Source organism: Uloborus diversus, chromosome 8, assembly GCF_026930045.1.
Source record: "Uloborus diversus isolate 005 chromosome 8, Udiv.v.3.1, whole genome shotgun sequence".
In the NCBI taxonomy this organism is placed as follows: Eukaryota; Metazoa; Arthropoda; class Arachnida; order Araneae; family Uloboridae; genus Uloborus; species Uloborus diversus.
The window spans coordinates 157,619,902-157,691,990 of NC_072738.1; the positions used below are offsets into that span (position 1 = coordinate 157,619,902).

The 72,089-nt window shown below is 32.0% G+C and overlaps 2 protein-coding genes across 2 annotated transcripts in view; one reads left to right on the plus strand and one right to left on the minus strand.

Annotated features, from left to right (window-relative positions):
- LOC129227998 (aldo-keto reductase family 1 member A1-like) overlaps positions 1-4,546 on the plus strand; it is a 150,128-nt gene extending 145,582 nt beyond the window's left edge. The window contains exons 9-10 of the mRNA XM_054862626.1: positions 750-841; positions 4,364-4,546. Of these exons, the coding sequence (XP_054718601.1) occupies positions 750-841; positions 4,364-4,406 (135 nt within the window). The 3' untranslated portion in view covers positions 4,407-4,546. The remainder of the gene's footprint in view (positions 1-749; positions 842-4,363) is intronic.
- Positions 4,547-12,728: 8,182 nt separating this feature from the next.
- LOC129228701 (MICAL-like protein 1) lies at positions 12,729-49,445 on the minus strand. The gene is made up of 10 exons (XM_054863385.1): positions 49,288-49,445; positions 46,646-46,694; positions 46,405-46,546; positions 34,244-36,144; positions 30,847-30,964; positions 28,715-28,817; positions 25,675-25,748; positions 20,045-20,159; positions 19,556-19,605; positions 12,729-12,953 (listed from the first exon to the last, which is right to left on the minus strand). Exons 1-10 carry the CDS (start codon positions 49,443-49,445, stop codon positions 12,793-12,795), a joined length of 2,871 nt encoding a protein of 956 aa, XP_054719360.1. The 3' UTR covers positions 12,729-12,792.
- Positions 49,446-72,089: the final 22,644 nt, after the last annotated feature.

The window sequence follows — 72,089 nt, forward strand, 5'->3', positions numbered from 1 at the left end:
TTCTATAACTGCGGCATGGGACTTGCGCAATTGCCTACTGCACAGATGCTAGAGAGCGCCTGAGGCCATAAGACGAGAGGCAGTCGTCTACTTTTGACGAGAAAATCCTGACCAAATAACGGGATAACAATTTTATGAAACTATTCCGGAAAAAGGGCAAATTGGCTGCCCATCTTGCAAAAGTATTTCATTGTGCAGAACAGTAAAATGTTGCGAATTCCGGTAAATTCATTGCTCTCTAAGTTTTACTGATTGTTGACTACTTTAGAAAAAAGAAGTGGTCATTCCATTTCAATGCCTATTTTCTGGCCAGTGTATCCCATAACTGCGACTTCAGTTTCATCTCCTTGGTACTTAGACATGCCATTTTCTTTTAAATGTTCTTACTCTATGAGATCAATATATCCCAATATCTTCAGTGCGAAGCTAAGGATCTTGGGATACATAGGTCCAATATCCGGCTTCAATTTTTTAAGCGCCTCATCATGTTAATTTCCTTACCCTATGTGAGGCCAATCGAGTGAAAAACCTAGAATTTTATTCAAAAATTGGTCGAAATTTGAATTTTTGAGACATTACCATTCGTAAGACAACCGACAAAATGTTGTTTCTTTTTCCTGAAAATTAGAGCTCCAAGTACAATTTACTGATTCTGTTCCTCTGTTTTCTTTCATTTCACAAAAATAGTACTTTTTTTTTTTGTACCTACTGAAATTATTGCATTTTTAAATCTTTGTACTGTTCTTCAGATATTCGATTTCTCTCTATCTGACGAAGATATGAACGATTTGAAATCCCTAGCAAGAGGAAGACGATACTTCACAATGGACAGCTACAAAGGGTAAGTAAATTATGATAATTCCCTCCGAAATAAAGTTTGCATGATTACGTACGGAAACTTGACATAGCACAAGGCAGTGAGAACGAAACCAAAATGAAAAGAAAGCACTTAGGTTTTTTTCTTTTTTCTGATTGAACGGAGAGATAAAATTCTGTGTATTGTGTCTAAGCTTAAAACCAAATCTATGTGTAACGGTTAGAACACTGGAAATAATTGTTTTTTAAAATTAGAAACGAAATCAATTAAAGGCTGTAATTCATCCAATCGCCAACAATGAATATGTAACAAAATAAGCGTCACCTATCTAAAGTAATTAAAATTGTTTTGTCTTCATTTCATTTGGTGCTAAATCTCCCTTGGCGAGCTTGGCACGGTTAGGGGCCATTCAATAATTACGAAAATGTCCTTAAGGGGGAGAGGATTGGAAAAATCTCTACATACCCTTACTTTAGATTGAGGAGGGTTAAACCCTTTCTTACGCAATATTTTCTATGTCGGTCAAATAGTTTGGCAGGGATTACATTTCATTCGAGTGTGAAAGATAAAAAACGTATTAGGATGAACTGTTTTTTTCTTCCTTCACGAGGAATGAATAGTGCAAAATATAATAACAGAATTGCACTATGTATAACATGTTTTATTTTAGTTAGTATCGCATCATATACAGAAAAAAAAAAAAATCGAAAAAAACATACAGTCTACACTGTAAAAAAATTCAGAAACATTACTGACTATTTCCGTGTTACCTTTCGGGATTTCAATGGTTTTTATCCCCTTCCTGGAAATATCAAGTATCATTCACAAAAAGTTTCCAGAATTGCTACAAGTTGCACAAATGCAGACTTCTCTCAGTTCTAAAAAATATTTTCGCTCCCAGTTTAAAGATTAATTGAGAGTATTTATAAGGGGTATCGGCTTCAGTTCGTTTACGGCTCGTCCATGCTGTTTAAACTCCCAAAGGGAGCGAATAAGTATGGATTTCGCAGCTTTGCCAGACTTTCAAGCAAGTGAGATGTTTGATACTTACTTGCAATTCTAGCTTAGCTTAGCTTTAGCCATGCGTGCAGTACTGCTTTTGGCACTATCTTGATAAATCAGGAAGGTGCCAAGCTGTAATATTATCCCTACCAGAGATGACTTTTAACTTCCAGTGACACGAAGGCTTTAAACGGAAAGATTTCTGGATTTTTTAGGAAGGTTACTGAGTTTTAGCGGAAAACGTTCCTGGATTTTTCAAGATATGTTACTGGTAGAAATTGGGCACATCAGCTGCCTATTATTTTCCAGGAACGTTTCTGAATCGTTTTTACAGTGTAGATTCCAACTTTTTAGCAAATATTTCTTTGCACACAAAGGTTTTTAAAAATAAATTGAACAATAGTGAATTTAGTAACGATTCTAGTGATGTAAGATTCGTTAGTTTATCATTTTGAAAAACATGATGGAATTTTACGTAAGAATGGGGGGGGGGGGGGTTGAAAAATCTTCTACACGAGGGTAGGGAAGGAGGAGGGCAAAGATTGCCAAAATCATCCGAATTTAATAAATGAATGGCTCCTTAGTTCTAATACCCGATACGTACCAAATCATGCTATGCTCATAAACATTTTCAGAAAATTAGAATTATAATTCAATCAGACAATTGGCAAAAAAAAGACCACAATGCATATACAAGGTGTCCTGAAATAGACTGAATGTTTTCAAAAATTTATAACAGGAAAACGGTTAATGGGAAAAACAAATTCTTGCAGAAAATTAATGAGGTGGGCAGTAAATTTTTCCCCCTCAGCCTTCATATTTTAATTCAAAAATGTTTCAATAGATGGCACTGCATAGAGTAAGTCTAAGTCAAAAAAGGAAGAATTGGAATTCTCCAATTTTTCCTCCGATTGTAATATGTGGTGACAGCAGATGTCATTTTGAAAATATTTAAATGTACTTTTGTTCAGCAAAAACATTTTTCGAAAAATTGTGACGTAATTTTCTATTATTATTATTTTTTTTAATGTTCGGGCTTACTATTTATAGCGCCATCTGCTGGAAAAATTTTCAACTAAAATTTGAAACTCGGCGAGGGGAAAAGTCTCGCTACCACATGAATTTTCTGCGGGAATTATTATTATTTTTTATCATTTATCGTTTTCCTGTTATAAATTTTCGAAAACAGTCAGTCTATTTCAGGAAACCCTGTACTAACTTTGCTGCAATGCAGATTACAAATTAGCGAAGTTTCAACATAATTGTTCGTAGAATTTCAAAAACTAAGAGTCTTGGAAACGGACGCTAATGTTTTGATACCAAAAACAAAGAGCAAACATATCTTAGCTATGTTGATATAGTCAGACATAATATCCCATTGAAGCGATTAGAGCATCGACAAGTTTCGTATGCAAAATAAAAGGAATAGGGAAGTTGCAATCTATTAAATGTTCATATTTTGGCTATTGGATATTGTTAATTGACCTTCAAAACTAAAAAATTCACCATCGCCGAATTTTAAAACACCGTGGTTGATTTTTAATGAATTTTTAAAAATCCACGCGCAAAAGTGCGCGCTTCTGAAACGTCACGAGCCTACGTCACAGGGCGCGAATGGGCAGCCTTCCGCCGAAGATCCCTTGTTTTCGCTAGGAACATTTTGAGCGCGCTGATATTTTTATTTTTTAGAAATTCAATAATCCTTTTGAACACACTATGGAGGCCGGATTCGTTAAAGCACAATCTAAATAATCTTCCTCAAGTAACACCAATGAGATATTCGAATATTTTCGAGAGGATGAGAGGTTTAATGTTCCAGAAACGCGAGGAGTTAAATGCGAGGAGAAAGCCTTTTACGTTTCGTCTTCGAAGCCGAATGCGTGACCTTCGCTTCTCCCCTATCGGAAGAGGGGATGACGTCACTTCCTATGCCATTTGACGTCACAAGAGCTTGAACATTAAAAATTAATTTAAAAAAAACTACTTATCGTATCGCAAAATTTTTTTCACCTATGATGTTCATACATGTTACTCTATCATATAAAAATAAAATTGAAAAATCGAAAGCTTCCCTATTGTAGATGAAGCGAAAACTGTCCATCATCAAACTTTGTTAACAATTTTTTTTGTTTAGGTATGCATTATGGTATTGCATTAAATCATAATAGATTCTTTAATTAATTAATTAAATTTTATATTTTTATTCAGTTCTGTGACAGTCACTTTTGCTTTAATAACTGCCTCTAAAAAAAATGAGAAACTTAGCATCATTTACATTGATCTGCTGCGATTGTCGGAAGCGGTTCGCCGACAGCGCCCTCTAAAAAAAAAGTGATAGTGTACGCATCTCTTGAACAACTCATGGTCGCTAGATTTAAATGCAAAAACCAAAACCTCCATATCTCGAAATCTGTCTTTCCCGAATTTTTTTTCTGAACTCTCGACATTCGAGATAGACAGGTTCAATTGCACTATCTTTCACATGCACTAACATATAGGATAAATAGTTTAATTAATATTTAAAGGAGAAATTTTCTGTTTCAGGCTTTCCGATCATCCTGAATACCCCTTCAAGATTCCTTTCTGAAAGTTGTACGAATGAACATTGGAACGGAAATGGAAGTTGTACAACGGCAAATTCTAATGCAGAAGAAATTATATTTTACTGATTATATTATTTCTTAAAAATTAAAATATTCCAAACTGTTAGGCAATTATTTCTTGTTTATTGTGATTTAGCAGATATGCTCTTTTGAAATTTATGTGCAGAAATTAAAATGCTGTAAAGAAGAAATGAGGTAACTTATATACACTGTAAAAAAGATTCAGAAACGTTCCTGGAAAATAGTAGGCAGCTGATGTGCCCAATTTCTGCCAGTAACATATCTCGCAAAAACCAGGAACGTTTTCTGCTAAAATTCAGTAATCTTCCTGAAAAATTCAGAAAACTTCCCGTTTAAAGTCAGTCGTGTCTCTAGAACTTAAGAGTAATCTCAGATAGTGATAATATAACAGCTTGGCACCTTCCTGATTAATCAAGACAGTTGCAAAAGTGGCCAAAGCTAAGCCAGAATTGCAGGTATTAAGCATCTCACTTGATTGCAATTCTCGCAAAGCTACGTAGTTCATACTTATTTGCTCCCTTTGGGAGTTTAATCGGTATGGACGAGCCGTAATCAAAAGGAAGCCAATACACTTTATAAATACTCTTAATTAATCTTTAAACTCGGAGTTAAAAATATTTTTTACAACAAAGAGAAGTCTGCATTTGGACAACTTGTAGCAATTCAGGAAATTTTTTGACGATGATACTTGATATTTCGAAGTGTGCCATCGAAATCATGAAACGTTACAAGGAAACACTCAGGAACGTTTCGAATTTTTTTTACAGTGTAAGTAAGAACTTGCCAAAGTAAAATGAATTTTGAATAACTTCGAAGAAAACCATTACATGTTTTAAAACCTGAGAAGATGGTCGAATTCGCGGGATGAGTCACAAAACTTACATTTAAAAATATTTAAAGACTGATTCTATTTTTATTCCAATCTTCTATATTTGAATCCGACCATATCTGTCTCTCTCTATCTATCTATGGATGATATTCTTACCCCTCGAGCACGGTAGAGATTTGAACCAGGCATCTAATTCATGAAATACACCGCGAGCTCAGTCATTTCCAGCCGAGGACTGCAGTTTTGTGCTTATTAGCTCTCATCAGCCCGGCATAGGAGAGTGACTGAGCTGAAGATGGAAAACCTCTTAAGGAAGCCAAGAGTGCTAAACAAACTGGTAGCTAATATAGAATTAACGCAGACCTGACAGACAGAGATCCGGACAGAGAGACTTTCAGCTTTATTATTAGTAAAGATAACAATCAACTTGACTTTAACGATATTTTTCTTGGTACCAGCAAAATGTCAGTATAATTAATCAAACTGTTTGTAACGATATCCTGTTATAACAATATTTTTTAGGTCCCAACAGTATCGTTGTAGACAGGTTTTACTGTAGAAAAATTTACTAGCAAATAGTAATAAATAAGTTACTTTGTAGAGATATGTTTCAGATGAAAAATACTTTGTGTACTTGTACTGTAAAGAGATTGATAACAAATATATGCACTACATAACGTAACGAAATATCTCACTTTTTATTCAAATGACATCTATACATAAAATTTATTGAAAAAAGAAACTGAAAATAAGCATTAGTTAACAATTAAACAGAACCAATATGTATAAAAAAAGATGATTTTACAATGCTGCCACATAATTTCTGAGGCAAGTTCTTTAAAAAAAAAGTACATAAAATGCATAAACTATGCAACGTTTCTAGAAGTATAATAAATATTTCTTTTATTTTGAGAACTTTAGTTCACTTTCCTGGATTTTATAAAAATAAACTCCCAACTTGATGCAACTCTCTAATGAGGTCTAATATAGCATATATTCATTCTAAAACTGAGATCGACAATGAACATCACTGAACAGCATTAAATTAATAAAATGTTTCACATTTCATACAAATGGTGTCGATACATAAAATTTTATTTAAAATCAAAGCAAAAGCAAACTATGGTGAACAGCATGAAGATAAGTTCAAAATTCTTTGCAGTAAAATGTTAATAAAATGCATGATCAAAATTAGTGTAGCATAAGTCAAGACAACTTTTTAGTTTGAACTACTTTACAGTAGAAGACCATTATAACGCCGACCTATATAATGCAATTCTCTATAAACTGCACTACTTTTCAGAAGCAAACAATAGGTATTGAAGTTTAAAAACTCCCTCTGCTTTGCTTTGCAAACATAAAAATTGTTAGGCAAATTAAATTTTGAGACAGTTTTTCTTCTTTCCATCTTAATTCCAAGCTTTTAAATTGAAAATTAGTGCTTACAGTAAATAGAAAATACCAGATGATTCTTGAAAATGCAGCTGTTATGCAAACCATGAAGCTAGCAGAAGGGCAGGATAGTTAATTATTTATTTGTGAATAACTAATTGTAATATTGGTGCTTTAATACTCATTGCAGATAAAACTCATTCTGAAGTGCTAATATATAGATATATTCCGAATATTAGTTTCAAAATTTGTGAAATGATTTATATAATGCAAAAGCTCTGGTCCCAAGGTGTGCGTTATAAGTCTTCTGTTGTATCCTCATTATAAATGGTCATTTTCAAAAAATCATTCTGCCACCCCATGAAATAACTTTCTTTTTTAAAAAGATAAAAAAGCACAAAATGTGCTAAGTTTAGGCTACATACAAAAATGATAAAAACAAATTTGAAAATGATTTCACACATGTTTTCGGGTGTAAAATACCAATTTTCAATGCAAAAGAAGTGAGCTAATCTATGTAAGTATGTTGGATGTTCTTTCATTTGTCAACTTTTTTTTTTCATTGAAAATGGACTCTTTTTAACCTCGAAACAATGTCTGCAATAACTAGAAAATTTTCTGCTCAACACTATTGTTCTTATCATTTTTATAGCAAAAGTGCTGTTTAATCCTTAAGCTTATGCCTTTTGTAGTTTTCAAAAGTTTAATTTACCTCAACAACTATCCATAAAAATAATTTTTAAATGGCAAATATATACTTTTATAATAGTCACTTATTAACAATAACTCTATAACACACATTATATTCATTTAATGCTACAATATATTCTCTACACAATCGTGCAGACCTATCATACATCTAACTAAAATGTAACTGACTAGTATGCGTCAAGTCAAAGAAAAAAAAAATATGGCTCTAATAAAAAATCACAAAGTCGATTTTAAGTATAAAAGACCCTGATACAAACATTCAGATATCATAAGGTGTCAAGTAGTGAATGAGAGTTGATGATCAGTTCTACACTAGTGGACTTAATTCTGGATACTTTTCAATTTTTTAAAGATTTTATCATTAAGCATTGTATAATGAATTATCACACTTTTTTATTTCCCCTAAATCATTTATTTATAACTTCTCTAACAAATATATATATTCATTTCCTTTAAGTATTACATTTTTTAAAATTTATTTTTTTTTAAAATCCAACTACAAAAAAAAAAAAAAAAAAAAAAAATCAAATGAATTTTTGTTAATTTGGGTGATTTTTAGTAAATGAAAAGTAATAGTTTTCTCACAAAGTAATGATTTAATATTGTGAATTTATATTCTACTTATTGTTATTGTAACATTTGCTGTAGTTTAATAATTAAAAAAATGTATGTATATAATATTCACATAAAATGAATACATACATATTAGAGAAATTATAAATAAATGATTTCAGCGAAATAAATAAATCTATTATACAATATTAAATGACAAAATCTTTAAAAAGCTGATAAGTGTCAAGAGTTAAGTTCACTAGTGTACATTCTTTTAAATAAAAAAACCTAATTTATTTTTTAACTGTGAAAAGAAAGGTATTTTTCGGAACGAAAAATATTACTCATACATCTCGGTACGATTTTATTTTATTTTGCACACAAGACATTTGTATGCTGAATGTGACAACGAAATAACTGAAAGCTTTTCAATTAAAATAAAATATGAAGCAATGCTTGGACGTTCAATTCCATAAAATATTGCTAAGAAATGTTTAGCCGTCTAATTGCTTGGAATTTATCAATATAAAAAAATGATAGCAAATAAGACAGCATAGATACTAGAAAGACCGTGCAAATAAAATGTTTCTAAATTTATCACAGAAATACAACTCACTGTACTCCGTGGATTATTTCCAGATGCTCCATAGTTAATAAGACGCACAACAGGAATAGCAATAATAAAGACTACAATCACAGCAAGCAATACAAAGAGAGCAAGACTTTAATACTGCTTTTCAAAAAAAAAAAGTGAAGCTATAAAATATTTTTATAATTCAAAATAGATTAAATAAGACAAATTTATAAACTTAAAATGTTTGTTGCATGGAAAAAATCTTAAAATGACATTTGAGGCGGTGAGAAGCAATGGGATGTAAGTGCCAAAATTACAAATTTGGAGATAACCAGTACACATGGTAGGTGAATCAGAACCTCTCCTCTGGCGAGAGAAAGTTCCCACAATTTTGTTTAAAACGTTTTTTTGGTGTTAAAATCGTATGTTAGCGATTTATTTGGCACATGTTATTTATTGGTATTAAAAGCATTTGAGGTTTAATCATTTGTTTTTTGTTAATTCATTGAGTTAGTGAGCTATGAATCGTGAAAATGTGCGTGTTACTGTCGTTGAATTACACAAGAAGGGAATGAAAACAGCTGATATTATTCGAACGATTGGGTTCAAGAGTAAAACAGTCTATGACGCTGTGAAACATTACAAGGAGACTGGAGGGACTGCCGACCGTCCATGGAGTGGTCGTCCAACCACTGCAACGACTCCAGCGAATGCGCAGAACATCCTTTGTCGCAGTCCAGAGCGCTCAATGCGAAAGATGGCCAAAGAACTGGAGATCAGCGAAAAAAGCGTCCCAACCATCGTGAAAAACAAGTTGGGACTTCGTTCTTACAAGATCAATCGCCTCCACTTCCTCAATGACAAAATGAAGCACAAAGGATTGATAAAAGTTTGACGGATGCTTCGCTTGACTGCTGTGCTCGATTTTCGAAGGTTCTCTTTACCGATGAGAAGATCTTCACCATCGAGCCCACAGATAACCGTCAAAATCATCGCCAACTGCTTAAGAAGGGTCAGAAGAAGACTGCTGCTGCAAAAATCATCGGACACAATCACTTTCCAGCCTCTGTAACGGTCAGGGCTGGCATTAGTGCCACTGGAAGACGCCGCTTGTTTTCATTGAGAGAAACGTCAAAATTAATGCTGCGAGCTATCAGCAGCGGGTTCCATGCGATGTAATGAGGCCATGGGCAACAGAATACTTTGGCCAAGATGGATTCACATGCCAACAAGACTGGGCTCCTGCGCATTCGGCTCGATCGACGATTGCCGTCTGCGAAGATCTGTTCCCAGGTTTTTGGGGCAAGGATGTTTGGCTCCCTAATTTAACTCACCGAACCTCAATCCGATGGATTACTCGGTGTGGTCAATCTTGGAGGAAAAAATCTCGGGGAAAACGATGCGCCAAAGTCGACATGCTCAAAACGGCTCTGAGGCGTGCCTGAAATGAGATAACAGTGGATGCATGTGCGAGCATCGTCAGCAATTTCAGACTGCAGTTCCGTAAATGTATTGAGGCCCATGGAGCCAATTTTGAACAATTGTTATGATTTTTTTGTTTAATGTTATTATTAGTTTCAATAAAGAGTTTTTATTGCTTTAAATGGTTGATTTGTTGAATTATGTGTTAGTTACAGCCTATTGAAATATCTAATAAAATTGTGGGAACTTTCTCCGCACCCTGTAGTACTAATAGCCCTGTAGGTGCTGCCATATAGCATGGTTTAGAAAAACTTTTCAATGAAAGTCTACATAGGACCGGAACTTTAAACGTGTTTTACTTAAAACTTGAAAATGTTCACTTACATCCCTTTTCTTCTCACTGTCTCATTTATGAAGGAAAAAAATCGGTTACAGTAATATACTTTGAAACTAAACATTATTTTTTTTGTATCTTATTCGAGCATATTAAATGAAATAAAAACGATCAAAACTCCTAGAATAAAAAGGCGAAAATGTTTCTACGCACACGCTCCCTTCAACTTCTGCCACTAGTTTATTGGAAATAACTTTAAATTAGCGGATACTACAAAAATTTCCATGCCTTTACTTTGTCTTAGTTTTGTTTTTTCCATTGCACAGTTCTAAGGATAGGTTTTACAGTCCAGGGACAAAACAGAAAATAATGCCCCTAAAAGCTTGATGCAAAATTGAGAGCTTTTTAACCACAACTAATATTCTATTTGCGATAAATGACATATGCCCTAAATGGCGACTCATTATTTTAGCACCGACAACACACTAAAGGCAACATACATTGTAAGGCAAAAACTTGCAAGAAACCTTTCTTTAGTGCAGGGAAATATAATATTTAATGGAAAATTTTTAGCAAACAAAGTTGTTTTTTTTTAGTGCACAAGTGTTGTATTTTTTACAGGGGTGGGGTGGTAATGGTGGCATTGAAATTTTTAGGGGGATTGTTTTTACAGGTTTTTAAAACTTTATTTGCGGGCTGGGTATGCATTTTGGTAAGTTTTTATGGTATTGGGGGGGGGGGGCATCACCGGTTTTTAAGTTTCATTTTCAGGCTTCATAAATCTAGTTTTATAGTACAAACTTCAGACATAGTATTCACAAAGCAAAAATGTCATTTTTATGCTCAATTTTGTCCAAAAATTTTTTTCTACATTACACACCAATATTATTGCAGTTTTCAAACAAAAAATAGGCTTTTAAAGTAAGATATACCCTTCCCATTTCCATCTACTATTTAGAAAAAACTGAAGAATGTGAGGCATTTGATTTGCCATGGGTTTTGAAATATAAGTTCAAGCAAATTATAAGAAAAAAGAAAACAAAAAATTACATTTCCAAACTTGATAACAAAAGAGCTGCATAAATAAAAGTTGAAAATATCAATAATTACGAAGAAAGTTAAAAAAAAAAAAAAAAATTTAAAATTATAAAAATAAATCACTTTATTAAAGTTATAAAATTTATAAAAAAGGTTAAAAGGAATGTCAAAATCAACTTTAAATAATTCAGTAACAAAAACTTATAACTTCTCTTAAACTCAGAAGAAATAATTCATAATAATTTAACATACATATTTGCTGCATTACATTACAAAATGTGTTACACATAGTTCAGTTACTTATAAGTGCAATTTTTAATTTAATTTGAAAAACAACAAACAAAAGTGTTAAAATATATAAATTAAATTTCATAATTTAAATAATTTAATTGTGAATTAAATTCAGGAATGTCTTGAAAAATCACAAATTAAAGAATTATTTTTTTTATAGAAATTTATTTTTACATTACAAATGAAAATAATCAAGAAATTTCATTAGACACATATACTATAACAGAATTAATTAACTTAATGAATAATAATGATAACATAGATAAAAAATATACATGAATTTTTCAAGGAATAATTAAAAGTAGCACAGCTTGCTACAGACAGAAATGCGCATATACAAAATTAAAAGACCTTACCGATTTTACTTGATTTGCAGCAAAACGAGAAATATCAAGTTTATATCAATGTAAGTTTTAAGGGTTGTGAAAATGAAAATTTTAGTTTTGTTTCATATTAAGGCACATAATTTATGTAAAACAGTAACAACAGTAATTAAAAATAAAGCAAACACACAGACACAAATAATGAAACAAATCTAAAATGTTCGTTTTTGTGCAAATTTTAGTTTCATTACTCATAGTTTTTTGATAATTTTTCAAAGGTCAGGAGTTCATAAAAAAGCTTAAAAAACAATACATATCTAATTGACTATATTAAACAATTCTTAAAAGCAAGAGCAGTTTAGAAATGTTTTCAGCACTACTACAGTAAGTAAAATAAAAATAAATAACAAGAAGTGCTAACATTTCCTGTAAATAAATAGGCAGGTTTTTTTTTTTTATTTAAGGAAAATATTATTTTGAAGATTTTTTTTTCTTCAGAAAAACAATCTGATTAGTTTGAAACATTTCATTATTCTCTATAATCTAGTTTTATAGACTTTAATCATGAAAGAAAACCCAATGATCAAATATCACTTTGAAAATGTAACGGAAAAAATATTTCCACAATCCAATTGTATATGTTAATTAAGTAATATAAAGTGCTTTAAAGCAAAACACAGACTTAACATTTATTTCATATAAATCCTTTGGAAGCTGATCGTTTTCAATCGAGAACTTTAGCTTATTCCTGAGGAATAATTCAATCTAATAAAATAAATGTCAGGCGAAAAAGTTTTGTAAGCCAATTTTTTTTTTAAAAAAAGGAAAAAAAAAAGTTCAAAATTGTGTGCATTGACTCTATGAAAATTAATCATTGGAAAAACTAGGATGCTTGTTTTTTACTAAAGATCTTCTTCTTAAGAGTTCCTTTTTTAGAAGACTCACTGGAACCATTTTCTTGATTTTTCTTCTTTTCTTTTTTTACTTTAACTTTTTTCTTTTTCCCACTTTTCTCTTTGATTTCGGCTGTAATTGGTAAGTCACCTGTTAGGAAAGTAATGTATCACCTGATAAAGGCAAACTAAACCCAACAACCAAAGAAAACCAAAAGCAAAACCAGCAAAAGTAAACAAAATTAGTAAATGGTTATAATGTTAAGTATTAAAATGAGTTAGTGCAAAGAAATGTTAAGTTCTGAAAATAACTAAATAAGCATGAATAAAAAATAAAAATTAAAACACTAAACAAATCTAAAATAAAAAATGATCCAAAAGTTATCCCATATTGACACTAGAGTTTGTTAAAAGAAAAATGGTGCATGAGAATAATGAAAGCATACATTTGCACATTTTCACACACACACACAACCATATACAGTGGCTCCCAAAAGTCTTCGTACACCTACAACTTTCAACGAAATAGGCTCCAAATCATTGGTTAGAATTAATATTTCGGAATAGGTATTTAATTATAAGATCTATGATCAATTTTTAACAAAACTGCGTGAAAAGTTTTTAAAAAATATTAAAACTTAATTTTTTTGAAATCAAAAACTGAAAAGTGCCGGAAATTTTATCTCACAAAAGTCTTCGTACACTTTATAAGATGTCTATATATTATTGAATAATCTAACTTTTGATTAAGTTATTAATGAGTAGAATATCATACAGTATTCATAACACCTTTTAAACGTCTGGGAATAGATTTCATTCTTTTTCTTTCTTTTTTTAGCGTAATTTCTGTGTAAGTGTTCTACCACACTTCGAGTATTACTATTTCTAGCTCTATTTTCGTTTTAAAGCCCTATTTTCGTAATCTAGCCTCCAGATATCTCTAAATACGTTACATTAAGTTACAATCTGGAGATTGAGGGGGTATTTTCTAAACTTTAGGACAATTTTTGAGGCACTAGACGCAAACGTTGAAAACCGTGTGCTTCCTATCGTTATCTTGATAAAAAACAAAGTTGTTTCCAGTAACTAATATTTTGGCTAAGAATTCAAAATTGGTTTTTAAAATATTTAAAGGAACAGCGTGATTCATTATTTCATCAAAAAATTACAAGCTACCCAGTCCTGATGCTGATATGCACCCTCACACTAAAACACCTTCACCGTCCTGATTAACTGATCCAACTAAGTTCTTAAGATTAAGTTAATAATTTTTTCTTCTACTTACAGTTATACAACAATTTAACCAAAAATGTTGAATTAATTTTTATCTGTAAGTAAGACATGATTCTAAACTGTTTTTAGCATATTTATCATTGATTTTGGGACGAAAAGCGTAAGCTTTCTGTTTTTCGCACTACCACGAAAATTTTTGCAGGAAGAGGTCCTATTTAATCCAGCTAATCAAAGAACTTGGCGAACAATTTTAGATGAAAATTAAATGTAAAATGTTTCATTTAACTCTGCAGAAACTTTTACAGTACTCAAATGTGTATTTTACATAATTTTTTTAACTTTAAATCTACGATCACGTTTTGTCAACTTTGCCGGTTGACCTTTTCTTACCTTGTTTTCGGTCCGATTTCTTTCTTTAAAGCATTTTATCAAGCACTTTACTATACAAACAGATAATTTAACTAATTTAGAGACATTTCAAACCAATTTACCACTTCTGTGGGATAAAAATTAAAATTTTGAATGGCGTTTGCGGTTTTTTGCGAATACCAGCCATTTGGCAGTAATAAGCAGTATATTAAGGAATATGAAAACAAAAAATTAAAGCAAAATGATTGATAAGGGTCAACACAATGCAAAAATATTAATAAAACGGCATATGATAATTTTAATCATGAATTTATTCGAAAATACTTGAGTGTACGATGACTTTTGTGGCGTGTTATTTCTCTGTCTCTTCGTTTTCTGACCAATTACAAAAAGAAGATCCGTCAATATTTTGTAAAAACCTATGAGTTATATTTAGAATGACATAGGAATGATGTGAAAAAATATTGGACTTAATATTCGAATTCAGTTTTGAGTTATTTTGGTTTTACTAAAAAATTTCAAAGTGTACGAACACTTTTGGGAGCCACTGTATATATATTTACATTCAATAACATAAAAACAAGTTCAATATAATAATATTACAAATTCTGTAAATAGTAACTATTTTTATGATTAATTTGTTATAATCTAGCTAAATTTGATGTTTATTAAATTATCTTTCAAAAATGTAATGTTCTTATAATGAATATACAGCCCCCGTACATTCGGCTGAAGTATACGGCTCCCCTCATATCTGAATGATAAAATTTGTGAATGGAAAGAAATAAAATAATGGTCTACGATTTTCTGGAATCTTTTGGAATACTGTGGAAACTTTTCGCTATTTATAAATAACTGCGCCGCATATTAAAAAGTCAGTCTCGATTGAGAAGTTGTACTGAGAGTGTATTAGCTCTGTTTATTGCGAGGCATTTCGCTGTGTTGTTTTTCGTATTTGAATGTAAATACGTGTGTAACCGTATAGTTTACGGTGTTGAGTGATATTTACTTAATTGCTGATGATTAATTTAGCAGTCGTTAACAATCTTTCCTGTACGTAGTGTAAATGAATCTCCTATGTTTTTCTCAAGAACTGTGTCGTCCTTTCAAGAAAGTTCTAGCTGCACCGGATCCGTAACAATAATTATGATGCCAGTAAAATTTAAAAGAGGTATTGAGCTAGGCTTACAGCACTTTTTACTAAGATGATACTTTCAAACTAACTACAGTCAAAACTCGTTAAACCGACAACCTAAGTGACGGACAGAAAGCTGGCAGAAGTTGAGGGTGGAGGTTTGATGAGTTTTCCCTAATCCTGTACAAATGCATGTTTTCATGAAAATATATTTGTTCCAAATGAACTTTGGAAAAAAAAGAAAAAAAAACAGCAATTGGTTTATCTGTCACCGACGGTTTGTTCTTTGGCTACTTTTTCCCACTAGAAGTTGAAAAATTATTAGCTACAAATTGATGACTTGCGGACTTACTTTATTCTGAAACACCCAAATTAGATTTTTTTTTTGTGCCTGTTTCAGATTGCTTGCGACATTTTTGTAGAACGAAGCAAGGGGGCCCATATTGGGGGGCAAGGGGGGGCTCAAGCCCCTCCTTTGGAATTAGAACTTCCTTGCGTTTAATACTTTTTTTCTTCACAAAAATGTAAAAACATTTCTTCTCCAGTCATTAATGACTAAGTTATTAAAACTGTCAAACTTTAATGACTCTAATCTGTCCTGAAATTAGTTTCCACGGGGAAAATATTTGAGCTCCCCCTTGCAACTTTGCATATGGGCGCCCATGGAACGAAGCAAGAGCAGACGATGCTGCAGAATTATGATATGAACTGTCGTTCGTAGAAGCCTGCACACGATGTCGATTACAGGTTAAGCCTCCAACCCTCCTTTCCCCTCTACCAGAACACTAAAACGGTAAAGAATGAATTCTTTCATAGCTGATTCCTAGTGAAATGTCAAATTGAAAAGGTTGAAAGGGGTGGGAGGGCTGATAAGATCAAGTTAAAAAATTCATGGAAGTGTTGGAAACATGGGGACTTTGTGCTGCAGGGGTTGGATTAAACAGAATAAGAGATAAGAAAGCTGGACATTTTTACCTTGTGTACCTAGTGGCTAATATAAGTGGATTTAAATGGGACTTAGTGGCAGGCAGGGTTGGCCGGATTGGACCCAATGGGTTTTTTTTGAAAAAACCCATTTAAAAAAACCCCATTATTTAACCCACTTTTGGGTTTTTTAAAATTTTCTGAGAAGTTTTTTAAAAAAATTAATTAATTTAAATACTTTCACAATTTAAACTTTTTATTTGTTCTTACCACAGACAATGGACATAAAAAATGAATTTTGAGCTTGAATAGTATTTCTTAACTCTTAACGGCATTAAAAAATAATTCAAAGATTTTAAACAAATATGTTTAACTTTTTTTCTTTAACTGGTCAATAAATAACTCAAATTATTTTGACTCAGTCCTGTCACGTCTGATTTTCTCAATATTTGTACATAGTACAGAGGAAACTAACTACTCTAGCTAAAAGGCTTTCATGTGAATTATTTTCTGCAAACCAACACGTCACAAATCTCGAATAAACAAGGTATATTTTTTAGAAATTAACAGGTTTTTCAAACGGTCGACAGAAAACAGAACAGGTACAGTATTTTCATTATCTTACGAAAAAGTTTAATATTTCTTACTCAGTACACAGAAATAGAAAAACATGCAACATAAAGTTCAAAGAAATATCTTGATTAAGCTGGAATTCAGTAAAAAAGGGATTTAAACTGCTTGAGGTTCTACAGTAGTTTTACATGACAAAATGAAATACAATAAAGTAAAATGCAAAAGAAAAGAAAAATGTAATTAAAAACGAACAATAGATTTTATCACTCGAGAAGTCTGTTGATAATCATGGAAACTAAAAAACCTGAAACTTCACCATTCTTGGGTTTCATCCTCTTTTTTACTTTTCTTCAGAAAACGCTGGATTTTCCAGCTTTTTTTTACCCCAAAACAATTTTTGTGCTTTGTCCATAAACTTACGCTACAGTATGCTCAAGCACCCCACATTTTCCATAAAAAAAGACAAAAAAACCCCACATTTCTTTTAAAAAACCCAGCTTTAGTTGGGTTTTTTTGGGTTTTATTTAAAAAATCCCAAAAAACCCTGGGTCCATGGGCTTTTTTAAAAAAACCCGGGTTTTTGCCAACCCTGGTGGCAGGCGCATGTAACATTTCATGATTTCCTTTTGTGAATTTGTCATGGGAATTCACTCTTCTAAATGGCTTATCTCCAAGTTTGAATTGTTTGGTATGGTCTTTCAAGATGGCTGTTTAAACAGTAATACAGTGAAACCTGTGTAAGTTGACTACTTGCGGTGCAGTACTTTGGTGGTCAACTTAGGTGGTCAACTTATAAAGGGGGTAATAATTTTTTTTTGTAATTCTTGCACCATGTATTCATTTCTTGACTAATTGACACCTATTCTTTCAGTTCAACTCACTTTCATTGTTTAGCATTACTTTGAAACAATAATTTAAGATATTATTCAAATATTTTTAGAGATTATTTTCCCAGAATGACGTATAATGTGTCATGCAAATTTAAAATTTCAGTAAATTGATCAAAAAAAAGTATTATTTATGAAAAGTTACTCATTTTATATTAATAATTCCTAAAAATTTATAGCTAATCAAAAATTACAAATTTTTCGCTTAACAACAGAAGAAAAACAAGTTTGGGGAAAAAAAGGGCTCTTAGTAGCTTTCCCAAGTGGTTAAACTCAAAAAGAGATTTAGTTATGCTGCTGTTTCATTTAGTTGGTAAAATGCTGATCTGGCATCAAAAATATTCTTGGAAAGCTATAAAAAAAATTAATTTGCTAAATAAAATTTAAAAAAATAAACCAAGTGGTCAACTTACAAAGGGTTTTTTACAATACTCCAAACCAAACTTGGTGTTCATTAGTGGTCAAGATAGACAGGTGGTCAAGATAGAGAGGTGGTCAAGTTACACAGGTTTTCCTTCATTATATAAAATAGGATTAATTCCATTCCTGACAAAAGCGGTCAATATAGACAGGTGGTCAACTTACAAAGGTGGTCAACTTTACAGGTTTTACTGTATTATCATATCGAGTATGCATTCCTGTGTAAAAGTAGCTGCTGGCGGACAGCAGTGTGGCAGTTTAAAGAGGGAATTTGTAATGCATTCCTATACAGAACGTTTTTTCCACCGCCTCTTTTGGCCAACTAAGAGGGTGGCTTTTTGTCCAAGAGAAATTTAACGAAGTTTGATTATTTTTTTCTGAACAGAAGTTCTACTCATTAGAATTAAAAGAAGACTTTTCAAGCTTGATCTTTTTTGGTGACTAAATTTATTAAGACGAACTAAACATTTGTATCAAAAATTTAATACTTAAATTAGTTTCAAAATTTTCATCTGCCTGCGGGCATACAGGTGGAGGGAGGGGGATTTCATCAATCATAAGAAAAACAATAAGCATCAATTAGCCATATGAAAGCCAAAAATTGCAAAAGCCAATCATAGTTCCTTTGCAATCAAGTTTTTTTTTTTTTTTTTTTGAAAATGTTAGCATGTACAAAATATATTTAAATAGAAATAATGAAATTAATGTATAATATTATTTCTCTATAAGCACCAAAATGCAAAAAATGCGTCAATAATGTGTTCAACCTAATACAAAGAATCTGCCTTAAATGTATGGCAACTTTTAACTCTTTTGAAATATATCTACAAATAAAAATGAAAGTACTCAACTACTGAAGAACAGAAAAAATAAACATTTAGCCTAAACTTACTGTTCAGACATAAATTTGAATTAATTAAAAGCCTAAAAAACAATAGATCAACAATGAACTAATTAAATGAAAATAATAATAATAAAAATAATACGAATCAAAATTCATATCAAATAATGATCATTAGAGGATGAGAATTGGACTAAAATTAGTATTTTTTCTCTCAAAAGGATAAAATAGTAAAAAAAAAATGTAAAAGAAAAAATTTCACACACAAACATTCATGCTTTTTTGACAGCAATAGTTAATTAACCACAGAATATAAAATGATTAGAGATTAATTAGTAAAAATTGCAAGCTATATAATTTAAAATCAATACCATTTTTAATTTCAAGCTGTACTTGCACACTAACATCTTCTTCAATTTCTCTGTACATGAAATATATAAAAATAAAAATTGAAATAAAAAAATATCAAACAAATATTCTCAACAAATTAATTTTAACAGCACTAAACATTTTGAATCTCTTTAAAATTATCTTTAAAAAGAACAACTATGTTATTGAACTTTTTTTAAAATAAATATTTAGGAAGCATGTATTTACGTAAGCAAAATATATGTACATAAGTATATGTAAAAGGTAATGTAAGCATAAAAAAAAATTAAAAATATAATACATATCAGAAAATATGTTCATTTAAACTTACATTTTATACCACACACTAAACAAGCACAATAATTTTGTAACCAGGCATTCTAGTTATCCTATTTGCATAGTATTATTTAAAAAAATTTTAAATTACTTCTTGAAAAAATACATAGGAAATATTTTTATTGAAAAATAATCTAGTAAATTATCAACCAAACCTTCTTCTATCCATTTCTATACTATCAATAATTGAGTTTCGCTGATCTACGATATCAATAAGCTCCATTGTTAATTCTTCTTCTCTTAGTCGATCTTCCGCAGTTTTCTCAGAATCTGAAACACATAGATGTAACATTAAATAACCAACTGTAAAATTCCAATAGCTGAACTTCAGCAAAAATATTTCATCTAACTAGTCTTACAAGTTAAAGGGTTTAATGATTTTGGTTTTAAAAAGACCTAAATAATCTGTAAAATATGGTTGAAGAATAAAAATGTAAAAAAAAAATATGTATATACAGTCGGACCTCCATATATCGAAGTAGCAAATTGCCGGAAAAAAATTCGATAAATGGGAATTTCGATATATAGAAACAATCTTACTTTATCGTACAAATCTCCTAAAATACTAAAATTAAAGCTAAGAGCAGACAAGCATGCAGCTTAAAAGATAAAAACAGCGGATTAGCCAAATACCAATGACAAAGTTATAAACCAATCAGGAACCAATAGGAATACTTGGCTTTTGTCGGATGTCTTTTCATCCATAAGCTCTTTATTTTTTGCATTGAAAAAGGCGTTCCCTGTAACGCCGAAACACGTGTCTGCTGTAATTTGCAAATTTGTGCTTCTACTAACGTTGCTTGTCTGACATTACTAACATTAGTCTTTCCTCCATTAAATCAATAATTACAGTCGGACCTCCATATATCGAAATAGCAAATTGCCGGAAAAAAATTCGATAAATGGGAATTTCGATATATAGAAACAATCTTACTTTATCATACAAATCTCCTAAAATACTAAAATTAAAGCTCATTTTCGTGTATGAAGCCCAATCTTTAATTTATATGAGCATCGAATTAAATAAAAGTTGATAATTAAAAAATTTACAAAAATTACATTTTTGCGCAATCATACATCTTCATTCGTCGGCAATTAACTTCATCTGCAACATTAGGGGAGTTTCATTTTGACAATATAATCGAGAGAAAAGTAAAAAATCAATCCCTACTTAACTTGAATGATTTTTACTGAAGCTAAAAAGACTAGGAATGACAATCAACAGACAAAAGGGATAACTTGAAATTGATTTTACAATGTTACTGGTTACAACTTAGATTTGAAATAAACTTAAGGGAATTTAAGAACTCCAGAACGGAAGAACGACCTATCTAGGGGTGTGAACCTTCAACCCCAGATTCCTTCTAAATATCGTAACAACCTTTAGTGAACGTAATATTCTCCCCTAACCTTCATTTTTTGTGAGACAAACAGTCTGAAGTAGAATAAAAATCTACGAATGTCACGAAAAAAATTTCGAAATAGAGATTGTTTCGATGTATAGAAACAATTTTTCTTTGTAATAAACATAGAAATTTGCTGGGATTTCGATATATAGAGAATATCGATATGTGGAAGTTCGATATATGAAGGTTCGACTGTACATGAAAAGTTATGCAACATTTAAAAAGGCTTTAATTTTTTTCTTAAATACAGTTCCGTTTTTAAAAATATACGTTGCTTATAAGAACAAAAGCTCTTATGAGAATTTTTCTGCATCAATTTCCAATATGTAATTTTTCTCTTCTTTAAATAGCACATACACTTAACCTGTAACAGGGGAGGTGAAAAAGTAGGACATAACAGAGGACGTGAGGACTCAGCTTTCTTTCAAATTTTTCAAATATCGTGTAATTAAGATACATTCCTGTAATTTCCCCTAAATGTTCTTTGCACTTATATTAGCACCGATTTTTTTTTCTTTTTTAAATTTTAAATAGAAATATATCTTTTTTGAAGAAATTTAACAACAGCCTTAAGATTTTGAGAAAAATCATATGCTGCAGTAAATAATTTACTACTTGTAATACAAATGAATCTATTATCAATTAATGATTTTGTGTTAGTTGCTTAATATATGCAGAACATTTTAGTACCAGAAAATTGATTATATCATGTTAGGGGAAAATTTTGACATCCCTTTTACTATTAGTATTTTGCGCCGTATTTCCAGGAATAATTCAGCCTTCATTGTCCCTAGAACATCATTTCGTAACTTTTGTGAAGATTTCAAGCAACTCTCAACTTCATCTAGAATATTTTGCATCTCTTACACATAACGCGATAAAATAAATGAACCTATATCCGCGGTTGTAACATTAAGAGCCATGTCTACTACTGCCAAAAATTGTAACACTGAAGGGGGACTCACAGACCGCTTCTAAAGAATGCAATGAAATTTAAACCAGATGCACTTGCCAGAAGATACTGATAAGCAAGGGAGGTGTTCAAGGTCACAAAACAAATTCAACAACTCTATTTCAAATTAATGTAAAGAAGTTCTTCTGCCCTGATATAGAAGTTTGGTAAGAATTCATTTGGAGTATGCTGTTCAGTTTTGGTCTCTTTTCTTGAAAAAGATATTAATGTATTGGAAAGGGTTCAAAGGCTGGCTACAAGGCTAAGAAATGGACTTTCCCACTTAGATTATGATTCCAGGCTTAGAAGGCTAAAAATGTACAGTCTTGAGCAAAGAAGAGACCGAGGGGACATGATTCAGCTGTTTAAATTTATTAAAACAAAAGATGTTATGGTTCTAAAGTTTAGCACTGAAAACAGGACAAGGGGTCATTGTTTTAAGCTATATAAATCTCAGGCTAACATGGATATTAGGAAAAATTATTATTATATCAGGGTAGTGGAACCTTGGAACAGCTTACCGGAAGAGGTGGTAATGAGCAAGGGAGTAGATAGTTTTAAGAGGGACATTGATCTTCACTGGGGATAGTAAATTGACAAGGACCAGTCTAGCTGGGCCCAGAGCCTGTTGCTGGTCGTCACTTTTGTATTTTTATTTCTATAAAACAAAAAGCTATTGGGGGAAAAACAATTCAATCGGACTGAAAATGAAATAGGGGTGGTGGGATGAACTTTTGAGCGGTCTGTGAGACCGCATGTCCCCTGTTACGGGCATAGGCGGATTTACGGGGGTGCCAGGGGATGCACCGCACCCCCAAAATTTTTGGTTGGGTTTTTAAATAATAATAGTAATTTAGTATATTTCACCCAGAAACGCAGTTGGGGAAAAGAAATTCATAGCTGCTATACTAGTAAATTTACTTGAATCCAGTGTATCACCACACTTCGCTAGTGGAAGGAAAACATAACTGTGCTTTCATATGAAGAATTAAAGTAATTTTATCCATTTGCAAAAAAAAAAAACCCTAATAAATAATTTCATGCAAATACAGAAATTTCTCAAACAATTTATTCTTCAGTGCTGTGTTATTGTATAGAATAATTGCCTGTTCTGTAATTGGGTATTAATTCGTATATCAATACCAATTCTTCTATTTTGAAACAACTATGGCTAATAAAGTCCAAAAAAAAAACATGACTGTTGCAACAAACTTTATCAATGAAATCTACTCCGAAATCAACTAAAAACCAACATTTTTAAGGTAAATTTTCAAAAATTTTTGAAGGAGGACTCCCGGACATTTTGCTGCAGTCAGGACCTGATTAAGACATCGAGGGGCCCTAGGCCAAATACATTTTGGGGTTCCCCTGTATTTAAACTTCATAACTTTAGCTATTTGCTGAAACAATTTTAGATATAGACTGAAGTAATCATAGCCATTTGAATTAGAATTTTATATTGAAGTAATTATAGCCTAGGACACAGCCTAGTTGGCCTATTCAGTAATCAGGCCCTGCCTGCCATGCTGCATCCAGGGGGAGGGGGCACAAGACTGGTGACCCTCCCCACAAAATGCTGAGTTGATGTTTTTAAAAAAATATTCTTTATTATTGAATGGAAGAAAAGATCTCATTTTGGGAAAACGCAGTTGCTTTAAGAAGAAAAAAAAGAATGTTGGAAAAAATCTTTAAACGAATTGTATGCCCTTCCCCCCCCCCTCCTCGCACAATCCTCTTTCTTTCATATCTCCTCACTTTTTTTTTTTTCTTTTTTTAATTTCGTTTTCATTTTTCCTAATAGTCTTCAAAATTTTTCTTCTCCGAAGCCTCTCTCCAGCCAAAGTTATTAGAGAGCATCTCAAATTTCGTTTATTGGGCTTCACTTTCGCAAAATTTCCAAGAAAGATCCTCTAATCACATAAAAACATTGAAAATCATTTAAAATTGCCTTTTTGGAGCTTCAGTTTTGAAAAACAGCAGTGTCCCTAACGTTACCAAATATGGTCTTACACTCATGTGTTTAAGACTGTAATTTTGGAAAATATTCGAACAACGGCCTCCGACCCCCTTTCTATAATATTATCAAAAGATTGTTAATATTTTGGTTTTGAAAATTACTATTTCGTAATATTTAGTGGGAGAACCCTTTTTTTTAATACCATGGAGTATTACATAAGAACTTCATTATTATGACTTCAATTTCGAAAATTTTCCATGGGAGAGCTCCAGAACACACAGTCCGGTAACAGCGTCAAAACTTGTCCACCATAGCGTTTTGGAACTTCAATTATGAAAAATTAAAGAGGTAGTTTGGGGGGGGGGACGTATTTCTAACTGTTTTTCAAAAAATCGATTGAAGACAGTCCATAAGTATCATTCTTAACCCAAACTATAAATATGGACTATAATCACATTTATAAGACTTAAATTTCTAAAAATATCTTTGGAGCCCCACGTACCTTTCTTGCCCCTAAAATATCACCAAGAACTGTAAAACTGCGTTTTCAAAACTACTATTGCAATTTTTTCCGGGGCGTGAATGCCCTTCCAAACTAGAAGTTGGATTTACCCATTGTTTCTAACAACATCGACTTTCGTTGAAGACTTTCTGCAGTTTGAAATGTTAAGAATTGACAATCCCCTAATATTACTAAATATGGTTTACATCGCGTTTTTTAGACTTAAAAGTGCGCCCCGCCCTAAAATAAGTTTCTGATTTCACCACTGCCTTGTTATTCCGGGAATACCCCCCCTCCAGATCCCCGTTATTGTTGCACCCCCAAAACTTTCGGCCTAAATCCGCCTATGGTTACGGGTTAAACACACTGTAAACCTACATTTCTCAAATTGTCCATAATTTTTGAAATTTTGATTGAAAAAAATTTTATAAGCAACTACTGATTAAATCAAGTTACAGTCAAGGCACATAGTAGGCAGGTAATATTATTGACGCTGCTATAATAGAGCTGCTTATTGGTCTTGAATAAACTTATTCTGCTAACTAATATAGTTTTTATACCTAATAAAGAGCTTATAATTTATCAACAGATTTTATATGTAATAATAAATTCAGATAATACCATCCTTACAGTTAGATCTAATAATAGTCTTACCCTAATTTTGAAGGCTAATAATGAACTCCTATCAATAGTATTAAAATCCCAATATTTTCACTAGTCTGTAACTAATCCATTACAAAAATCTAATAATCCAATAAAAAAAACTTTTTGTACAAAAATATGAATGTCATTCATTTCTGATCGTGAATATGTTTATTCATTTCATTTCCCTACTTTTCAAATAAATAAATAAATAAATAAATAAATAAAATAAACGTTTATTTTCAAAAAATAAATTTGGTAAAATATTTTAAATTAAACCATATTATTCAAACAGATTACTAAGTAAAAGCTGATGCTATAATAACCTGGTTTCTCCATTAAAATCCTCAGTTGTTTGTCAATCTCATATTGTTGCTCTTCAAGACGCTGAGATCGTTTTCTAAAAATAAATAAACAAAATGCTTGTAGAGTAATATTGCATATCTAACACTGAGTGAAATTATGAAAAATTGAAACAATTTTCAAAAAAGACGCTTTTAATTAATGAAATTGAATATAATAATCTCAACTGAATCAATTTTGAAGTTGTCGAGAATCTGTGTGCCAATTACAAAAATTAATGTCCTCATTAAAAACCAATACAGTACATGGTATTCCTGTTCTTCAATAACTTGCAACTAATAACACATTTCATTTCTAATCTACACATGCTCATGCTACTAAAGTAAAAATTAAAAAATTCTTTCGCAATCTATTTCTATGGGAATAGCTGTTATTTTTCAAGGCCAAGGTCATTTCTACAGTAGGTAGAACTAGGTCGTGGGAAAGCATTCTTGAAGGTGGCAAAAAGTCAAAAACCAAAATTACAAGGAAATTTATAAAAACAAAATGCTTATTCTTAGGAGCTTCAATTATACAAAAATAAACATATTATGGATGAAAAAGTGGAACACATTTTGATAATTATTATAACTTTATAAATCATAACAATAATTTACATGAAGTGTTGGGGGGATTAGTAGTCTCTTTCAGGGATAGATCCTTGTCCTTTGGGGGGGGGGGGAATTGAGGGGGTTTAACACTGCTTTTAACGAAGATAGCTACCCTTGTAATAGCAGTTAGCAGCATCAGTGGTGAAAAAAATCTATCGTTGTTAGTTTGAGTTATTTTATTTAATTCAAGTACATGTTCCAAAATTTTTATTACATTCAATTTGATGCACATTTTACATAATAAAGGATTTAATTTCTTTCTGTGATTCAGGTGAAAAAATTCAGTTATTTGTAAAAGCAACACTTTTTCTCACTATACCAGTGGTCTTAAACATTAAATAATTGTTATAATCATAACTGATTGCATGCAAAAAAATCATAAACATTACTCAAACATAAATAGATGCCCAGAGAGCAAATACTCTCATTATGAGGTGCTAACGGTTCCGCAAATAGGCGTCCCCCATTTAAACCATTTTTTGAAATCGTCATAGCCAGTTCTAGTGTATGTGTGAGAGCATACCAATGCAAAAAACCCATGAAATATAATTCAAACTATTAGTTTATTGTGTTCCATGGTAGGCTTATTTTTAATGCATTATGTGTTTCTTTGAAGTAATGCTGCAAATAAAGAATTCATATGGAATTGAAAAGACAGAGACAAAGTATTACCCTTCAGTTAAAATTAATTAAAGTAAAATGGTTTTAATATAGTAACCACTCGTTATATCACCCTTTTCGGGGGACAAAGATAAAGCGGGATATAACCGAGGTCATTAAAAATAGTTATTTATCCAACATACAAGTAAATTAGCATTCGTTCTTTTTGACATGAGTTTCAAAAGATTTCGATGTAGTTCATGAATGTACTATCTCACGTATTAAAATTTAAACAAGATTGAAATTTAAATAAACGTCAACATCAGAAAGGTGCAAGCATCAAATGCCGAATGAAGATGATCTTTCTTAGTTACCTCAAGATAAGAATGAACATTCCAATACCCTATTACTCCCCAGTAGGCTTTGAATTTGCTGTAGAAATGATGTGAGAAGTAAAAGTAACCATATTGTTTCCAGAAAACTCTTTCGGCCGTCCAAACCATTCTTCCTTTCTTTGATGCAAATACAGTCTTGTACAACCAAGCACAAATCTTTTCTGTACTAAAAACTAGTCAGAGAAGGGTGTATCTTTTCTTCTACTCGCGGGCAGGCCAGTATGACATCTACCTGCTATCTCTCACTCATTGTAAAGGCCTTAATATCAATGCAAAAGAAAATATCAAGTAGTTTCCAAACGATCTTAACCTGAAATATTCTGTGGGTATGTACATTTGGATGACAGAAATGGCCGCTGCTTTTCCAGCGAATTCAGAAGAATAAAAGCATCTTCCTTTTGTTCATTGACAAAATAAAAAAGAAAGATACTTGTTCTGAGTAATACCATATATTTTCATACATAGTTTCAAGCTTAATACTCCGCGTACGGCTCTCGTGGTTTGAGCAGGGGATCAGTTTCGTCCCCGACTATGGGTCACTTGAAAATCGCGGGCTACGAATTTTCCCCCCTTATTTTAATACCGATCTCGCTATTTCCCCGGGTAAGTTAAAAACGCCATTTGATGTTTATTTTTGCTACTAGATGGCATTGAAGGGTTCAGAAATTTCTATTCCCCTGCATGATTTCATTTTTATTTTTCTGTGTATTTGTAAGTTCGTCTTACATAGCCTTGCTTTATTTATTTATTTTTTTTTTCACTTTTTTTTTGTGCATTCTAAACAAAGGTAAACTCATATTTTTCTCTCAATTTTTCTGTTTTATTACAAAATTTCTGTATTATTTTACGTGATAAATGGTTAAAAATTATAGTTACCTGAAAATAAAAATATCGCATTATTTTATAAACTTGTAAAACCTGTCCGCTGAAATAGCGGGCGCCGTATTATGTATTGTTTGTAAATGCAAAAGCTAATAAAATTCTTGTATTATTTTAAAAGAACTGATAAAGATGTAAATTGCAATATATGTAAGAAAATATGAAAAATATCGACCCCCCGTACTTCAGGACTGGAAAGTATAAAAACTGAGCTGCATGTCGAGGATTAAAGCAAGATTTTTTATATTTTTTTAATACTTTAATATTTTGGGACACAGAAAAAAAGAGCAACACATCCTAATGAGTGATATACCGAAAGGCTAATGTACCTCAATTCCCAATCCGTAAAACTTTTCCGGACACTTGAAAAATAAATAAATTGTTAATCTAAACGAAAAACAGCAAAATACCATAAAATTTTAATTAGAAGGATTTCATTATTATTAATTACTGCACTTGAGTTAATGTGTAAAAAAATCACAATTTTAAAGCAGGGCAGCATTATTCACTCAAGAAAAATAGTTAAAAATGTGACTTACATATACATTAATTCCGCTTGCCTCCTGAAAAGAGCGTTCTTTTGATTAACTAACTCAAACAGCTGCATTATGTATTCTTCTTCCTCAACAGATGGTTCTTCATCTGGAATATGAAAACTCGATACATTAATGTTAAAAGATGGATTTCATGTTCTAAACAATATGTGCTTTCTGTACATTCAAGTTAAAGTTGCGGTATGGATGACAACACATCATTGCTAAAAAATATGTATGATTTAAATTGAAACATAAATGGTATCTATATATATATATATAAAGGTGATAGTGTTTCTTTGTTTCTTTGTTTGTACCCGATGGCCAGAAGACCCCATAGCACCTACAACAGTGAAACTTCACACAAAATTCGAACGTAACCCGGGGGTCTGCACCTCGAAGTCCAAATTCTAAATTTCTAATTAGTTTTTTCATAATTAACTAATTAAACTGAAATTTCACGTTTTTTGCCTAATTAGGCAGTAAAAAATCCCTCCAATCCCTAACATTATATATCGTTGGAAAGGGTTTTCCTTCCCAAACAAGATGATGTTTGTTCCATTTTTCTCAATTAATTAGAACAGGAGATATAAGCGGTTCTAACTGAGTCAATTTTCAAGGCTACTCTTTCGAGAAATTGCTGTAACACTAGGTCCACTTTCCAGACAATTTTTCAATTACTTTCATTTTAAACATTTTGGAGGAAGTTGCCTTTGTTGCTTATGATATTTTATTGTTATTACTTCATTTTAAATTCATTGTGCATATGTTAGTTGATTTTCTTTTTAATTAGAAAGTCCTTAAAGAAAAATGATCATTTCACATCAGGGGGGGGGGGGGCTCCGTTTTTTTTTAATTCAACAGATTTTCTTTAAATTATTAGCACAGGCATCGCTGTGCAGGTACTGCTAGTTTCTTATAACACAAATACAATTCAAATACAAAAGTGACAACCAGCAACAGGCTCTGGACCCAGCTAGGCTCTGATCCCAATCAATTTTTCAATCTTCAATGAAGATCAAGAGCCCTCTTAAAACTATTCACCCCATTGCAAGCAACAGTTGCTTCTGGTAAACATTGATGCCTTGAAGCAGCATTTTTTTTCAAACTGTATACAGACCTGGAGCCTGAGCTTTCATTCAATCTCGCCTTCAAAACCAACACCTTGACTTCTGATTGATTGATTCATTTGAAGTTTTATTTATTTACTTACTTTTTGCAGGCATTGATTGAAATTATAAAATAAGGGATCTTTGGATATACCAAAAATAATACTTTTAAACTTTTGTTAAAATTATAAGAATAATTATTATTATTATTCTGCATAAATAATTTTACCGTTAGAGACTTTTTGGGCCCCTTTTAAATGAAAGATCAGAGTCCAGGCACCTGCAATAGTTGGTCCTTTTACAGACCAGAGACCACACCAATTACAACTCCTCTATATGTGTACTATATTTTCTTTATGATTTTGGAAGACTAAATTTTTATGTAAATTACTTTAGTGCATGTTTCTACATAAATTCAGTGCACAATTTAATTTTTTGCATGATTAAAAAAAATGATATCATATTAAATTTGAAGGGTTCAGCCGGCGGTATGCGCCCTACACGCCACAGATTGAGTGTTGTTGGTGTAGGACTTCTTGAGCTTTTAATCTGACTGTGATTATCATTATAGTGTGATTATCTACCTACATCAATCTTTTGATGAAATAGATCTGGTGTTTCCATTTATGTTTAGGGAAAAGTGAAAAACGCTAGGGTTAAAGGAAACATACATTCATTCACTAATAAACAGCTATAAAAACAAATTTTTCATATCTAGTTATTCTTAGATTGTAGTCTTCGACACCAAAACACAAAATTTTATGTCTCAATTCATCCAAAAGAAAGGAAAATATTTAAAGTTGAAGTATTGAAAATGTGATCTTTTTTACCGCAAGTGATAGTATATCAAGGAGTGGTCTTTTCGTGTTTTAAAAAGTGTTCTATAAGAAGGGACATGTGTTAGTGTTCAAATAATGCTCTCAAATGTGTTTCTAAAAGTGTTCTAAAATGTACTTTGAAAACATAAAATAAAAATACAAAATACAGATATAAAGGTAAAATGAATTTCTATTTAAAAATAAATTTTACCTTTATCTCTATCTCGAATTAGAAGCTCTATTTCTCGACCTTGTCTTTCGTACTCTCTCTGTTTTTCTTCTATTTCTTTCATTTCTTGCATAATTTCTTTGAGAGGAATTTTCTTCATCTTAAAGGGAAAAATGGGTTTAATTCATTTTAAAATACATACTGTACAGAGTTTAATTAAAAACTGAAAAACTATCACTGGTGAACAGACCAATGGCGGATTTAATCTGTTTTGAAACCATAGGAGCTTTAATGTCCACTTTGGCGCAAGTAAATAACACAAATACAAATGTAACAACCAGTAACAGGCTCTGGGCCCAGCGAGGCTGGTCCTAGTCACTTTATTAGTCCCTAATGAAGATCAATAGCCCTCTTACAGCTATCCACCACTTGCTCATTACCGCTTCTTCCGGTAAGCAGTTCCAAGTGTCCACAATCCTACCAAAGTACAGTTGGCTCTCCGTTTAACGACTTTCTCTATTTAACGACGGTTTTTCACGGTCCCAGATGGTCTACTGTAGTGTTAAAAGCATTCTATTTAAGGACTTTTTCTACTTAAGGACGATTTTTTGAAGGTCCCTTGAAAATCGTTAAACAGAGAGCCAACTGTTGTAGTTTTCTCTAATTTCTAGGTAGCCTGAGATATGAATAGCTTAAAATAAGGACCCCTCGTCTTGCTTTCTGTGCAAAAATTTAACCCATTAATATGTTTCATTTTGATAAATTTAAACAATTGGATCATGTCCCTTCTGACTCTCCTCTGCCATACATATTATGCCTTTTAAGTCTGGTATCAAATAATCTAAATCTGAAAGTCCCTTTACTAATCTAATAAAGTTTTTAATAGAAAATACATTTAACTCCTACAGTCAAAGTAACAACACTAATATTTGACATGCATCTCTACCATATGTGCATAAATTTGAATTATGTAGAATAAAACATGTTATTTTCTGTTCTAAGTGAAATAAAATTATCTATGCTGAAAACCTTCCAATGATTATCTACTTTGGCCTTATTTTGAAGTTTAATGAATAAAATTGGATGAATAATTAGAAAACAAATTTAAAGTATATAAAGTATAAGAAAACTTTTGCAACTAAAAAAAACGTAGTGCTTTCACAATTTGGTTACATGAATAATGCTGAAGTACTAAAGATCGTAAAGACCCTCTAATCTGACTGTCTCATAATCTGATGTTATGTCTAATCTAACATGGGTCATATACAGTCGGACCTTCATACATCGAAGTAGCATCCCTTGATGAGAAAAACTTTTTTATTGTAGCTACTCTGGAAACATTAAACTTAAATCTTATTTCTTATACAAAACTCTGCTACTGATTTATTTGAGAATTACATTAGATGAAAATTAAGTAGTTAAAATAATTAATAAGAAAAATGTATTGTTTATTACTCAGTAATCAAGACATAGGTTACAATCACCATAGTTTCATTCTATTAAAAAAAAAATGAAAGGCTTGTTAAATAGCCAGTTTTATGAAAAATTCGCCAAAAATTTTTTGCATTCATAGAATCCACTAAAAACTTCATCAGAAACATTTTTTGCTAACTGAAATCTAGGACTTAATGTTTGAAATCACCTCTGGCATTTCATTTTCCAATGGCTTGGGAATTTTTAGATTTTTACTAAAGCTTAGAAGATTTGGAAATGAAGAACTATCAGCAAAAAAAAAGGGAAAAGCTATTACAATTGGTTTAACAAAATGAGTCGCAATATAAAATTGAAAACAACTGGGTTGTTTGTTCTAAAATTAATTTCTGCACCCCTTAACTTCAACTGACTGACTTGTGGAGTTGGTAGTGACAATCACTGAGCTTTCTTTTTCTCTTGACTTTTTGTGAAGCATACCATCTAAAGTCAAACAAAATGTCCCACTAAGTCATAAAATGATTTCGAAAAAGAAATTTTTACGACGAAAAACCAAGTTTTTCTATGTAATAAATATAGAGAATGACTAAACGTTTGATAAATAGAAAATTTCGGCATGTGGAAGCATGGGCGCCTAATATGCAAAATTTTAAGGGTGTCTCAGATATTTTTACCATGGTCTAGCAGGATATTTTCCCCATAGAAACTGATTTCAGTACAGATTAGAATTATTAAAATTTGACATTTTTAATAACATACTCATTAATAGCTGGAGAAGAAAAGTTTTTACATTTTTGCAAAGAAAAAGTACTAAAAGCAAAGAAATTCTAACTTCTAAGGGGGGAGGGGCTCGAGTCCCCACTTTTCCCCCATATGTGAAAATTCGAATGGAGGTTTGACTGTACATTTTTCTGACTTAATAGAATGTCATTTTGGCCAAAAAAAAAAAAAAAAAAAACTGGTGGGGGAAAAAAAAAATTCGGTTCACTGCTGTCAACATTGAGGATAAAATTGTTACAAACAATCTCATTAGTAAAAAATTTTATTTGCTGAAACTGAATATTAGCCCAGTGGCTAACATAGCATTAATGACATATGGGGCAGTAATTTGTGGTAACCCTCCCCTCCCCCCCGGGAAAATTTTCAAATTTGTAGTCTTAAAAACTTGCAATTTCATTTTAGGTGTCACCCTCCCCCCAGATGTGCGCCACCCGGAGTGAACCCTCCCCCCCCACCCCTGCAGCGACACGACTGTATTAACCATTTATCAATCTCTTTTCTACATCTTTTTTACATTATCCTAGCCTTAAAAATACATAACCTAGTCGTTGTAACAATTAGGTTGCATTTTTAATGGAATTTTACTCAAAACTTTTTACTCCTTAACATAAATAAGTAAAATATAATCAAAAAGAGAAACAAAAATTAAAATTGCTGTACACAATGTGTTGGGAGTATACTTTGTGGTACTTCAATCACATTGCTGTTTGCCCTTTTTTTTGGTAATACAATGGTAATATAATTGTCCATGATAAAAAATAGGAAAAGGCCTATTGAAAGGTTTCTAGTGTAGTTATATAATACAATTAAATATAACCAACATTTTAAAAATGAGCATGAAGCATTGTAAAAGCACTTATTTTTGCAAGCTGTAAGTTTGTGAAAATTAAGTTATCCATGATTTCGAGAGCAAAAGATTTCATGAATTTCATATAAACAGGACTGAAAGTTGATAGCCTAATTTGAAATATGTCGTGAGGCTTAAATTTTAGCGATTACAACAGGCTCGAGAAAATTAAAGCCTCACTAAAATTTAAGCCTCACGACATATTTCAAATTAGGCTATCAACTTTCAGTCCTGTTTATATGAAATTCACGAAATCTTTTGCTCTCGAAATCACGGATAACTTAATTTTCAAACTTAAAGCTTGCAAAAATAAGTGCTTTTACAGTAATCAGAGCAAAAACTAGTAAATGATACAGAAACAATAATGTAATATGGTCTTACATCTTTTCTAGCTGGTATAGGTACTGGTGGTGCAGGTCTTTTTTTCTTTTTATTTTGTTTTGAAGGGTCTTTTTCAGAAGCAGAATCAAGAGCTGATGATTTCAACTTCAAATTATCAAGTTCTTTCGCTTTTTTAGCGCCAGCAGTAAGATCTGTTTGGGAGCTTTGTTTACTATTGGGAGTGCTAGGGGGAGGGGGAGGAGCAGGTTTGCTCTTCCTGATTTTAGGAGAGGGTGTCTGTAGATTTTTCTTGCTAATAGAAGGAGATGACTTTAAAGAATTAAGAGACGTATCAGCTTCCGAATCCACAGACTCGTTAGGGAAAATATCGCTTAATTTTGGAGGTCTGGGAGCTTGTCTTTTCCTTGCAGTGCCACTCAGAGAACCAGTTGGAGAAGATATGTTCGAAAATGAATTACTATGAAAAGGTGAAACATCTGCTGATGCTGGCAATCTACCTGAAAAATCAGCAGACTTTGCAGATGTAAGTTCTTCTTCATCCTCATCGGAAGCAAAAGGATTTTTTGAATCATCGTAATCAACATCAGCAGTTTTTGATGTGCTTGTTTCATTGTCCTCATCTTCGTCACCGAATGGATTAAGGTCATCAGGATATTCTTCTTCATTATCCTGTTCATCACCATCATCATCACTACCAAATGGATTTAAATCGTCAGGATAGTCTTCTTTATTTTCCTCGGATTGTTTAATGGGAGATCTAGTTTTAACATCAATTTTAGGCCCTTGAGCTATTTTTATGGCTTTATTTCCAGAAATTTCTTTTCCCAAGCTACTTTTTATTTCTTTTGTTTTAAAATCATGTAGTGATGTTTTAGAATTTGATTCTAAAGCTGAATTTGTAGTTTTGGACTTCTTTTCAAGACTGAGCCTAGCTTTTGGAACAGGAGTGAAACTGGCTTTTAGATCATGAGAACAATTTGAGTCACTCTTTTTAATATCATCATGAGATATATCACTATCAATATTAATTTCAGGCAAACCATCCATAGAAACAGCATTAGCTTTTAATTCTACAGAAGACTGAGTCCTAAGAAAGTGCTTTGGCCTAGTAGAATCCCCAGAAACATCCTCTGCGTTGATGTGGTCATGTTTGGATCCTAAGGATCTCCTCCGAGGAACTATTCCACTATTTTCAGACTGTGCTTGGTCAGATAGATTAGTTTCTGAATTACTAACAATTGACTTAGAAGGGTGGTCTTTAGATGTCAAGCTTTGATAGCTGCCAGGCCTTGGTAAACTTGAGTAAGTAGATCGTATTTGTGGTATTTGAACATTTTTGAAATCCATTGAAGAATTAAGAGGAGGTGCAGAAAAGCTAGGAGAATCTTTTTTATTGGACAATTGACTAGTTAGTTTTAAAGGCTGAATATTTGTCTGAAATATATCTCTTGGAGATTTTAAAGGGCTCTTATATTCAGTTGTAGATGATAAAGGCCTTGCCAATATTCTACTTCTATCTAAATTTGTAGATTTCATTTCAACGGGGGGTGTTATGGCATTTCTTACTAAGCTCGAATCTACAACAGATTTAGTTTCTTGTGCTTTTCCTTCATTGATTAAAATCGTTGAAGGCAATCGACTTTCAGTAGCTTGCTGTGCTAGTCTATTGGATGAATTTTCTGTATCAGGGGTTTTGCTAATTACATTTTTAACACCTGGCATATCACAATTTGGTGTAGTTTTAAAATTGGTGTCAGATGGAAATACTGAAAATCTTTGCATGGGTGTAGGAGACACATTTGGAACAGATGAATTATCTTCATTAGAGCCTGCTAATGCTGATAATTTTCGAGTACTTGTCTCAGACGTAAAGGATGGTTGAAACAAAGATGAGGTCTTTGGAACTTGATTGGATTCAAATGCAGAAATTTTGGCTTTAACTAAATGAAAATAAAAAGGTAGATATTAATATTAAACTGTAGAACATAATTAATACAAATGAAAAAATAACTACATTTACACTGTTAGAAAAAAATGTAAGACTATTTTTTGGGTTTATGTAAATAACAGCAGATTTAAATAAAGTACATGAATGGGAAACATCTGACCCGCTGGGAGTCAGGCTGTGGTGGGGGAAGCTGGATCAAATAAGCAAAAGAAGAGTATTCACCAATTATTGTTGATATCATTTACTATTGAAGTATCTGAATACAATTGGGACTAATGAACTATTGTTACAATGTTTACTATATTCCTGTTTCAACTGATTTTAAAAACACCATTACTTTCCATAGAATCAGGTAGTAGAAACATTGGAAAAAAATAAAGAAAAAAAGGGTAAAAGTTACAGAAGAGTTAAGAAGTTTCAAGACAAGTGTACTACATTTTTTTCAAGGAAAAAATTTCATAGGGCAGCACTTGGAGCAGATCTTTTTGGGCATAATCTAACCTTGAGTATGGTGGTATCCTCCACAAAGCCAAAGCTCAGACAGTGGCGGATACAAGAGGAGGGTCATGAAAATGCTAAATGCTTTATTGGCTGATTTGGTGCATTTTATTGCTCCCTAAGCAGTTTCCAAAATGTTTCGTTTCCAAAAAAGTAGGTTCATTCATGGGGAGGGGTTCATTCTTCTACGTGACCCCCTAAAATGGTAGTCTGTATCTGCACCTGAGCTCAGCACAAGTCGGTTTGAAAAGCATTGCTAAAAAAGGACAAATTCCTTTTGAAAAAAGGTTTGTCTGGTCAAACCATTATAAGCAGACGGACAATGTCAAACAACATATTAAAGATACAGTAAACTTCCGATTATCCGAGAGCGGTTTATCCGCGGTGCGGTTTATTTGCGGTCATTCACTTTCGAAAAAAAAAATTAACGATGTTATTTCACTTAATGTAGATAAATGCACACATTTTAACTCAACGAGAGCAAAATTTATGATTAGACCTTCTTATTGCTTTTTCCTTCTTCGCCCTTCTAATGACATTAAATCTTTTAAGGTCACCAAAGCCTGACTAGTTGATACCTGATTTTAAAAACAATACTTAATGCTTTACATCTTCACTACTTACTGATTACTGCCTACTTTACTTTCTGACTATTAGATCTACATTACGTACTGATTTTTATATCGTCTTACTTAGTGTGAAAAAGAGTGACCGAATGAGTCTTGAAAAAGTTTCTTTCCACTTTTCTTTTGCATGTTTGGGGCGACCTAGATCTTAAATAATAAGCAATAATAAGCAATCTTTATCTAGTTTTCAATACATTGTATCGATTTAACTATAGTTTAAATATATGCAAATGTTAGCGATTTTTTATGCTCTGTTTGCATACACTAGTATTGTTTTTCAGGGATAGAAGTGACCGACTTGTCACATATAGGACATTTTCCGCAAAAAATATAGGACAAATATAGGACACATTATATGAATAATTTTGCTATGAAAAAAGAAATAATACATATCATATATTATTTATTTATTCTTATGAATGATTTTAATTAAAAAAAAACCCTCAAATAAAATTATTCCTTACATCTGAAATGACTTTCCTGTAGTTGAAAGAATAATTTTTGAAAAAAAAAAAACAGTGTACTTTATAGACGAAATTATTAAACAAAATTTGAACGAAGAAAATTTTTATGTTTTCTTCCTCACTCATGACCCAAGTACTAATTCCACTGTTCTTTGATTTTATATCTAAACTGAACCCTTTAACAGTTGTATTAAGAACAAACAGAGCTTGAGAAGGATCCTCTTGACGTTTTTCAGAGTCTTCTTTATGCTTGAATGTTTTAGCACGCTGCCTCAATTGCGAAAATCCACTATTGCTTATGGGCACTGAACAGTTGCAAAAACGGCAAAAAGCGGTAAAATCATCTTTTCCTTTAGTGCACCATGCACCAAAATTTGTAGAATTAATGCCCTCCTGGTTCAACAACAACAACAAAAAACGGGAATATAGGAAATATAAGACATTTTTCAAAAATATAGAAAATATAGGACGATTTTGATGCTTTTCTTGAAAATATAGGAAATATAGGATATATAGGACTATTTCGATCCCTGGTTTTTTCTTAATTTGCAAATTATCAGCGAATTTGCTTACTCGCGGTTACTGTGCCATCCCATTACACGGACAATCAGGACTTTACTATAATTTGAAAAGTCAAGCATAGAGGACTCGAGCATTGGACAAAAATATGGACATGGCAGTTACTGCCCAAGTGAAAATTGTCAGCAGCGGTGATGTACATTTAAAAAGGATAGAAAAGTTAGCTGCATGAGATTCAATTAATAGAACACTACTAACTCACAAGATTTGATCAGTAGACCACTTTTCATTGGAACTTTAAAAAATTCAGTACCTAACGATGGATGGTGAACAAGTAGAGATTGAGAAGTTTAACATTAGTTGATTAATTCTACAAAGACAAAGGTGCTTTCCTATTATTTATGGTTCCGCAATACAAATAAAAGGTAAAATTGGCAGATGAAAGTCAAGAGTTAAAACTTTTAAGGAAATCTCCTTCAAAATTATAATCAAAACAAAATACATGTCTGTTTGCCAAACAGGACCAAAGCTATTGTCAAATTACATTGTAACAATGGGGTTGTTTCTTTCAGTCAAAAGTAGTACTTCTAGTCACTGAAATTGATAGAATAAGCAAAAAAAAAAAAAAAAAAAAACATGAACCCAGAAAACTCTTTCATTTTCCCCAACAGCTTTTTTTTAATTAATTTTTTAAAATGTCCGATTCTGCATTTTGTGGCATTCAAACTGCATGGAGCACATGATATGCTATAAACTTGACTCAGTACTTTCCATTGAAAACGGAAATTAATTTGAAATGCATGATTAATATGATTTAAAATTTCTAGAGAACTTTTTTCCACGGTGATATAGATTTTACACCAATAGGTAACAGATTTTATATCACTACTTTAGAGTTATTAAATTTAAAAACATCGCCAACAACAATTGCTTTTAAAAACGAAATTACTGAATTTAAGGGGCTCCAATAATAAAGAATTGTCATTGACAACGATAAAATGCATGCTATGGTGCGAATTTTGTTGTTGGTGATTGGTGAATGAAATTACTAGTTCATTGACAGACCTGGTTATTATGCAGTCAACTGGAGATAATTTTTTGCCTCATAACTCAAATATTCAAATACAAATACAAATGTGACAACCAGCAACCGGCTCTGGGCCCAGCTAGGCTGGTCCTAGTCAATTAATTAGTCCCCAATGAAGATCAATGGTCCTCTTAAAGCTATCCACCCCCTTGCTCATTACCGCCTCTTCCGGTAAGCTATTTCAAGTGCCCACGACCCTGCTAAAGTAGTAGTTTTTCCTAATTTCCAAGTTAGCCTGAGATTTAAATAGCTTAAAACAATGACCCCTTGTCCTGCTTTCCCCGCAAAAATTTAATCCATTTACATCTTTCATTCATTACATTCCTTTATCTCAAAGTTTTCATTGGGTTTCATTCTCTCGAGAAGACAGAGACACCCAAACTACCAATAATTTGAAGATTTTAGCTGGTCCTTTGAGACTTTGAGTTATCGAGAGTTGACTACATAATGATGAAAAAATAATCTGCAAAATTTAAACCTTTTATTATTCAAAAAATGGCAGGATATTGTTACCTGAAATTCCCTGATCTATTTTAACATTTTGTGTTTCTATAGCAAGTTCTGCTTTGCCATTTGTCTTGGCATGTGATGAAAGACTATTTTGTAAAAAACTATTTCTGGCTCGGGACACTGACTCCAGAAGTGGTGATGGATTCAATATATCATTGTCTCGCTCTAGTTTTGGACTTAAGCTTGACGATTCGCTCTTTGGACTTTTCACTTTTGCTTCAGGAGTGGCCGGTTCTGATTCAGAGGAATACTCCTGCTCCATTGATTCATCTGGGCAGACAGAACATTCATAAAGTCCAGGAGTATCACTTTCCACATATGCTCCAGGGTTTAGAAGAGAATTGCATTTGCTGCACTTGAAACATTGCGTGTGGTACAGTTTTCCATCAACAATGAGCCTCTCAAGAATGTAGACTCGATGTGCACAAACACGACACACTTCATGCCGTTTTGCTGTTAATAGAGATGACTGCACAACTGGTAACTAAAAGAAATACAGCAATATTTGAGAATCATGATACATTCCAGAAAAACAATGCATTTTATACAAACTGGTCGGTGATTAACTGAGGCAACGAGAAGCAAAGGCAGGGCTGGATTTGGAAGTGTGGAGGCCCCGGGGCAATGAAAGAGTGGAGGCCCCTAATCAGGGTTCAAAAAGATCATCATATTTTCGAAAATATCCGATACTTTGGTATACAGTTGGCTCTCTGTTAAAAGATGCTCTATTTAACGACGACTTTTCACGGTCCCAGATGGCCCACTATAGTGTATATATGTATCATACTCTCTAAAATATCCGATACTTTGATATGTATCTGAATATTTTGATATGTATGTATATATCTGATATCTTCGAGCCTTGAAAGTTAGGATATTTTGTAAAAAATTTATTGTGGGGGCTCTTTTGTTGTGGAGGCGCGGGGGCAGTAGCCCCAACTGCCCTCCCTTAAATCCGGCCCTGAGAAAAGGGTAGTAAGTAGATATTTTAAACTTTTGAGTTCAACACCTATAAAGTTCAGATCTGAGGGAGACTTTACTAAATTTTTTTTTTCATGCTCCAAAGCAGTACCGACGAGGAACACTAGTACTGTTTTTTTCCTTGTCATAATTCAAACTAACATCCAAATTTGATACATATTTCAATGATTCACAGGATGATAAAACTCATATTATTAACAAAAATCTATTTCAAATGATTAAAAATCAAAGAACATTTTGGAGCCAATACCTTCACTGGTGGTCCTGCTGTTTCATTGTGATTGATTCTCTTCAAGTTAGACTTCAAGTTGCTTACTGTAAAAGAAAAACATGAATAATAAGTACTATGCTTCATAAATCTAAATATTTTTCTATTATACAAAAATACTAATGGATTATTAAGACAAATTTCATCTTTGACAAATGGTTGAATTTCAAGTGAAAAAGATCAATGTGTTAGAAAACATGCGTTGAGAAATATTTTAGTTGCCACAAAAGTTTGAGCTCCCAAACTTGTTCTCATACAGATGCTAGAGCAAGAACCTAATGCTATTTTTCAGAAAGTTAAATGTGACGAAAATGTGTACTGAAGTGACAAATTGTTTAACTAGCCTTTCAAAAATATAATGCCTTTCTGAATTTTTAAAATACATATAGAATGCGCAATAAATAAACGGGATGGAATTTACTAAAAATGCTTGAATCAGATGCAAATGAATCAAAGTTTCTGTTTTAGTGCTAACATTTTGCACGACAAAAAAGAGAAAATCATCAAATACATACCAGCATAAGTTCACCCTAGAGTAACAAAAATTCATCATTACTATTATTGCTGCACAAGAACCATATTTAATTTTCATGTTCTACCACTTCAAATCAGTATTGTTATAAATATTTGTACTGACTAAGGGGGACTTTTAAGAGCCATTAACCAAGGGTTGCATTGCACGACCCTATTTCTGTACACTGAACTATGAGTATGTCAAGCCTGGATCCAGATTCTGACAGAACTAGTCAAACCAAATGTAAAATTACAGAATTATAAAAGAAAAAGGAAAACTCTATTATTCATATGATTTTGTAAGAAAATGAAGAACTAAGGAGCAGAAATTTAGAATAGTCTTTTAACTAACAATTAGTGATAAGGTTTTACGCAGCACATTTTAACACTTTCGTACACAAAAACCAATGTATATAGGGCAACGGTTCTCAACCTTTTTAGTTGAGCGGCCCACCAATTTTGTACATAACACCATTGAGGTTTGTTTCCATTATTACCATATATTAATTGCACAGTCACTTTTTTTGGGGGGGGAGGGGCATTTGCTCATAACTATCCTTAAGTAAACAATATATTGTATTAGGACTGAAAGTGTGTTCAAGAAATGTTCTAGAGAAGCAAAGTTCTAAAGATGTTAAATCCCCTTCTCCCTTCATGCTGTACCACTGATATAGATATACTGTACAAGAACAATTTTCAAAATACCAATATAAAAGTGACAACCAGCAACAGGCTCTGGACCCAGCTAAGCTGGTCCTAGTCAATAATTTTTAAGAAAGAAAATAATTTTATTGTATTCATTTCGCTTACATAGCTGTAAGAAAACTCAAAAACAAGTCATCAAAGTTACAGCTCCATGGGATTTTTAACGCCGCTTTTCCTCTACGAGGGAGTTGATATCTGGATTGAAACTGGATAGTTTTCATCTCAAATAACTTGCAACATTCAATGCATTTCTATATTATTTTGTTAAAAATCTGCAATGAAAAGTCTTCAAATAGGTAGATTGTTGAAAAGCCCCTCAAGTGTCTCAATTCACTGGTTAGTATTGCCAGTTCAACTAAGGAGGAGCATTTTAACTTGAAGTTTGAATCTAATACTATTTTCTTTAAATCAGTTTCTGATTCATTAGATTTCATCTCTTCAATTATAGGGGAAAGTTCCTAAGAAATATGAAAAATCTTAATCTTAAAATTTCTTATTAGCTATAAGCCATGGAGAGTTTTCAAGTGACAGTACATCTAATAAGCGAATTTTTGAAGAAAAAAACGGAAATGAAGACCCCAAGATTTATCTTGTTTCAGATTCTTGACCAGCGTCCACGACAGTGGCGTACCCAGGGGGTGGGCTGATAGGGCTACAGCCCCCCCCCCCCCCGAAATTTTCAAAATTAATTATAAAAATTATAATAAAGAACAAGTTTTTTTTTATGATGTATTTTTGAAATCTTACATTCGTATTGATATCAGAAAAGCGATACATGAACTTTTCTTAGCTACAGTTCATAAGTATCCCCCCCCCAGCTCAAAGACTTTCGAGCTCAGCCCCCCCCCCGAACTGATTTGTCTGCGTACGCCGCTGGTCCACGGCCCAGTAACACACTGCTTGCGGCCCATGGGTTGGGAATTGCTGATATAGGGGAAAATGTGACACAAGAGAAATATTTTGTTAATTTCTTTATGTCACAAAAATTATTATCAATTTTCCAGAGCAAAAATGTTACCATGGTTGAACAGCCTTTTTGGGAATTTTTTGAGACACTTTGAAAAAATTACATTATTTATTATTAAAAAAAAAAGTTTTCAATTGTACACATGTGCCTCTATATGGGGGCCCACATGAACAAGACTGGGGTACATATGAAAAACACTACTAAAAATGCAGTACAAGCATCACATTTCAATGAAAAACTCTTTAATGTAAAACATGTACGTCTATGCCAATGACATTGAATGGTTTGTAAATCTTCACTGTGCAAGTTTAAATTGTACAGTAATCCTGTCATTAAGAAAATGTTTTTTTCCCTAAGATACAACTCTACCCACTGTTAACTTTTAAAGTGTCGCATCATATTCTAATCACTGAATAGATAAAAAAACTTATAATACTTACAAATAATGTTTTATTACTTAAATATTATTCTTATTATATATTTCTTTCTAGTTTCATAAGAGCATGATAATGTATTTTAAAATTATTCTAGTATTAAAGTTTTAATTCAATGAAAACATTTTGTCTTCTTATTTCCATTAAGTATTATACAACAATAAATTTTTGATCAACTATATATGTATTTAATAATGAAACTATATATTTAGTATCAAAAATAAATAAATATTCAACAATAATAATAGTATTCAGTAAGTTATCAACCTATAGCCAGGGCTAAGGCAGAAATATTTATTAGAAACATTAGAAATTAACAATAAATTTACAAACTGATAGTAGAAATATAATAGTTATAAATATTTACACTTCTTTCTAACACTTGTAATACCCTACACTAACATTTACTTGCGGTGAGGATATGGGAACTGTTTACATGTGCTGCTAAATGTTGTGTTCACAAGTGCCCTATCATCTATCTTAGAACTACCTTACAAAAGTAAAGAATTCTCAATTAAAATTTAAACATACTTATAAATTTACTTGAATATTCATATAATGGTTGGCAATAATTAAGTTTAGTTTATTAGTTAGCTTAAAATATGTTTTCACATGAAGAAGACAGATAAAATTATATACAACAACTGGTAAAGCAAAGAGGTTGTCAGCACAGAAACATTAACTGGCTCATTGCTCTAAAAGTTTTGCCAAGAGGTAGGATTGGTATTGCAATTACTCGAAATTTTTTTAAGATATTTTGCTTCAACTTACCATTAGTAAAACATACCATGTTCACATGTACCACTCATGCTTGTTGGTATGTTATTCTTGAAAAATTTCCGTCTACACTGTACAAGGGCGCCCATATAGGGGGGCAAGAGGTGGCTCGATCCCCCCCTTAGAAATTAGAACTCCCTTGCTTTTAGTACTTTTTCTTTGCAAAAATGTAAAGACATTTCTTCTCCAGCCATTAATGAATAAGTTATTAAAAATGTCAAATTTTAATGACTCTAATCTGTCCTGAAATCGGTTTCCATGGATAAAATATCCTGCTAAACCATGATTAAAATAGCCGAGATCTCCCTTACTATTTTGCATATGGGCGCCCATGACACTGTACGTTGCTTACTACAATTTTTGTCCCTTAGACGGCATTAAACCATAGTGTAAAGAACTTTTAATAGAGAGGCCCTTTTCTATGACAAAAAGGAGATGAAAATGAACCTGGAATAATGGGATACATCCATGGGCGCCCATATGCAAAATTGTAAGGGGGGCTCAGATATTTTAACCATGGTTTAGCAGGATATTTTCCCCATGGAAGCTGATTTCAGGACAGAATAGAGTCATTAAAATTTGACATTTTTTACAACTTATTCATTAATGGCTGGAGAAGAAATGTTTTTACATTTTTGCAAAGAAAAAAAAGTACTAAAAACAAGGAAGTTCTAATTTCTAAGGGGGGGGGGGCTCAAGCCCCCCTTGCCCCCTTATATGGTCGCCCTTGGATACATCGGTTTGAAGATGAGCAGGGTTATGATAACGTACCCACTTTGTGTGAATGGTTTTCACCTATCTTGTGAAGGCACCGAATAAAGTAGCTGACGGATTGGCTTACATTTTAATTCATGTTTTAATGCAAATTCCAAAACATGCTTCATAAACTTGCAACAATATCTAAGCAGCTTCAACTAACTACCAAATGTGATTCAGTAATGCAATACTTTAAATCGAAATGTATCTCAACATCTTTGCGAGAAGCTAAGGATCTTGGGATACATCTGTGCAACTTCTGGCTTTAATTTCTTAGTATAGTGGCGCCTCTCTATTTAAATTTCTTTATGTATTAAACTGAGTTTCTAAATACTTTTTCACCAATATTAAACTCTAAGGTTACATAATAGCACAATAAATGCAACCACAAATGAGGCAGTAAGAAGCAAGGGATGTAAGTGGCAAAGTGAAAAATTTGGAGATAACCAGTACACATGGTAGGTGAACCTCTTCTCTGTCTTGGGGTAAGAGATGGTACAGTCAGACTTGTCTATCTCGAATTTTACGGGAAAGAAGAAGAAAAATTTGAGATATGGAGGTTTTAAGATACGGAGATTTTAAAAAAGTTCTAAAAATAAGTAATTGGAGCAATGACTCAAAAGCAAAACTTTGGAAGCAATTTTACTAATCAACAATGTCCCCTTCCTCTCAGTTTCCGAATGGATATAATTGCTGGAAAACTTGCTTCTTGTACGTAAAGTTTTAATTCTGTAGGATTATGTGACTGCTAATATTAAGAAAAATACTTTTTGTCTCCAAATTCCAGTTAATAAAGATCGTTGGGGATCGAATTCAAGAAAGGCACTTTAGTCGAAATTCGAGATATACAGGTTTTCAGAAAATTTCATTTGAGACAAACATGGGGGAAAACATTGAACTAATACTTTATGTGCAGGGAAAATGAGAAACTTTGATGTAGAGAGGTTTTCGAGATAGGCAGGTTCGAGATAAACAGGTTCGACTGTACTAGTAGCCCTGGTAGTTGCTGCTATACAGCATGATTTAGAAAAAAAAAAATTCAATGAAAGCCTACCTAGGCTGTTCTTTTTAAATGTGTTTTACTCAAAACTTTAAAATGTCCACTTACATACCCTTGCTTCTCACTGCCTGAAATAACAACGCTCACCTTTGTTTTGATTTTCGAAACAATTATACAGCTGAGATAAATAAGTAATAATGCTTAATCTATCAGGATGAGCATAAGCCACCATGTCTTCAGCATCCAGCAAGGCAGGGACACCTAAGCTCTTTTCAGCAACTTTGAATGCCTAAACAGTAATTTTTGAAGAAAATTTTAGAACTAACAACGCAAAAAAGAATAAACTTCTAAATTTTTACTACAATGAAGAGTAGAAAAGAAATCTTACCGTTGAATTATTCTCCAGAATATTTTCTTTTGAAAGGGAATCAAAATCGCTGAGGAAGAAAGAAAATAATAATTAAGAAATTAAAATTAAAAAAAAAAAAAGGTGAATCTGAAAGAAAATAGTGATCACAATCAAATCAGGACAGCTCCGAAATACAGCAAACTCCCAACTATTTGTTCTTGTAAGAAAATGAGAAATGTCAGAAGTGGCAATTCATTAATTCTAAATCCGAGTAGACCAAATAATTTGCGTAACAACATTTTAACCTTGCAACAACATTTTATATATTTGTAACAGAATTGTAACAACATTTGAGTTTGAACAGTAATAAAGTTTTACTCATTTTTTATGAATTATGCTCATGTTTTACACTAATATTTTGCTAATTTGGCAGGCAGGCTCGTGTTCAGATTTTCAGAAAGGGAGGGGTTTTAATCTTACCTGTAGGGGGTCATTGGCTTTTATTTACATTTAAGTCTTGTTTGAATTTAAAGAGAAATGAAAATAATTATAACAGAAAGACTGAATGCTTTACGTTCATTAACTGACATCATCGGAATACTGCAGCTGCAGAGAACATCAAACAGAGTAAAATGGCAGTGTTGCCAGAAGTTAATGATCGAAAGTAAATTGAAACGCTTTAAAAAATCGCCTTTGCCCCCTTTAAACTGTGCTTCGCTATTGAATTAGCATTTTCGGAATGAAATTTAGAGCATTTGTTTGCTAAATCAAAACTACTTCCTTCCATACCAGGAAGTACAAGCTACAAGGTTGGTCGTTATTGTCATTCTTGTTGGCAAGATATATGCCCCATCGGGTGCCTGATGGTGCCAGGAGAAAAAAAAGGGGGCGTTTTACTTTGGCAATTAAAAAGGCTTAAATGAGCTAATTCTTAGCTCATTTGGCAACTTTTTGAGTAAGACCTGAGTAAGTTGGAAATTAGAAAGGTTCGATTAATGATATGTGAAGCTCAAGCTTTTAATTTTTTTCACAACTCCATTTTTTTTACATCCAATGTATATTTTACATTTTAGTCGCTTTTAGGCTGAAATAGTAGCAGTTTTTACAAAATAGTTGTTTTGCTTAAAATAGCCGTCACACTTGCAAACTCATCAAAATAGTCGCAACAAACGCTTTTTTTAGTTGCCAGTGGCAGTCCTGTCATTTGTGATAATCAGGTTGTGTTCATAAACAAAATTTACAATGATGAAGAACAAAAAACTGTTTTCATGTAGACATAATTTCCACCACACTTTGGCCGGCACATATCGACAGATTCATCCCCAGGTTCGCTAACATTTTACTCTCTTGTTATTCTAAGTTTAATGAAGTTTAGTCAGAAATCAAATACCAAATATTGGGTTAAAATTTTGAAGGAATATTCGGCCGAATGCCAAATATCTGGTTAAAATTTTAAATTGTAATACTATTTGCAACTTTATTTTGTGCCAATTCAAAATTGTTAATCTATTTTGTGTCCTTTGTGAAATGTACAGGAATTTCTATTTTAAATCATAAAATTATCTACATTAAAATTAACTATTAATTTAAAATACATAAAAAACAAAATAAATCATTCTAAAAGCAAAATAATGTTGTAAATGCCTGATTTGTTTTATGTTTGTATAAAATTCAGTAGTTAAAAGTCAATATAGTTAGTTTCTTTTTCTTAATACATGCAGGGCAATCAGGGGAGGGGTGTGTCAATGAATTTTTAAAACATTATGTAAGTTTGAATTTTTGCTGGTATTTTGTTGCTTTTTTCCTAAAAAATCATACTCTTTGCCCCCCTCTCCCCCCCCCCCAGAGGAACTTTGAAATGACGGGCCTGAATATACGATTTGATGACTGATAATCACGGTAATATGTTATGTGATAAATCAATAACCTTGTAGAACCCCCAATGTTCCTGCATCATAATTTACTTTACTCAACTTTGATTGCAATGATTAATTAAATTAGTGTTTTTAAACAATATTTAATATAAGATTAAGATCTATTAAAACATCAGATAACTTTAAAATAACTGGAAGGAAATTCATTTATAGCGAAAATAACATGTACTATTATGCACATAAATTTACATATACAGTAGAATACGCCGACCTATATAACACAATTCTCTATAAACTGCACAACAAATAGGTTTTGACATTTAGAAAATCTCCTGTTTTGTTTGCAAACATAAAAACTGTTAGGCAAATTAAATTTTGAAACAGTTTTTCATACTTCCATCTTAATTTAGAACTTTTAAATTTAAAATAGTATTTAGAGTAAACAGAAAATACTAGATGGCTCTTGAAAATGCAGCCATTATGCAAACCATGAAGCTAGCTGAAGTGCAGAATAATTCACTTTCTTTTGATTGTGAAACATTTTTTTGTGAATAACTAATTGTAATTTTGTGCTTTAATACTCATTGCAGATAAAACTCATTCTGAAATGCTACTAGATAGATATATTCTGAATATTAGTTTCAAAATTTGTGAAATGATCTATATAATGCAAAAACCTGTATAACGCAAAAGTTCTGGTCCCAAGGTGTGCGTTATAATGTTCTTTTACTGTACTTTTAATTTTCAGGGCTGCGTATCAGCAATAAATAAAAACTGATAGGTGGCAATGCATGCAGTAATTCTTACATGAGATCTGGCCGATAATGGTGAATGATGGCACAGAAGGCCAGTCCATCTCTGAACGAAGAAGACAGATTACATATGTTAACATCCCTGTAGCCTGTAGTTATCTTCTTTGCCCAATTCTCCAGGGATTTAATTAAACCCCTAGACTTGCTATCCATGTTGGAGGGAGCTCTAAATTGCCTGAAAAACACAAGATCTGTTTAAATATTTACAATGCAAATATACATGTATATTTTATTTCATGAAAATATCACAGATCACATGAGGACATTCTCGAGTGACATTTTGTTCCAAATCAGCGAGGGGGGGGGGCAACCCCCCCACACTTATCATGGTTTGTTTATTTATTTTATTTTTCAATTTACGAACAAAACTATAAATTATAAAAAAAAAACAGAAATGTCCAAATTTTCATATCATTTGTTTTACTTTGCATATCTGTTTATGAAACATTATTTAGCACATGCAGTAACTTTTAGTTTATGCATTCATTGTTTAGATATTAGTAAACCAGTTGTTTTACTTAAACAAGCCATACTTGCTTAATGAAATTATTACCAAGTGTTTGAGACATTAAAAAAGTAACATTGGAAAGTTATTATGTACATGATTCATCAAGAACGAGAAAACAAGAGATAAGTTGTTAGATTTACATAGTGATGTTTATCGGGTAAATACCCAGCGGGTAGGTAAATATTTTTTGGGTATTTATCCAAGGCCTGGGTAAATATCCCAAAACTGGGTATTTTACAAAAAAAAAAAAAAAATGCAAAAAGTGAATGAGATTTTTTTTTTCAAAATCTAAATATGAAATAATTGGTAAAAACTGATACATACATATGTATTACACAGTTTATAATATTTTTAATTGAAAGACATGATGAAATTATGAAAGAAACATGTCGTGAATCAAGAATCTTTCTTTTCAATGTCATAATTGGACAAGTATAAGCAATTCAATGATGAACTTGGAAGAATAAACAGAAGTTATTAAGACTATGATGATATTAATTTTATTGCTGTTTAAGTAAAAACGTGGCCAATATAGAAACAGTTTTCACATTAATAAGCAAAAAAAATCAAAATATTGTTTTCTGTTGCCTTGCTCAATTGCATTTTCTCCCCGGGACTTCATGATGAAAATTTATTCAAACTATTTTTAATACACCCAATTAGTGATGTAGGGTGGGAAGGTAAATATTTTTTTTTTTTCGGTATTTATCCGAAGGCAGGGTGAATCCCCTAGAAATTGCGCATTTTGTAAAAAAAAAAAAAAAGGTGGGTATCAAAAGGTGATGATTTTTTTTTAAACATAAACCAAAAAAAGGAATGATTAAAAATATAAAAACTTAAATATTATAATATTTTTAATTAAAGGCTTAATGAAATCTAAGGCTTAGTGAAAAAAATCATATGCAGAATATGCCTGAACACTTGAACTATTGGAGGAAATTTCTGTAAAAGATATAGCTAAATAAATAGCAATAATGAATTGGGCGACATTTTGTTACAATTTGATGTCATACAGGGATATATTACTGGGTTATAAAAGACTAGGACTGTAAAAAATTAATGTTTTTTTTTTTTCTTGTCACCAGTTAAGCTTTTTACTTTTTGTAGAATAGCTTTTTATATCTGAAATTTGGCTATCAACATTGATTAGGCATATCCAACACATTTAATGTGAACATCATATTTGATTGCTAAGTTGTTTCACACAATAATTCTTTAAATATGTGATCAAAATACAATTTTGGGCAAAAATTTATTGTTTTGTATATGGTTAGTTATATATATACATAGTGGAATACACACAGAAAAGTATTTTAGTTGAATATAAATTTTTGAAATAAATACCCAGGTAAATACCCATTTTGGGTATTTACCCGGGTATATACCCTGGGTATTTATTACTCCTAAAAATAAATACCCGGGTATTTTACATCACTAGAGATCAATTACCACTCATGTGCTCTAAAAATAAGCCTTTAGCAAAATTTTGTACTTTTTTTTTTCTTTTCACTTTTTTGCTGCCGCTAAAAATCCAATACTTTTTTTTGGACCCCTTCACTATTCATTGCCAATCGCCGCCTCTGTTCCAAATATGCATTAAAATTTCTTGAAATGATTACTTTAGGAGTCACAACTAGATACAGTTTTTAGTGTTTCCCCTGGATCAAAAAAGGGCAGGGTCCTTTCAGAGAAAAGACACTTAAATTCATGGTTGTATGGTTTTATTGATTTTCATGGCAAAGCCTTAATGGGCTAAACTGCACCAAATGACAGTTAGAAATCAATAATAATAATAAAAAAATGATACCTTCAAAAAAACTTGTAATATAAAAGATATAGCATTTGTAGCAAAAAAATGTATTAAAAAATAATTAAATTGTATATTCGTATGAAAATTATTGAAAAAATTATAAAACGAATAATTGAAATTTGAACAATCGCACATAATGAGCAACTGTCCTGAAATTCGCATAGAAAGTTCTTTTGGAAAAGAACTTGCAATCAAAAAGTTGCCAAATGCCTAGAACTCTTTCAACGAGGTGCCCCCCCCCCCCCCCGTCAAGAAACGAGGGAATATGGAAGCACGACTATTTCGGGCTTAAAATCTGTACCATCCAATAGTAGTTTTGTATAGTATCATTTATTTTGCGAACACTTTTTTTTTTGCTTGTTTATTAATTCTTTAATTCTACTTCCTCTCTTGAATCTTATACAAGTATTTTTCCCACAGTGTATATGTTCTTAAATTACCAAAGTATTAAGGTACTATTAAGGTTAAGTCTAATAAATTATGCTAGAAACTGAGTTAATTCAGCTATATTTTAAAATTAAATTTGAATCTATAGAATAGAAAAAAATGTTTTGCAACAGCAAAATTTCTATTTGAAAATGTTACCTTAATTGAAAACTAATAAATATCATGTCAAAAGATTCAATCTGTAAAATTAGATTTTATGACAAATGTAAAGTGAATACAAATACTCAAAACAGAAATTAAGTTTTATTATTTTTGAAAGGTATATTTTATTTATTTGATTATTATTATTATTACTGATTGTGTGCAGCAAAGAAAGGGAATTTTTGCTTTTCTGTTAATGTTTTCTTTATATAAACTACACTTAAAACTTTCTTCTTTAAGTCACCCTCCCCCCCCCCCCCCGCCCTATTTTCGCGAATTTAATGCATTGTTCAAAATATCATAAAACACGTAAGAGATCTGAATAACAACTAAAAAAAATTAGAAAATTAGCTTTCTTCTTTCACCATTAATCATTAATTCACAAGCTTTGAAAACAGTACCATCCCAATGTATCGTCGCCTTAGATCAACGGCCAGACATCTAATCCCAGGAATAATAATAAGATGTCCTACTGTTGCTCTGAGGCGACGATATACTATACACATCAGTCCAAAAATTTCGTGGATTGAGGAATAATTAGATCGACTTATAAGGGAGGCAAAATGTAGAAGCATTTTGCTGTCTTAGTTCAATACTAAATAATTGAGAAATAAATATAGAAATATCTTATATACTTTTATACCCTTTGGACATAAGCAGCTGGTTCAGCAAAAAGGTGGGGGGGGGGGGGGGTCAAAACAGGTGCGGGAGGGCGGCAGGTTAGGTGGGCAGCGTCTTTAAAGCTAGCTTGGTTAAAAAATTAGGGCAGTTAAATTTTAACGTCATTATTGATTACATGACATTCTCTAAAAATTTCAGGGACCGGAATAAAAAATCATGGCAGGTGGCCTCATTTCTTCCCCATTCAAAGCAACATTTCAATTTTTATGAAATTAAAACATGGGACATAAAACACACACTGATTAAGTTTTTTCTTTTTTTAAACACGTGAATCGATCAATTTTGTGTATTTTTTTGGTCTATCGTTAATTTTGAACTTAGAAAAGTGGAGGGGTAAAGACCCCTTTGCTTTTTGCTTTTAAAAGTGAGGGGGCAGTTGCCCCTCTTGCCCTCCGTACGAGCAGCCTATGCCTCCTGGGCGTCAAAAAAGAAAAAAAAACACCTTTAAATTATAGTAATTACTTGAAATCGACAATCAAAAAACGCGCAATACGTTGAATGTTGCTGGGCAATTAAGTTCTCTGTACAGAAAACTCGAAAATTTTCGAGCTCACTTTAACCAATGAATGGTAACTAAGTTAAAGTTACAAGAAATTAAAAGGAAAAATTAAGTTGCGCCAAATCAGAGAAAAGCAACAATTTTATTCAAGAGATCTAACTATTTACAAAACTCAAGATTGAAGAATAAACATTTGCAAAAATCACTATCGAAGAAACGAAAACTTTTACACACTCGAAAAATGAACATTTCCGACATTAAACATTCACCCCCCCCCCCCCCCTTCCCAACCTAATGTCATCAAAAATAATTTAAAATTGCACTTTCAGAACTAATTTTGAAAAACTTCCGTAGGATAACTCCACACCTGCCCCTTCGCCCCAAACTCAGGCAAACGTAATGTGAAATGTAGTATTTTTGGAACTTCAATTTCAGAGAATTCCGTTCCCATGTCTGACGCCGCCGAAGATAGTTTTGAAAAGTGTGCTAAGGAAAGGGAGTAAAAAGGAGACGAATCTCTATTATACAGCTTTGGCTTCAGATTACAGTAGAATCTCGATAACTCGAAGATAGAAACTCGAATATTCCTTTATCTCGGTTTTAATTGGGTCCCAAACTTTTGAGACTGTTGTAGAAACTTCCCATAACTCGAACGTTTTAGCCGGTCTCTTGGGACTTCGAGTTATTGAGAGTTGACTGTATGCAGCTTTGACTTCCGAGGGAGAACACTCCAAAAGTCCCAAAATATATCTTAAAAGACCACTATGAATTTGAGTCTTTAAGATGCCAGTTTCGTACAATTCTCCGAGGGTGGTCCATAATCCCCCTCAGCTCCATAGATAGTATAAAATTAGTTTTCTAGGACTTCAATGTCCAAAAACTTCACTGTTTAAAATTAAATTTATTTTCAAAAAGCGAATATTCATGAAGTGGTAAATTTTTATGAATTAAAATAATTAGTCAGTTTCACTAGATTATTTTTAACTTTTACACATAATTTTCATTTATAGAAACATGTTTTCAGAATTATTTGAAGGTGGCTTGTGCCTTCTTTGCTTTCTTGGGCATCCATGTCCTTAATTAGAACGTAATTGGATTGCTTCCGATGATTCTTTCAGTTCCTGGAGCGAAATGCAAAACAATTTGCCAACTAGGGATGCAATTCATTTCCTGGAAACATTTCAAAAGACAAAAGCGTGTCGTTCCAGAGATGATTCTGCAATGGCCACCTTTTTTCTAGTGAAATATGCTGTGCTCTCTAGCAAGAAAAGGTGCATAAAAGATAGATTCAACGCTAATTCTTCCTGATACCTTGATTCTAGGGAAAGAGGCGTCTCCCCTGGAAACCATGATAGCAACACATCACAATAATATTAAATGTGCTACAAACCACAATAATTTATTTTAATTTGTAGCACATATAAGGATTGTTACACAGTTCAAAAGATCGTAAGCAAAAAAGATAAAATTAAAAACAAAATTAATTTGAATTTTGACATCTTGAATTCAAATTATGTTTTTCGCAATCACGAGTGTGTATGTAGGCGTGTGTTTGTGTGTGGGGGTATGTGTTTGTGTGTAAGGGTTATGTGTATGTGTGTGTAGGCATGTGTGTTTGTGTCTGTGTGGGGGGGGGTATGTGTATGTGTGTGCAGGCATGAATGTGTGGGTAGTTGTGTGTATGTGTGTATGTGAGGGTGTCTGTATGTATGCGTGTGTGTATGTGTTTATATGTGTGTGTTTGTGTGTGTAGTTGTGTATGTATGCGCGTGTGTGTAGGACATGGATGCAACCTGGAGACGGCTTTCACTATAGGAGCAGCATCGTGAGGAGCCCGTCGACGGTGATGGTGCGGAAGGTGGCGGGGGGAAAAATCAAAGGAACGCCAAAAACAGTCAAGTGAGAACAATAAGCAATCGTGATTGCTCAAAAAAAAAAAAAACTTTATAGCAAAATGTTCTAAGGCAAGCAAAATGTTTAAGGTCAATGTTCATAAATCTTTTTAAATGCCTCAATGTGCTTCAACTCCAGTTGAAAAGCAAATTTTAAGTTCTGCCATGACATCTTTAAATACACAGTATTCTTATTTTTAAGTGGAAAAAAAATAATAAAATGAGTAAATAAAAAAAAAAAGAATATACAAGTTAGATATTTTTAAAAGTGAACTAGTCCCCAGTACATGCAGTACTAAAGGGATATAATGCCTGTTGTTAAGACTAAGTGATACTGAATTTAATGGTAGTTTAAACATCGTAACTAAGATATCTATACATATAATAAAATAAGATGTTTGTGTGTGTGTGTGTGTGGCGCGCATCTCGGGAAAACGGTAAGGCCTAGAAAGATGAAATTTGGTATACAGGTGTAGTTTTTGCTGAAGTTGTGCACCTCGGGCTTCGGTTTTTGATATTTTAATTAGAAGAAAAGTTATTTAATGTTTTATGTGATTTTTAGCACTTTTTAGTACTTTTAACATCACAGACCCCGAACCAATCGCGCCAGACAAATATTTTTGATACTATAGTGTCGGAAATTTAATTTTAAATATGATGAACAAAAAAATTTTGAAGATAGAGCAATTTTTGTATTTTTTATGAATTTTTGAAAAAACCTTTAATTTGCATGTTTTCCTGGGTTTTATTTTTTTCTAATATCATCCTGCGAGAAGTATCAAAGCCTCATTTCTGAAATTTAAGTTGGTAATAGCAAAACCATTTCGCCCTCTTCAGAATGAAAAAGTTCTTAAAAATACGCAGTAGTTTTTTTTTAACAATATTTTTAATGATGAACATATCATGTCCTTTCACGCATCAGTCGAAAAAAGCATTCTTCAATCTTTTATGCCTGTGACGTCACTACTTGGGTTTCGATTCGATATTTACGATGGAATCTTAATCGCAAGCAATGTTAATCTTTTTTTTTTTTTACTATATAGCTTACTTCATTTTCTGACGTGTTGACCACGTGTTTTTTTCGGCAGCGCTTGCTTTTTTTCTTTCCTTTTTTTTTGTTTTATTTAGGGATTGCATTTATTTCTTTTTCCATCCCCCCCCCAAGCTGGACCTTTCGCTCTATCTATATTACGTTACATTTCATAGTTGTGCGCATAATTCAATAAAAACAGCGAGATTTTTTTTACCTCTGTCAAACGCTACTTTTTGCACACTACGGAGAATTTGAGCTTTTTTTTTTTGCTCTACTTAAATGAAAAAAAAGCGGTTTTTTGAGTGTTCTTTGTTTTTATTAGGAAATGGGTGAGGAGGTCAAAATAAATAGAGATGGATAAGAAAATGTAGAGATACATTGTAAAGGTAGATAGCCGCCGAAGGCGGCAATCTTGGCGTAAAAATGTGAATGGCACAAAAAAAAAATGATAGAGATGGATTGATTAATACTGCTGCCAAATTTATTTAAACAACCGCCGAAGGCGGCAAACTTGAAGTAAAAAGGTAAATGACAAGTTAGCCAAACAGCCGCCGTAGGTGGCTGCTTGCACATTGGGTGTCAATGCCCCCCTCCCTCCCCCACATACACCATGACTTTGAAAAAACAATGCTTTCACATAAAAGTGGAAGTGCTTTTTGTTATTATTCGACAAAATTTGCATGAAGAGTACGTCGTTTGTGTCTCCCCTCCCCCTCCTTTAAAAATATTCCAAACGACGAAACTGGAGACAGATCTAGAAAATATTTTATTCAAATTATTAATGATATAGATAGATATAGATTGATTGACACCGCCACCAAATAAATTTAAGCAGCCGCCGATGGCGGCAACATTGGCGTAAAAAAAACGAATGATAATACTGGTTTATAGAGAAAAACATTGATTAATGTCGTCGCTAAATTGTTTAAGCAGCCGCCAAAGGCGGCACCCCTGGCGTAAAAAGGCGGACCAGCTGGTCGCCGCAGGCGGCTAGTATACAATAAGATTAAGTTGAATTTTGCTATCCGCTCTCGGACAGCACATCGATCATTTATTTAGTTTTTTACTTGAGCAAAAAAAAGCGAAAATGACTTGCATCATTTTCTTATTTCAGATAATATTTTCCTATTTTGTGAAAAAAGCGACCATAGCGGTAACCCTATTTCTGACTGTCTTGTGGAGGATCGCTATCTTTCACCGAGACGACTTGGATCCCCGACAGAATTTATAGGAATAAATCCGCCACCACTCTCTTGCTATATGATTTAAAGTTTTCGTGCTAAAAAGTAGGAATTTAGTGAATATAAATGTAGGCGGGAAAAACAAGAGGGGGGGGGGGGGCAAGGGGTAACTTCAACTTCATTTTCAAAAAAAAAAGGGACATTGCCCTCTCACTTTTCAGAGTTTAAGAAAAAATTGCGATTGATTGAAAAATGATTTTTTACAAGGCGGATTGATTTATTTCATGAAAATAAAAGCTAAAAATTCCAAATACAAGGACTTTCTCACGTTATTTCATAAGAACAGAACTTTGAATTGGAAGGGGGACGTTCAAAATGACCATCCGCTCCGATTTTTCGAAATAATGTCATTTTCCAGTTTCAAAGGTGGTTCAGAAAGTGATGTTAAAAGTCAATAATATAGCCCAGTTTTCCAAAAAAAAAAAGATAATACAGTAAACCCTCGTTTTACGCGGGGGTTACGTTCCACGGAAATGCCGCGTAGATTGAGACCTAATAGTAGTGTTAAAATAGGGGTTTGTTCCGTAGATGCAAAAAATACTTCATTCTAGTGATGACTCAGTGGCGATGACTCCATGGGGCCTGAGGGGGCCCGAGCCCCCTCAAAAATATTTTTGAGGGGACAGAGCCCCCCCAATAAATCAAGAAAATTATTTATCATTTTATGCTTTCTAAACTCATAAATTTATCTTTTATTTTCCTTGTTTGAAGATAGTTTACCTTGTAAAATACATTCAGTAATGAGTTAAAACAAATAATTATTATGGTAGTAAGCAGGTTAACTGAAAACGAGTGGTGTGAATAATGATGGTGTTACGATTCTGCAAGCATACTAAGAATTTGTCCCAGTGCGCGAACTTACGGGTCAAGTCTGTTGCTAGTGGGTAGCGCTGCGGCGCGCTCATCTATGCTGATCTGGAAAAAATATATGAGACTTTGATTTTGTATATTAAATGGGAGGCGTGATAGTTTTGAATGCTTTTGGGAATTGTGTTTAAAAGGAAAACCTTCACAAAATAATGATCCTTTCGCTGCTTCGGAATCGACGTATACCAAAGAAGTATGAAAAGTAACATAGCCAGCTCACTGCACACTTTCAAAATCCCGAAGTACTACAAGGCAATACATTGAGGTTTGTGAAATGGTACAATCTTGCATTATTGGGCGGTTTACATCAACTGGACTCACATAGGTCATTGCAGTTGAACAAGAGTGCTTGCTTTTATTAAACAAAAGTGAAACAAATTTTGAAAAATCAAGTGAGTTTTTCAAAAATGACCTAGACATTGAGAAACTGCGTTTACACTTGAATATGTCAGCCGGTATCACTTATGAAAAAAAAACTGATCTTAAAAAACATGCGTTAATTAAATTACCTTTTTGCAAAAATACTGTGCGTTTGTATTTATTGTTTCCTTTTTTCAAAGCCAAAAAATATGTGTCAGGCTTGTCGAGTTTTCGGGGTTCTAATGTTGATTAAATGACTTTAAAATGCTTTTAAAAAAACTTTGAAGCTCACTATATTTGATCTCAAATTTAGAAAATTTCCCGAGGTAAGACCCCCTCCCCTCCGCCCTTCACAATATTTTTTTTATTTCAAGTCGGCATCTCTAGGAGTGCCTTTCCATGCAAGTCAAGTGCCCTACCTTTTTCAATGCCTCGCTACGGCACTGCACGGCTCCCCGTAAAAAAGAACAAAAAACTGTCTCTTTCTAAGACAAGTGACATGATCTAGTTGAACTAGAAAATTTGTATACCATTTTTTAGATTGTTTTACGGTAAAAACGCCATGTCACATTTGTCTGTTTAAATTAAACACCAGAAAATCTGTAAATTGGCATTTTCAAGGTACAAAAATCTGATCTTTATTTGGGGGGGGGGGGAACCTCCGTGGGATTGCATAACCAATTAAACCCCCAGTGATGTCTAGCCCCCTCAATAATTTTTGCAAGTCGGCGCCTCTGACTAGTTGTACAGTACGTTAAATGTGTACTTATATCGATTTTTTTGCATAATATGCATAAAGAAAACATAAGTTAATTTCGTGTTCTGTTTATAAAGAGGAGATGGCAAAAGATAGTCCTTTTGGCAGTCATTAAGAATTTTTCTTTGTAATTCTTTGCAGAGCATTAACGCATCATGACCACTTGCGTCATTTTCATGATAGAATCTTGCTTCACTAACAAATCAGAAAGATCATTTCTATTGTCTAGAAATGGATCAAAATTTTCAATGTGAACGTTTTTGGTTGTGTGTCATCGATGTCGGTATCCTCGTTGGTTTTGGCCTCCTTTGTCACTCCTAAAAGTTCTTCTTCCAGTGTGTTCTGAACTGTGTGAGTTTAATAACTTTACTTCTGGAAAGAGCTTTGGAACTAATCGCATGAAATGTCTCCAGCGGCCCAAGCTCTATTATTTGCACGCCAAAATGCGGTTTATTAAGTGTAATTTGTAATCTTTAAGCGTTTGGATTTTGAAAGAGGAAAAAATGTTATCTGTTTGCATTGCCGCACCCGCGTAAAACCGAAACTCATCCGCGTAAAATAAAATAAAGGTGTCAAATCTAAACCGTGTATAATCGAAACCGCGTAAAATAAACCCGCGTAAAAGGAGGGTCTACTGTAATAATAAATAAAGTAAATAAATAAATAAATAAAACAGCTTCAAGACATATACAGTTCTGATCAAAAAGGGTTTAAGAACAAAAATTGCAAAAATACTGCACACACGTGTTTTTGGATTACTTTTTGTAATGCAACGCTAATAACCAGTTACCGCCAAAGAAGAAGGTTTGTCATTTAGAGGGGTCAACCAATAACCCCCTCTCTTTCTGGTGCAAGAAATATCATACACATTCGCCGCGTTCACACAAGACTTTTGTACCTAATTTTTATTTATTTGCATCTGTTTTTCAGAAACCAATACATGAATATTGGGCTCTAAATTTGTGACGCTCTGAATAAACGTGGTTTTTGACTTAAAACATTGAACAAAACAATAGGCCACACAGGTCAGCTTTACGGATCGCATGTGGCCTGCATTCGAATCGGCATCACTCAGACAAGCGATTTGCCCGAAGAACATTGTTGAAAACATTGAGAAGAGATAAAATAGAGGGAGTGAAGACTTTCATTCGTGAAGCCAAGACCCCAAGTTACGTGATGGATTTTAAAGAAAAGTATATGAAGAAATCGGGTTTCTTTCGCTTGTTTCACCTAAAACATTCGTCATTCTTGAGTCACATGAGTAGGGTAGAAAGGAGAGTTCTGCCCCAAGAGGCGGCTCTGCGGCTATGAGCCGCCTCCCAATCCCTCCGCTTCCCTGATGCCGCCTCCACCGCCTCCTCCACTTCCTCCCCACCCCCTCCCGACCTTGGGGTTGACCCTCCCCCACGACCGGGGCCGCCGCGAGAACCCGTAGAAGGTGACGAGGGTTTTTCCCGCGTTTTAGATATTTTTCCCGCGTTTTCGGACTTAGAATATTTTGAACTTGTTGTCATGGTATCCACAAAGTTTTTACTTTTTGGATGGCAACACTTGTTTGAGTTTCGGTTTTGGAATGGCAACACTTGTTGTCATGACAACCAGAGTTTTTAGTTTTCGGTTGGCAACACTTGTTGCTATGTTTTAACTTATGCTATGTTTAACGTCGGTGGCGCCATCTATTGAGAGGTTTATTTTTCTTATTTCTACGAATTTAATTATTTTTATTTTTACAGAGTGTTGAAGTTGGGAATCGAACACCCAAACTTTGAGTTAGCAAAAACGTATGCTAACCACTATGCTATATTTTTCATTACTCTTTCAGTCTTAATGTGAATCTGTACCATGACAACGAATATTACAATTAAATTAATTTTAAAACCATCAGTTAATTTACTCTTTAGTACTAATCATGGCATATCATTAACTGAATTTCAGCTCATAATTGAAACTATCATCATTATTATTATTTTTCATAATAACAAAGTTTTCACTTAAGTAAAGATTTATTTAAATACAACCCATTCGAGATTTTAGATTTGGTTCAATGCTTTGTGGACTTGAAATATATTTTAAACTTTGATTTTCTTTTTCATGCATTTCAAACATTATCATTTTTATTTTTTCTAACTTGTTAAATTTTCTTAACTAATTTCATTTTTCTTTGTCAAATTTACAAATATTTTTTCTAACTTGTAAAAATTTCGAAGAAATAATTTTCTTAACTAATTTTTTTTGACTTTCATACAACAAAATATTTTTTCTTACTTGTTAAATTTTCAAAGAAATAATTAACTTAAATATTCTTTCACACATTTTGAACTTTAACGTTTTTTCCTGTCATTTAGCACTTTGATTTTTTTTTTTTTTTTTTTTCACTATTTTAGCGTTTTTCAATTATTTTCAGTCTTTAACTATTTTCTTAACTTTTTAGTCTTTAACTAATTTCAAGCATTTCAGACTTAGATTATTTTTTCGTGATTTCGATTTTTTTTTTTTTAGTATATTTTAGAGTTTGATCATTTTCTCGCTTGTTTTTACTTTATCGTTTTTTTTTTTTTTTTTTTCCCGATATTTTTAAACTTAGAAATTTTTCACAAGTAGTGACAGGAATCGAACCTTCAAATTTTTCAAAACGTTATCATGTCTTCAATTTTTGCAATCATGTCAAACTTGCAATCAATTTACTCGTAGTAGTAATTAACACTTATCATTAACAAATTTTCTCAGATTTTAAAAAAATCAACTTAATTAATTTTTTCCAGTAAGCAAATTGCGCACTCAAGTTACATTCCAACACTGCATATATGTTTCAAGAGTTTCATTGAATTTATCACATTCCATTTAATTAACTCTAATAATTACTTTTTCATTAATACTTAACTTAATCATTTTTATCATACATTTATTCCAGTTACAAAATTATGCTTAAAAGTTATTTATTTTTCTTAGCACAAGAGATTTTAACATGTTCCTACTAAAATGCTTTTCACTCTAGTTTGAGTTTACTAAAATAGCAACTCATTTACGATTTAGATTCATTTAATCGTCTTTGATTCTTTTTTCATTGTTAATATTTTAAATTATCACATACGTTATTATTTTTATACATTTATCCATTTAATTTTCGAAAATCTACAATCAATTTACTTTTCGTATTAATTAACACTTATCACTATCAAATATTTTCATGAATTTTAAAAAATTATCTTCTTAAATAATTTTTTACTGTAACCAAATTTCCCACTCAAGTTATATTTTATCACTACATATGCTTTTCATGAGTTTCACTTAATTTATCGCATTTCATTTAATTAACTCTAATAATTATTTTTTATCATCGATATTTAAGTTAATCATATTTTCCTTTCTTTATTTTTTTTTTTTTTTCATGCAAACACTCTTGATGGAATAAAACAAAATTTTCAACTTTCATGAATTAAATCCCCTCTGAATATTTTATTTTTACTTTACCATACTTTACTATTTTACTTACTGCGTTTTACTATTTATCATTCATTACAGCTTTTCCAAAATATTACTTTACAACCAACCAATTTCATTAACAGAATTTTCATTACAATTTATAAATTTCACTTTTATTTAATTATTTTTACCTACGGTAAAATAAAACACATAACACAAAAATGTTAAACATCAATGAAGTACCCAAGAAATGTTAAAATTATAAGTCGAGTATCAAAACTTCATGTCAGCAAATTTTAAAAATAGACTTACCGAAAAATAACTTTTACTGAAATTCATTTCAAAACTTGGAATCAATTTACTCTTAGCATTAATAAACACTTATCATTAAGAAATTTTCATGGATTTTAAAAATCAACTTATTTAATTTTTTTCCAGTAAGCAAATTTCGCACTCAAGTTACATTTCATCACTTTATATGCTTTTCAAGAGTTTCATTTAATTTATCACATTTTATTTAATCAACTCTATTAATTATTTTTTTTGATTAGTATTTAACTTAGTCATTTTATCGCATAGTGTTTTACTTTATTATTTTTTTTTTCATACAAGCACTCTTGTTAGAATAAAACAAAATTTTCAACCTTCATGAATTAGAATCACTTTGGCTATTTCATTTTCCCAATAATATTTTACTTTAACAACTAATTTCTTTAACAAAATCGATATCATTTATTTTAGTCTTTATCCTTTTCGAACGATACATTCAAATGGACAGCTATACGTTAAATTAAGAAACTTAATCTAAATTTTGACAAATTAAGTTATAGCTAAATACTGACTAAAATTAAGTACAAAAGACTAACCTTTTTGGGGTGAAATCCCTCAAGTACCAGCTATCGCGAAGTTATTTAAAAACAGTGAATGAAATTGTAATAAGTGGATTGTTAATTATAACTCAATCTCACAAAATTACAATTACACGCATGTTTTATTTGAAATCGCTGCATACGGCTGGCTGCCCATCGTCGATTTGCAGTATGCATGCCGTGATATCGCAAATCAACTCGGCTGTTGAAAAAAACTACCGTATTCCCACAGCACTTCGGATCGTCCACACACACACATCGAGGCGATTTGAGAAAATGACTTTATCAATATTGCTATCTACCCCTTTACCGATAACAGATAGCAAACCCCACGTGCTAGTATTATTCACCACCTGGCCTACGTCTTTCAAGTGATGTCACTGTTTCTGACCAATAATATTTTTCTACTTAGAAAATGAAATCAAAAATTTTTGTTTTCTTTAATCATATAAAATGTTTTTAAGAAATAATTTCTCAAACTTGTAATATTTTTCCACTAATTAAAAAAAATCAATTTTTTTTTTTTTTCAATCATATAAAAATAAATTTTTAATCTTACAACAGTAAATTTTTCCGCAAAAATATTTTTTTCAAATCAAAATAATAATAATATTTTTGTAACATATTGTTTTTTTTCCTTTCAATCTTTTTTTTTTTTTCAAAAATTTTCAAACTTACAAAATAAAATTTTTTTCAACTGAATCTTCAAACGAAATGCTTTAATTAAATTTAAAACTCAATATCACTTTACTCTTAGTATTAATAACCAATAGCACTTAACCATTTACTCTTTGCACTCTAAGTATTAATTAACACACACGCATTAGAAATAATAATAATAATGTTTAAGATACTTACAAATCATCCACTCAAGCTTTCAAATATCCATCTAGCATGTTATTGTTCATTCGTGTGAGGGAACTTGTAATAAAACTTTACTTATCAACCGAAATTATAAGCGAAAATATCGCATTTTTTAGCACTTAATATAATCCTACAATTAACAAATTGGTTTTAACTTTGAATTTAAGAAAAATAAAAACTATTACACACTTAGTAACATATCTATCGATGTATATTATTTCATGACAAATCACAAATAGGTGAGGATCTTTTATCGATCATGTGACCAACTAAGTTAAGAAAGAGCGTTCTTATCTCATATGAGAATTTATAAGTCTTTAATATTTCTCTTTAATGTAAGTGTATTGATACGTACGAGTTTGTGTATGTGAATATAACTGTGTATTGTTTTCAAACCATTGTCATGTTTAAGCTTTACGGTTCTAATTTTGACTTTCCACTTAGCATTATTTGAAGTCCTTCGCATGCATTAAACTATAGAAATATTACAAAAATTATACTTTCATTCAGTCTTAATTACAAAACCATACAATAAGATGAAGACAACACCGATAGTATAAAGATTACTTACAATAAAGTGCATATAAAAAATATATGTAAGAGTGATTTCAAAGTATAATCCATCAACCATATTCAACAACTCAATCAAAACACAAGTCTCTTTTAAAATGATAAACACAATTTATTCACACACACAGTAAAAGACAATTAAAAAAACTTTCATCTTTAAGTAAAACTCTTCAAAACTTTCAAGCGTATTTTTAACATCGATTGCATCAAATAAATCAGACACATGACATTTTAAACATGGACTATCAACATTCAAAGTAACGAAGTCACGAGTCAAGTTTTCCCAATTAACATTAAAAAGAGCCCGTTCGAAAAAAGTGTCGAACTTTCGACCCCTTGTTAATGATTCACATTCATGCACTCTCATGTAAAAAATGAATCCATTTTTACAATCCACACATTCTTTTTTAGAAAGGTAGTTTATGTTGCATATGAACTCATCAAATAGTCACTTACGTAGAGAATCAGCCAGTTTACGAACTTCTTGTGATGTATATGTGCTGATTTTATCACATCGACAATCACAGGGATATTTTTTCTCAATTTCCGAAAGGATGTACTCTTTTAGAGTATAAGTCATAAGTTTGTCTTTGACACTACGTGAGATACAAGGGGACGCGTAGCACAATTTGTCAATCTGGCTTTCCAAAAGTAGAACTCTATCAGGCATCAACTGGAACACTTCTCGTTTCAGTTTGAACAATCTTTGCACACTAACACAGATGTTACCATTCGCACTCGACTCTCCTTTTTTATAACAAAAGCGAAATCACGGTCTTCGATTAATTTTTGATTTATATTTTTACGTAGGCTTGAAATAAGTGATCTCCACACATCTGGTTCTAAGGAAATACCATCCATAGTTGGTCGAAAAATACCATCTTTCCCACACGTATATCTTCTAATATGCACGCGTGTACGTTTCCGAAAAGCATTCACATAAAGTGAAAATACAATCACCCAAGTGTATCATATCATCAGGCTGTGGAGAAGCCTCAATGTTCATTTTCATGTTCGTTGCATCCCATCTGTTCATCTTCAGGCTTCAAAGTTTCAGAATGATTTTCACCAGCGTTAGTCATTCTTAACTCTCATAGGATTAGGAGTCACAATACTAAAACAACTTCCTGTGAACTTAAAAAATAAATCAAACTAGGTTTTAACACTAGCTGGTGAAGAAAAATCCTAAGTACATAGAATAAAATTTCACGATCTCTTTCAAAGCTCAGAATCACCCTGAAAATGATTCTCCAAACATCCACTATAAACCAATGAATATTCACTTTAACCAATGAGAAGTGTACATAAATCTCTTGCTACTGACGTCATAGAATATCACATGAACTTTTGAGCAGAATTGTGTTGTTTTACACAGTATTCAGATTTTTAGAAAATGTCAACACTTTGACTTCCAAATTCATCCTGACCTACTACGAGTAATTTTAAGATGGTAGCAGGTTTTCAAATCACACCGAATGTCGATGACGGTTTCGCATCTCATGCAAATTGACATGATCAATTACACGTGATTGATCATGTCATGCGTGAGATGCGAAACCGTCATCGACATTCGGTGTGATTTGAAAACCTGCTACCATCTTAAAATTACTCGTAGTAGGTCAGGATGAATTTGGAAGTCAAAGTGTTGACATTTTCTAAAAATCTGAATACTGTGTAAAACAACACAATTCTGCTCAAAAGTTCATGTGATATTCTATGACGTCAGTAGCAAGAGATTTATGTACACTTCTCATTGGTTAAAGTGAATATTCATTGGTTTATAGTGGATGTTTGGAGAATCATTTTCAGGGTGATTCTGAGCTTTGAAAGAGATCGTGAAATTTTATTCTATGTACTTAGGATTTTTCTTCACCAGCTAGTGTTAAAACCTAGTTTGATTTATTTTTTAAGTTCACAGGAAGTTGTTTTAGTATTGTGACTCCTAATCCTATGAGAGTTAAGAATGACTAACGCTGGTGAAAATCATTCTGAAACTTTGAAGCCTGAAGATGAACAGATGGGATGCAACGAACATGAAAATGAACATTGAGGCTTCTCCACAGCCTGATGATATGATACACTTGGGTGATTGTATTTTCACTTTATGTGAATGCTTTTCGGAAACGTACACGCGTGCATATTAGAAGATATACGTGTGGGAAAGATGGTATTTTTCGACCAACTATGGATGGTATTTCCTTAGAACCAGATGTGTGGAGATCACTTATTTCAAGCCTACGTAAAAATATAAATCAAAAATTAATCGAAGACCGTGATTTCGCTTTTGTTATAAAAAAGGAGAGTCGAGTGCGAATGGTAACATCTGTGTTAGTGTGCAAAGATTGTTCAAACTGAAACGAGAAGTGTTCCAGTTGATGCCTGATAGAGTTCTACTTTTGGAAAGCCAGATTGACAAATTGTGCTACGCGTCCCCTTGTATCTCACGTAGTGTCAAAGACAAACTTATGACTTATACTCTAAAAGAGTACATCCTTTCGGAAATTGAGAAAAAATATCCCTGTGATTGTCGATGTGATAAAATCAGCACATATACATCACAAGAAGTTCGTAAACTGGCTGATTCTCTACGTAAGTGACTATTTGATGAGTTCATATGCAACATAAACTACCTTTCTAAAAAAGAATGTGTGGATTGTAAAAATGGATTCATTTTTTACATGAGAGTGCATGAATGTGAATCATTAACAAGGGGTCGAAAGTTCGACACTTTTTTCGAACGGGCTCTTTTTAATGTTAATTGGGAAAACTTGACTCGTGACTTCGTTACTTTGAATGTTGATAGTCCATGTTTAAAATGTCATGTGTCTGATTTATTTGATGCAATCGATGTTAAAAATACGCTTGAAAGTTTTGAAGAGTTTTACTTAAAGATGAAAGTTTTTTTAATTGTCTTTTACTGTGTGTGTGAATAAATTGTGTTTATCATTTTAAAAGAGACTTGTGTTTTGATTGAGTTGTTGAATATGGTTGATGGATTATACTTTGAAATCACTCTTACATATATTTTTTATATGCACTTTATTGTAAGTAATCTTTATACTATCGGTGTTGTCTTCATCTTATTGTATGGTTTTGTAATTAAGACTGAATGAAAGTATAATTTTTGTAATATTTCTATAGTTTAATGCATGCGAAGGACTTCAAATAATGCTAAGTGGAAAGTCAAAATTAGAACCGTAAAGCTTAAACATGACAATGGTTTGAAAACAATACACAGTTATATTCACATACACAAACTCGTACGTATCAATACACTTACATTAAAGAGAAATATTAAAGACTTATAAATTCTCATATGAGATAAGAACGCTCTTTCTTAACTTAGTTGGTCACATGATCGATAAAAGATCCTCACCTATTTGTGATTTGTCATGAAATAATATACATCGATAGATATGTTACTAAGTGTGTAATAGTTTTTATTTTTCTTAAATTCAAAGTTAAAACCAATTTGTTAATTGTAGGATTATATTAAGTGCTAAAAAATGCGATATTTTCGCTTATAATTTCGGTTGATAAGTAAAGTTTTATTACAAGTTCCCTCACACGAATGAACAATAACATGCTAGATGGATATTTGAAAGCTTGAGTGGATGATTTGTAAGTATCTTAAACATTATTATTATTATTTCTAATGCGTGTGTGTTAATTAATACTTAGAGTGCAAAGAGTAAATGGTTAAGTGCTATTGGTTATTAATACTAAGAGTAAAGTGATATTGAGTTTTAAATTTAATTAAAGCATTTCGTTTGAAGATTCAGTTGAAAAAATTTTATTTTGTAAGTTTGAAAATTTTTGAAAAAAAAAAAAAAAAAAAAAAAAAAAAAAAAAAAAAAAAGATTGAAAGGAAAAAAAAAAAACAATATGTTACAAAAATATTATTATTATTTTGATTTGAAAAAAATATTTTTGCGGAAAAATTTACTGTTGTAAGATTAAAAATTTATTTTTATATGATTGAAAAAAAAAAAAATTGATTTTTTTTAATTAGTGGAAAAATATTACAAGTTTGAGAAATTATTTCTTAAAAACATTTTATATGATTAAAGAAAACAAAAATTTTTGATTTCATTTTCTAAGTAGAAAAATATTATTGGTCAGAAACAGTGACATCACTTGAAAGACGTAGGCCAGGTGGTGAATAATACTAGCACGTGGGGTTTGCTATCTGTTATCGGTAAAGGGGTAGATAGCAATATTGATAAAGTCATTTTCTCAAATCGCCTCGATGTGTGTGTGTGGACGATCCGAAGTGCTGTGGGAATACGGTAGTTTTTTTCAACAGCCGAGTTGATTTGCGATATCACGGCATGCATACTGCAAATCGACGATGGGCAGCCAGCCGTATGCAGCGATTTCAAATAAAACATGCGTGTAATTGTAATTTTGTGAGATTGAGTTATAATTAACAATCCACTTATTACAATTTCATTCACTGTTTTTAAATAACTTCGCGATAGCTGGTACTTGAGGGATTTCACCCCAAAAAGGTTAGTCTTTTGTACTTAATTTTAGTCAGTATTTAGCTATAACTTAATTTGTCAAAATTTAGATTAAGTTTCTTAATTTAACGTATAGCTGTCCATTTGAATGTATCGTTCGAAAAGGATAAAGACTAAAATAAATGATATCGATTTTGTTAAAGAAATTAGTTGTTAAAGTAAAATATTATTGGGAAAATGAAATAGCCAAAGTGATTCTAATTCATGAAGGTTGAAAATTTTGTTTTATTCTAACAAGAGTGCTTGTATGAAAAAAAAAATAATAAAGTAAAACACTATGCGATAAAATGACTAAGTTAAATACTAATCAAAAAAAATAATTAATAGAGTTGATTAAATAAAATGTGATAAATTAAATGAAACTCTTGAAAAGCATATAAAGTGATGAAATGTAACTTGAGTGCGAAATTTGCTTACTGGAAAAAAATTAAATAAGTTGATTTTTAAAATCCATGAAAATTTCTTAATGATAAGTGTTTATTAATGCTAAGAGTAAATTGATTCCAAGTTTTGAAATGAATTTCAGTAAAAGTTATTTTTCGGTAAGTCTATTTTTAAAATTTGTTGACATGAAGTTTTGATACTCGACTTATAATTTTAACATTTCTTGGGTACTTCATTGATGTTTAACATTTTTGTGTTATGTGTTTTATTTTACCGTAGGTAAAAATAATTAAATAAAAGTGAAATTTATAAATTGTAATGAAAATTCTGTTAATGAAATTGGTTGGTTGTAAAGTAATATTTTGGAAAAGCTGTAATGAATGATAAATAGTAAAACGCAGTAAGTAAAATAGTAAAGTATGGTAAAGTAAAAATAAAATATTCAGAGGGGATTTAATTCATGAAAGTTGAAAATTTTGTTTTATTCCATCAAGAGTGTTTGCATGAAAAAAAAAAAAAATAAAGAAAGGAAAATATGATTAACTTAAATATCGATGATAAAAAATAATTATTAGAGTTAATTAAATGAAATGCGATAAATTAAGTGAAACTCATGAAAAGCATATGTAGTGATAAAATATAACTTGAGTGGGAAATTTGGTTACAGTAAAAAATTATTTAAGAAGATAATTTTTTAAAATTCATGAAAATATTTGATAGTGATAAGTGTTAATTAATACGAAAAGTAAATTGATTGTAGATTTTCGAAAATTAAATGGATAAATGTATAAAAATAATAACGTATGTGATAATTTAAAATATTAACAATGAAAAAAGAATCAAAGACGATTAAATGAATCTAAATCGTAAATGAGTTGCTATTTTAGTAAACTCAAACTAGAGTGAAAAGCATTTTAGTAGGAACATGTTAAAATCTCTTGTGCTAAGAAAAATAAATAACTTTTAAGCATAATTTTGTAACTGGAATAAATGTATGATAAAATGATTAAGTTAAGTATTAATGAAAAAGTAATTATTAGAGTTAATTAAATGGAATGTGATAAATTCAATGAAACTCTTGAAACGTATATGCAGTGATGAAATGTAACTTGAGTGCGAAATTTGCTTACTGGAAAAAATTAATTAAGTTGATTTTTTAAAATCCGTAAAAATTTGTTAATGATAAGTGTTAATTACTACTAAGAGTAAATTGATTGCAAGTTTGACATGATTGCAAAAATTGAAGACATGATAACGTTTTGAAAAATTTGAAGGTTCGATTCCTGTCACTACTTGTGAAAAATTTCTAAGTTTAAAAATATCGGAAAAAAAAAAACGATAAAGTAAAAACAAGCGAGAAAATGATCAAACTCTAAAATATACTAAAAAAAATCGAAATCACGAAAAAATAATCTAAGTCTGAAATGCTTGAAATTAGTTAAAGACTAAAAAGTTAAGAAAATAGTTAAAGACTGAAAATAATTGAAAAACGCTAAAATAGTGAAAAAAAAAAAAATCAAAGTGCTAAATGACAGGAAAAAACGTTAAAGTTCAAAATGTGTGAAAGAATATTTAAGTTAATTATTTCTTTGAAAATTTAACAAGTAAGAAAAAATATTTTGTTGTATGAAAGTCAAAAAAAAATTAGTTAAGAAAATTATTTCTTCGAAATTTTTACAAGTTAGAAAAAATATTTGTAAATTTGACAAAGAAAAATGAAATTAGTTAAGAAAATTTAACAAGTTAGAAAAAAATAAAAATGATAAAGTTTGAAATGCATGAAAAAGAAAATCAAAGTTTAAAATATATTTCAAGTCCACAAAGCATTGAACCAAATCTAAAATCTCGAATGGGTTGTATTTAAATAAATCTTTACTTAAGTGAAAACTTTGTTATTATGAAAAATAATAATAATGATGATAGTTTCA

Bases quoted from the DNA above. Each gene is read 5' to 3' on its own strand.
- LOC129228701 (XM_054863385.1), bottom strand. From the start codon at position 49,445: ATGGATAGCAAGTCTAGGGGTTTAATTAAATCCCTGGAGAATTGGGCA. The intron at 25,749-28,714 runs GTAAGTCACATT...ATTTATTTTTAG, and splicing joins CAAGCGGAATTAATGTATAT to AAAACGATCTCAGCGTCTTG. The intron at 19,606-20,044 runs GTTTGGTTGATA...TTTCATGTACAG, and splicing joins ATAGAAATGGATAGAAGAAG to AGAAATTGAAGAAGATGTTA.